This window comes from Rhipicephalus sanguineus, chromosome 6, assembly GCF_013339695.2.
Source record: "Rhipicephalus sanguineus isolate Rsan-2018 chromosome 6, BIME_Rsan_1.4, whole genome shotgun sequence".
Lineage (NCBI taxonomy): Eukaryota > Metazoa > Arthropoda > Arachnida > Ixodida > Ixodidae > Rhipicephalus > Rhipicephalus sanguineus.
Genome location: NC_051181.1, coordinates 172,442,810 through 172,514,898, shown reverse-complemented (window position 1 = coordinate 172,514,898; position 72,089 = coordinate 172,442,810). Strand labels below are relative to the sequence as shown.

The window sequence follows — 72,089 nt, the reverse complement described above, 5'->3', positions numbered from 1 at the left end:
AAGAAAAACGGTAACAAAAAAAACACCATAAAAAGTTCCGTACGGACCATTCCAGCTCGTGGTACTCTTAGGGGAGGTGACGTGGTGCCGCCGACGGTCTCGCCGCTTCGGTAGACGACGAGGGTGCCCGGTGTTGCAGCCGACTAGATTCGTTGCGCGGGACACTCCGCGCTCGCCGCCCACGCGAGACTCGCGACACCGATGACCGCGCTCTTCGCTGGTTCAACGTCAACTGCCGTAAGCAGTCAAATTCTCTCTTGCTGTTGATGCGTGACAGCCGGCTCGCGGGGCTACGTCCGAGATAATTGATGTTGCTGTCCCCGGATGTCTTCACCCATTTCCTCTCCTCCGCGAGCCGGAGACCGCCGCGCCGGTCGTAAAAACTAATGGTGAATAGACCACGGCTCTCCCGTCGAAACGGCTCCGGGAAGCGAGAGGTGCTTGCCTGTCACCGCACCTTTTTTAACACGAAAGTGTTTTATGCCGGGGTCCACCAAGTACATCCGTCACGGATATGACGTTGATAAAATGGACGCCAAAGGGTGAGAAAGAAAAAAACCAAGAAAAAGATACCCCGCTGGGAATCGAACCCACGACATTGCGGCCGCGACGGCAAGCGCCCGACGCGCTACCGACTAAGCTAACTCGGGAGATGCTAGACGCAGCGCGAACGCGCCTTATATCTTTCGCACATTCTCTTTCGCGGCGGCCGGAGCGGGGCGGTGCCGCCGTCTGTGAGAGGTGAAAAGAAGTAATGCTTCACGATCGACGCTTACTAGCGCTTCCTCCGAGATTGCACGCGATATCGCAGGTAATGGTTAAAGCGTCTCGATACCAGAGAGGTAGACTGGCCGCGCTGGCGTCGCCGAGGCACCCTTGACGCAGTTACGTTCTTTGCCTTTGGCTTCGTGTTAGCGTGCGTCGGCTCATCGGAGTAGTGCAGCTTCCACGTACACCGACGGGATTTCTCCGCGGCCGACTGCTTCAACTGCGAGAGCACCGACTAACAAAACTGCTGCAATATGCGTTGCAGAAAGGACGCGATTTCAACGGGCGAATGTCCTGCCTTGGTGGAACGAGAGCAGCGCCTGCGAGACAGAGGCCAGCGAGACGCACGCGTTTGCGGCTCAGGCTACGAACCTCTACCTCCCGTGTTGCTGAAGTGCAGTGTGTGTTATGTATGCATGAGCACAGGCGTCAGCTACCCATTACTAGAAAGCGCACACCGTGCCGTTTCTCTCCTTAATTGACGACGCTTTGAAGAAGCGCATACCGGATACCAGTGTTGATTATGAGCTTGTTGATATCATCCTTACGCGGGATTCACGATTCGCTGTGTCCAAATATATGTTCACACCGTCAGCTACCACAACGGTTTAATAACGATCATGGGCGTTAGTCGTCGCGATAGAGACATGCTCTCAACCTCGGTGCATCCACGTCAAACGGTGCTATAGCTGCCAAACACGAATAGACGTTGTACAAGCTCTCATATATCACTACACAATAAGCACTACTTCTGTGAAGACACGTTTAACTTTCGTGTTATACCGATTCCTATGGCGGAGGGATCAGCCGTGTTTTTTTTCTCCGAACCGAGCGTCGCCGTGTTCGACCTTCGTCTCCGGGGCCTGGTGCCTGTTAGGCCGCGGCCGACACCACGGCGCCCTTCCCAAGGCCCGAAGGGACGCGCGAGCGAGAATTCCAGACGTTTGTGACACAGCCTCCACCTCAAGAATATTACTGCGTAATATTCAAGAAAATCACAAACGCACAGTGTTCGAGAGAGTTTCATGTCCCGGTCGTTCACGAACGCGTTTCCTTTTCACGCACCATTTCACTTATGTGGACGACATCGCACAGAACACAGGACGCACACCACTTCACTGTCACAATATGGACAAAGTCACATCTCGCGCACCCGGTCACGGCTACACACTTACAAGATATAATAACACTTCAACATATTCTACCCATCATTTTGGGGCGAAACACTGATACGTATTCGCGCAAAACAAACATATGCGCCCCTATGACAGGAAAAAAAATAGTGAAACGAAACAAAGAGAACGACAAAGATAAAGATCCCCATGCGTGACGCCCTCATCCGCGCTTCATTGATCCCGAACAAATTCAAGCCTCTTCATCATCGATTCGACTCATGTAATCTGCCCCTACATTCTCAGAGCCCTTTATGTGTTGTACGCGGAAACTGTATTGCTGGAGTTTAAGGCTCCAGCGGAGGACTCGCCCATTAGACGATTTCGCCCCCTGAATGAATTTCAAAGGCTCATGATCAGTTTGTACAAGGAACCGTCTTCCGTACAAGAAAACTTGAAACTTTTCTATTCCCCAGACGAGAGCAAGAGCCTCCTTTTCGACAGTCGAGTACGCAACCTCTCGGGGAAGCAACTTTCGGCTAGCGTAGGCCACGGGGTGGAGCACATGATCGTGCTCTTGGAGGAGCACCGCTCCGATGCCCCTATCCGATGCGTCGGTCCGTAGGACAAACTGCCGCTCGAAGTCTGGAAGCTTCAGTATGGGTGCGGTCGTCAGGCGTTTCTTGAGCTGGGCGAAAGCGTTCTCCTGATCCGCACCCCAATTCACATTGTTAGGGAGTCCTTTCCTTGTGAGGTCGGACAAGGGGCTTGTCAGTGTCGCATAATCGCTGATGAACTCTCGGTAGTATCCCGCCAGTCCGAGGAAGGATCGCACCTGCCTCTTTGTGGCCGGCCGGGGCGCTTTCTGAATCTTGTCCAAGGTCTTGGAAAGCGGGGACAGCTCTCCCGCGCCGATCTGATGCCCCAGAAAAGATATTTGATGCATGCCGATTTCGCACTTTGCCGGTTTGACTGTCAGTCCCGCTTCACCGATGCGCAAGAACACCTCCCTGAGGGTTCGGCAGTGCTCCCCCCACGTGGCGCTTGCGATGAGCACGTCGTCGTAGTAGTACGCCACGTCGGGGACGCTGGAGAGCACGCGCCTCATGAGCTTAGTGAAAACGGCCGGTGCAGTCTTTATCCCGAAAGGCATATAGCGAAACTGGTAGTGCCCCGATTCGGTAGCGAACGCTGTTTTGGGTCTTGCCTCAGGCGTAAGGGGCACCTGCCAGTAGCCCTTGGCAAAATCCAACTTTGAGAAAAACCGCCTCGTGCCCACCGTCGCAAGCAGCTCATCGGATCGAGGGATGGGCTCGGCATCATCGACCAAGACTTCATTAAGCCTCCGGAAGTCAATGCACAGTCTGTGCGTTCCATCTGGCTTTCGCACAGCGATCACCGGGGAATTGAAAGGCGACTCGGATCTTTCCACGATGCCCAGCTTCAGCATGTCGCCTACTTCCTCCTCTATAATACCTCTTAGTGCGAATGGCATTGGGTATTGTCGGACGTGTACGGGGCGTTCGCTGGTCAGTTCTAGCTTGCATTCAGCCAGCTCTGTTTTTCCCGGAAGGTCCGAAAAGATCTGCTGGTGCTCTTGGAGTAACTGGATGACCTCTGTTCTCTGCTGCACCGACAGGTCATCAGATATCTTCACGTCGTGGAAAGATTGAGCTTGATGAGGCGGTAGGAGCTCGATGTCCCCACTCTCCGGGTCTTCGCAGTTGACAACGGCCCCAGCTCCAGCAATGTCGTGGCTGCGTGTCTGATAGCGCTTCAACATATTTATGTGAAAGATTTTGCTGGAGCCCCCAATCTCGACTTCGTAGTGGACGTCACCCCTTCTGCTGACAACGTTGAAGGGCCCCTTCCACTGCATTAGGAGCTTGTTGTTGTCCGTGGGCAGTAAGATCAGTATTTGCTCCCCAGGTTTCAACGAACGCTTTCGGCTCTTCAAGTTGTAATACTTGCCGTAACGCTCCCCGGCACGTTCCAACTCTTCGTGCGCCAGTCGGCAAGTGTGCTCTAACTTCTCCCGAAGGGAAATCACGTACTCATACGTGGTCTTTAACTCCTCTGAAAGAGCCGTATCCGTCCACAACTCCCTTAGAACCGCCAGCGGCCCCCGAACGCTCCGTCCGTATAACAGCTCGAATGGAGAAAATCCAAGGCTCTCTTGTGGGACCTCGCGGTAGGCAAATAACAGCGGAGCGAGGTAACGATCCCAGTCCTTCGGTTTCTCCTGGCACATGCGTTTTACCATCTGTTTGAGCGTCCCGTTGAAACGCTCGACCAGGCCGTTCGCCATAGGATGGTACGGAGTCGTGTGGAGTTGCTTCAGCGAGAGCAGGCGGCTGACTTCTTTCATAACTTCGGAGGTGAAATTGGTACCCCGGTCACTGAGCACCTCGCGAGGCACACCGACGCGCGAGAACATCTCCACGAGCGCTTCGGCTACCCTTTCGGTTTCCACGCTCGGGAGTGCAACGGCATCCGGGTACCGAGTGGCATAGTCGACCATCGTGAGTATATATTTGTTACCCTGGGTCGACCTGGGAAAAAGGGGCCCGACAATGTCAATCGCTACCTTTTCAAAAGGGGTGGAAATAATGGGCACCTTGACCAGGGGTACTTTCCTGGTGTGCCCCTTGGGCGCAGTGCGTTGACAGATATCACAGGACGCAACGAAGCGCTTAACGTCGGCGTGCATCCCCGGCCAGAAGAATTCGGTATGAATCTTTGAGAGCGTTTTCTTCGCCCCTTGGTGTCCTCCCATGGCGCCATCGTGGGCCAGCTGCATTATTGAAACACGCAACTTTTCTGGCACGACCACTTGCGAGAACTCTTCACCCGACTTTGACACGAACCTTCTCTGAAGCAGCCCATCCTGCATGAAGAATACGTGTCGGTCACCGTTCTTGCTGCGTTTCTCAACATTCAGGCGATTGAACCCTGTCTGTAATGTAGGGTCGCTCTTCTGCTCCTCGACCAGTGCTTCCCGGCTAATTCCCAGGGAAATTTGAGGCACTCGCAGCTTCTTCTGAGTTGCTTGCCTGCCGCTTTGAGAGCGCGTAACAGCGGGGTTGGCCTCATGTATTTCTTGCCCCTTTTGCCTCTCTTCAGTAGTGTCACTCGTCAGCGGCTCCTGAACTTCGACTCTCGTGTCTTGGGATCCGGCCGTCTTGCTCACAGCCTCTTGCGCTTTCGGGAGCCTCCAGTGTACATCTGGATCGTCGGCCGTTCGTACGCCTTCTACGTTACCCAGAATGAGGTCGTAGATTGGGTTGTCAAGGCATTTTGCCTTAAGTCGACCTGTATAATATGGGGTATCTACGTCTACCCACGCTTCGCGCAGCATCCTCACAGAGCGGTCTAGGAGGTAGACAGGTGCGCTTGTTCCAATAAAATCGTCGTCGTTGACCAGGCTCGTTTTGACAACGACTGTGTTGCAGCCTGTGTCCCTGAGGACGCGAACTTCTTGGCCTCCTACCAAGCCGGTGAGCACAGGAAGCCGCTCAGCAACGTCCGTGTACTTTTCCGTGATACCTGCACTGACGACGGGTACCTTCTCGCCGTTCCTCAATTCCAAAAAGCCATCATCAATGCACGCCGCCGCCGACTCCTTAGCTGGCACGCTGTCATTACGTGTTCCCTTCTTCCAGCACTTCCAGGCAGGGTGGCCTAGCTTTCCGCATATTTGGCACGGTTTTCTTTGATCGCCCTTGCCACCGTTCGAAAGCCTGCAACTTTCGGCGTTATGTCCCGTGCGCGCGCACAAGAAACAATGTTTCTCCGGTTGCCTTTTAGCTCCGGCCGGCGGCTGGTAGTCTCCGCTCTGGCCAGTTCGGATAGCTGGCGTTTTCGGCCGTTCCCCCGCAGCTGCACCCCTCGAGAAGTTACGCCAACCATGGGCCTCGGTGTATTGTTCGGCTCTTCGTACCATCTCCGTCAATGAAGCGTCTGTGTTTTCCCTCAGAAAGAGCTCCAAGGCGGTTGCGCAAGTGCTAAGAAATTGTTCTTTTAGAACTAGCTCGAAGAGCGCATCGTATCTATTGCCAGCACCGGATAATTCGACCCATCGCTCGAGGAAGTGGCGCAGGCGAGTGAGAAACTGCGAGCAGGTCTCGTTGTTATTTGGTGTGGCCTTTCGGAACTTATCACGAAAACCCTCCTCGGTAAGGCGGAAACGGGTCATTAGCGCTTTTTTCAGCTTGTCATAGTCCGTGCATTCCGACGCCGACATTCGGCTGAAGACATTCAGCGCCTCACCACTCAGGCAGAGGCTTAACGCTGTAGCCCAGTCTTCGCGCGGCCACCTTTGGCTTTGTGCCACATGTTCGAACCTTCGCAGATAAGCGTCAAGGTCGTCCCGTTCCTCGTTAAACCGCGGCATTAGCTTGTGTGGGCTAAGGTGTTGCATGCGACCTGCCGTTTCTGAGGCTGTGGTCTGACCTGACTGCGGAGTGGGCTGCTGCCGCACTGTCAAAAGCTCCCTCTCTTCCTGAATTCGGAGCCGAGATCTTTCCCTTTCCTGCTCCATCTCGAATTCCGCCTGTTGTCTGAAATATGCGCGTTCAGCATCGCGCTCCTCCCTACGCCTATTGCGTTCTCTGTCCACGAAATCATACAACTCCTTGCCTTCAAAACCCAAGTTTTTGCCCTGATCCATAAGCTTATCGAACTCCGTGTCGTCCATTGCTAAGAACAGCTGTCGAACAACCAAGCACTAACAGGACGGCTACGCACTGAGCTCTCAGAGTGACGTCAGTCCTCCAGACACCACCACCTGGTCGGCCAGTCCTGTTCGCGGACGCCAGATTATGTCACAAACTTCGGTGAGGCCCCCGCCGATCTAACAACGGCGTTGCGGCAGACTCGCAGGCTTCCACTTTACGCTTAGGCCTGCGACGCCTGAAAGGCCTAGGAGTGGTGCATATCGAATTTGTAATGGTCGGTCGACCCGTGCGGGGTTGCACGTGTAGTGGTGTGCAGGATGACTGACGGACTCATTGAGCGGACACGGACATTTGATACGAAACAAACAAACATTTAATTATGACAAGGGCAACGGTAAGCGGTACAATGGGAACTAAGAGGAGACAAAAAATATGCGCGATAAAAAGAACAACTACAGAGCAAGCTATGTACTAAATGAACAACAACAGGTACACATTAGAGGCAACGCGGGATGTTAATAAAGTGATTACAGACATGATTGTGGCTAACAGAAATTCAAGGACAATTATGAGCAAGGTAACGCGCTCCCGCTTCGGAGCTTTTATGCGACGCAGCGCACCATGATACAATATTTTAAAGCTGGTTAAAATACAAGAAAAACGGTAACAAAAAAAAACCCGCATTTCCCCGAAGGGGAGTATGAGGAAGTGCGAAGCACGGGGTGATGCTATGAGGGGGCGCGCGCGACTAAACTGCAGAGCCGAGCGCAGGAGACGGCAGCGAGAGAGCACGCGCCAGCCGACCCACGGAGGTCTGGCCGTTTTTAAGTGCAAAACACTTTTACTGATGATGATGATCTGTCTTCCGAACTCGTTCCAAAGAACCCGCAACGCGTTCAACTTGTTGGCGGCGTTGCGCACGCCCGAGATGGGGCTCAGGTTGTTGTCGAACCACAGTCGATCGCACACCGCGCAGCTATATCCGAAGCTGCGGTCCAGGAAGTCTCGCTGAAGCGCGCGTCCGGCCGATCGAATTCGAGGGCCCGCGCTCGCGCACGCATCGCGCGTCCCCGCGCCAGATCGGCTTCGGGGTGCTCGGCTCGCTTCGCACGCTTTCGTTCGGCGTCTCGCCGCCGGCCTTCATCACCACAGGCAAGCGCGGGGCGCGCGCAGCCACGGAGCGGAGGGCGGAGCGCGCGCAGTCACGTGGGGCGTGACGTCGCTGCGCCGTTGCTACAGACGCTCCTCTCCGCTCCTCGCGCCGTTGCTATGGGACGGCGGATTCAGGGTCGCTTATAAAGTGCATTCGCACTTAAAAAACACAATAAAAAGTTCCGTACGGACCATTCCAGCTCGTGGTACTCGTAGGGGAGGTGACGTGGTGCCGCCGACGGTCTCGCCGCTTCGGTAGACAACGAGGGTGCCCGGTGTTGCAGCCGACTAGATTCGTTGCGCCGGACACTCCGCGCTCGCCGCCCACGCGAGACTCGCGACACCGATGACCGCGCTCTTCGCTGGTTCAACGTCAACTGCCGTAAGCAGTCAAATTCTCTCTTGCTGTTGATGCGTGACAGCCGGCTCGCGGGGCTACGTCCGAGATAATTGATGTTGCTGTCCCCGGATGTCTTCACCCATTTCCTCTCCTCCGCGAGCCGGAGACCGCCGCGCCGGTCGTTAAAACTAATGGTGAATAGACCACGGCTCTCCCGTCGAAACGGCTCCGGGAAGCGAGAGGTGCTTGCCTGTCACCGCACCTTTTTTTCTCCGAACCGAGCGTCGCCGTGTTCGACCTTCGTCTCCGGGGCCTGGTGCCTGTTAGGCCGCGGCCGACACCACGGCGCCCTTCCCAAGGCCCGAAGGGACGCGCGAGCGAGAATTCCAGACGTTTGTGACAATGACTTTGTTCAAGAAATGTCAGGCACCCCTTCCACATACACACAGGTTCATGAAACCTGCATCATTCTCCGTCATAACGGACAAGTATAAGCATAACAACTGTAACGCAACTGTAACAACTGCAACTGTGACTATAACGTACGTGCAGTGCGCCTCCGCGTGCCATTCGGCTGTGTATATATCGAGGGAAACTTTCCTGAATGAAGCTTAGTTGCGAGTAACGCCTGTCCTTTGCATATGCGTTTCTTCCTTGCGCTGTTCGGATTCGCGCTATCCAGTATTGAAGAATATAAGCACTACATGTAAGCTTACCGCGTCTGGTTTTGGTAACACCCATGTTGCTGTTGGCATCGTTATGCAACTGTAAACGAGTGGTTATATAATACATATGCGACTCTTCAACATATGAGTGTGCGTACGCCACTTCCACATTTCTCTAGCGTCATTCCGTAACGTTTTGCTCAATGTAAAAAATTACACCACATGCATCCCGCGCATGCTTCGCATAACATCGATTCCCACGGTACGTGGGATCTGCTGAATTTTCTGCTATCATCTCAGAATTACTTTCGGCCATCTTTAATTGAACTCACTGGCATATAATTAAAGCTTCCCGTGATAGCGTTAGCCTACTGTCTCCTGTGTGGCGCATGTTTTAACAAAGTAAAGCCTAACCCCACGCATTGCGTGAATCGATTTTACGCGACGCAGTCAACGAGTCAACGAAAAAGGTCGCGTAGGCGACCTTTTTCGCTTCGAGCCACAAGTTACGAGGTGGTCTTTGTGTAAATTGAAAAATAAATCTAGGGTCTTCCACTTACAGATCTTCATTATGATATCGCGGGCACCTAAGAGACTAAAGTTACATTAAATTCTTTAATTTTGAAGTTGTACTCCCCTCTCTCTCCCTCTCTCTCCCTCCCTCTCTCTCTCTCTCTCTCTCTCTCTCTCTATATATATATATATATATATATATATATATATATATATATAGAGAGAGAGAGAGAGAGAAATGTGGAAGAGCAAGTCGGGCCCCCGCCCCCTCCGGTAAAATGAAAACTCTCCGCCTATAGGCTCCTCCCGTTTTTTTGCGTAATCTATAAAAAAGGATAAATAAGAAATAATGAAAACCCCAACCTTCCACGAAATTCCATACAAGAGCGACTGTGTATTGTTGAAGTCAGAACAGTTTAGCATTTAGGGTGGTCATTTCAACACCTGCAGTAGGGTAAGTGATTTATAACTTTTACAAACCTTTACGAGTCGTGTGTGGCATGCCGCATGACATTCAGAGTTTTTAAAGTTTTATAGACGCAAGCTATTGCTCCTTCTATAGCATTTCGCACTTTTCCTTATTTCTTATTTATTCTCTTTTTTTCTGCATTGCGCAAATGGGGCGAGCCAGTTTCATCCTTCCTGAATCTTTTACCGTAAGCTGCATTAAAATCGAGTAATTTGGAGGAAAACTGCAGCCCAATGAAACATGTCAGTTCTAAAAGAATCACCCTGTACATTTGAATACATGTCTGGCTGGCATGATTTCACTTCCACGGCAATAACAGCTTTGCTGGATGCATTAGGCAGCGTTCTGAGAATGACACCGATTTCATCCCTCAGCCTTTTCAGACAAGCGGTGAAAAAGCATAATACCGGTGTGACACAACCCCTTTCGATCACAATCGGGCCTGATCCACATCGAATTTCTTGATCATGATTGGGTCTTTTACTCAAGCTGCAGAAGGCGGCCATCGCTGTTCATAAATTTAATACCCATAGGGCTCAAACGCGATGTAAAGGCGGTGGCTAGTGTTACGTCCAGACGTAACGATAACGATTAACAGTTGCTGAAATAACGTCCAGGGTGTCGCTCACGGAGCTATAAGTAAAAAATGCATACCCACATGCAAAAAGTTCGTCGTCTACAAGATCGACGTCTTCAGAAATTGCGAGGCCCTTTAAATAAAGCAAGCGCCAAGGGGCAATCTCGAAGCGTTCGATGGGTGTAAAAACTGGAACGGACGGAAAGCAACAGCGTGACAGGAGTATCATACACACCTCAGCCCCAGATCACCATCCGCGCGCGCACAAACTTCGCAGACGAGTTACAACACCTGCGCCATCAACAAGCAGCTGGGTCTCTTAGGGATAAACACAACACAGGACTTGTTCCTAGGTAGTACCCAGACGTAGAGGGATTTTCAAGGAGCAAGCGGAAAAAAAGTCCCCAGAACCCAAGTTACCCGGATGGATTGTGTGAGAAAAGAGACGCTCGTCTTGCACGAGGCGCTATCCTTGGGCGTCATTTGCTACAGACATAGAGTCACTAGAAAAAAAATCACAGCATATCCACGGAGTGAATGATGATGAGTGGGCGAAGCTGCGGAGGTTCATCGGTAAACCGTGAATCTTCCGTGAATTCTGCCCAGTACATCATCACCGACGTGAGATCGGGCGCGTTTATACTAAAGGTTCGATGAGAGTTATGACGACTTGCAGCTCACTTTAATTTTACATGTACGCTGTGAATTTTCATTGTTTAATCACGCACAGGAGAAATCGCACACACGCACTACCTTCACTCTAAAAAGTTTTAGGGAGCAACTGCGCAGTTCATCCGAAAAAGGGCGCTTTACTCCCTCGAAGGACGAACTGCAGAAGCATGCGTGCCGTGCGCGAAGTTCGGAGGGTAACTGCTTGGTCCTTCGTCAAAATGAGAGGAACGGGAGGACGAATGGCAACACTTACTCCCGCGTGCCTCGAGAAGGAGAGGGAGGGACGCGGGGGTGAGGGGGTGAGCGGGTAGATCTCCTTTCACTACTGAGCATATTTTCACGTTAAGTGCATTGCGAAGTGTCAGTTCCTGGAAAATGTATATTAGTGGCCGTAACAATGCTCGTTCGTTTCTTGTAAGCAATAAGTGGATGAATAACTAAAATAAAATTGTGAAGAGAGATGACAGGATGACCTTTATTGAACGGTAAAGGTAGGCCCTGTGCTGTGGGGCGCGTTGTGCATTCACATTTCTGTCTCACGACTTGCTGGTATTTGCTCATAACATAGAGCTTCCTGTAATACTTACTCTATGAAACTCTATAGTGTCTATGGCTCGTCAGTCAAAAGTAGTGCTGCGTTTGAGAACATCGCAAAGAAGGAAATTTCTTGTTTGTCTAGTGATATCGCATTAATGTAAACTTTACTAAAAAAAAACGTAGAGGTTCCTTTCATTTTTGTAAAAAGACCAAAAATCAGTAGATTCCGTCGCCTTTTCACTGAATCAGCAGAAACTACAAACATCAGTAGAGCTACCGATAAATCAGCGGTCATGGCAGCGAGGACCGCACGTGGATACGTTCCGTGTGGCGCGGACAGCTGGGAGTGCTGGGAAGCCACGCGTCTAGCATACGGCCCCCGCGACCGTGGCCTTGGAACATTGAAAGCGCGCCTGACTGAAACCGCTACTGTTCTCCCCTTCGAAGTGGGCCATAAAACGGGGGACACGTGTGCAAAAGGGGCACTTGCCCCCCTCAAGCCACACCGGCACTTGCCCCCCCACCCCAAGCTATGCCAGCTCTCTCTCTCTCCCCTCCTCCCCCAGACGCGATGTAACACGGGTTTGCACCCCCCAAGTCAAAATCCTGTTGACGCCCATGCCAGTGTCGGTGGTTGTTTTTGTGTGCGTGTGTTTGTGGTGCAAGGAGGAGAATCCAGGCCCAGCGGACCGGGAAAACATCAGTCGCCAGCGAACCTTTTGAGCTGCGTGGACGTTTCCTATTTTGGTGTATCAGTAAATAAGTTCGTTTTGTTTTAATCACTGGCTTCGTTTCACTTTTGGGTGTTTCAGGACTAGAGCAATCGAGTCGTAGAGACACTACACCGTGTATGTGTGAGCGAATGCATGTACCGCGGCAGGCTTGAGAACTGTTTTTAGGGGCGAAGCTCCTTAAGGTGGCACCCGTTCGTCCCTCGTAGTCGTCGTGGTCGTAGTAGTGAGTAACAAGTCTTACGCTTTGACCTCCAAGGTGGTGCCGGTGGGAGATTTCTCCTGTGCGTTGTTGAACAATAAAAAATTCGCAGCGTGCGCGTTAACTAAAAGCCGAATTCTTCTGTCTCTCATTCCCCATTAGCAGCCATTGGCATGTTCCAGTAGGAAACGTTAGTAGAAGTAGAAGTGTAAGTGTTAGCTAAAAGCCGACTTCTTCTGTCTCTCATTGCCATTAGCAGCCATTGTTTACCTCCAAGGTAGTGCCTGGTGAGATTTCTCCTGTGCGTGATTAAACAATAAAAATTTTGTTCAAAACGCCGTTGATTGATGAAATAAACCAACGAAAGACGCCAGATGTTTTGTAAAAGCAGAACAAAAGAACGCCAGATGTTTTTCTTAAAGTGTAGTAGTAGTAGTTATATGTAGCCACCTCGCCCGATCGTCAACGGGCGAGGTGGACCGGCAACGGCGCGAGGACCCTGCCGTACGAGAGTTAAATCACACTAAAAGACATACTTTGCGGGCGATACACTCTAGTGAGCTTTCAACTTTTCGTCTTAATGTACATGATAAAGAAATTATTTCTACGAAAAACGCAAGGCACACCTTGAGCAATATGTTTGGTTTTGGGACGCTAAATGGAACCATGAGGCGATGCGAAGCCGGAGCACTTGCACGATCGCGTTCCGTTGGCTTTCGTTGGGCATGCTACCGACCTCGCGTCGTGGAACGCGCGTCCTGTCTTCCCTCTAGCCTTGCCTTTAATTCGCACAGGGCGAGCGGGGAATGCGGTCGCTCTTGGCGCTCTTTCGCTCGGGAGCGGACTTCTTCCTTGCATTTCACCGATCACAAGTGATAATGAAGGGACCACGTAAACCAACAGTACAATAAAAGTTTGATGTTTAATATATACACGATGTTTCACACTCTTTATATTATGTACTGGGCGCATTTCACGGAAGAGTTTCACGGTTTACAGATGATTCCCTCCGTAGCTTCGCCCCACTCATCATCATTCACCCCGTGGATATGCTGTGATTTTTGTCTTGCGCCGTTGTCGCCCAATGTCATCGAAGTGCTTCGTTACATACGGCGACAGAAATGCCGTCGTCACTTTCGACGAGCCGTGGACGGGGCGGGATTCAATGGAACATATAAAGGAGTTGGACATGTTCTTTGAAGTTGACGTCTCCACCATCGGTTTAACGGTGAGTGCTTGATCTTCATGTAGCGGTTGCAGCAGCGTTTGTCATCGATTACTGCAGCGTTGGGTTACATTTTTGAGCTTCGTCCATGCTCTATAAAAATCCGGCAGCGCTAAATTTTACGTTATTGCCAAATTTGGTCCCATCTAAGCCTTGATGACAACATTGTTGCACCGAATTTAGCCCTCACTTCTTTCATCATAGAAAACGTGGAAGGTATTGCTGTTTTTTTTTGTTGTTGTTGCTTGTTCATCCTTGTTAGGAACTGGTTTGTTCATTTTATCTGAGTGTGGAAGATGCATGCGCACGGTGTAATTCATGCACATGTGATAGCTTTCAGTGACAATGTAGTTTGCATACCTGATGATTTTGATTGGCGGTTTGATTGGAATGGCGTGCTCGGCTTGATGCGCTGTAAAAACGAGCGGTTGGTGCAATAAAGATGTCAGTTGTAAGTTCAGCGCTCGTACAGTGTATTGTGTTCCTGCGTCCTCGTCCTTTTTTGCGCTGTTTTTCCCCAGCTAAGCATGTACCAACTCGCCCAAATCGAAGTCTTGCTCGTAGTCAGTATCTTTATAAAACAGGCCTCTCAAATGGATAAGCCTCTTTGCTCAGTTGCTAGTTGCAACTTCAATGGATAAGCCCCGCCACGGTGGTATAGTGGTTATGGATGGCACTCAACTGCTGACCCTGTCATTCGATCTCGCGACCTTCGGGTCGCGGGATAGAATCTCGACTGCAGCGGCTGCATTTGCGATGGAGGCGAAAATGTTTGAGGCCCGTGCACTTAGATTTAGGTTCACGTTAAACCCCAGGTGGTCGAAATTTCCGGAGCCCTCCACTACGGTGTCTCTCATAATCATATCGTGGTTTTGGGACGTTAAACCCCAGATATTAATATTGGGTCATTCCATGCCAAGTGTCCCAGACGTGGCGCTGGCACATCGCAGATTTTGCTGATAAAATTTGTGCCTTTTTCCTGTGCCACATAGAGTATTGTGGCAAAACATTTTTGCTCGATAAAAATTTTGACGATCATGGCGCCCCCTCGAAGTTCGCTTGTATTTGTTAAACCGCGCCTAATAGAAAAATGTATATAAAATCTATTTTTCTGTGTTCAGCTTTGAAACCACGCTGGCGCTATCGCAGAGGTTCTGTTTAGATGTCCTATTCACTAATTCCGAAATTTTTGTGTTTCACTACCAGCTACGTATCTTCAAAAACTACAAAACTCTTCAATGTTCGTGATTTTTTCTTATGCTATCTCGAACTCCCTCTAACCAATCTTAATAGTAGTATATCAGGAAAGTGTGTTATAGTACAAAAATGTTTAGGGGTAAAAGAGACTTCAAATCTTCCCGAAAAAAATTGTGAACTTATGCGATTTGTCGCATGTTTGACCGTATTTTTCATACTGATGCGGTCCAAGTAAAAATACTCGTCATGCGGCGTTTGATAGAAGACTTGTCGTTAAGTAATGAAGAAAGTCTAATGAAATCATTTTTTGTTTTAAGGAAGAAAATAATTTTTGAATTTGGCGCTCCATAAGTGCCCGGCATTCTTTTTGTTGCCACTTCGCCGCAAAGCACGTGGTCGCCCTTGCAGCTAAAACTCGTCACAGTCAGCGGCAAGATGCGACATGTATGTCAGTGGCTCGTAAGTGCTCGAAAGTCTTGTCGCGTTGATCTCAGGGCGACGAGTAATCAATTCGCGTTACAATGTGAGCTTGGCGGGCCCAATGGGAAGTATGGACGCCCGAGAGCAGCCTATGGCGTCGTTGGCACAATGTGCTAGAGGCCGTCTGCACAACACGTATACCCCGAAAAAACGTGCATACAATGTGCATTATTTCTTTCAGTATGCGTATGCTAGTTGTGCAGACGGCCTCTAGCACATTGTGCCAACGACGCCATAGGCAGCTCTCGGGCGTCCATACTTCCCATTGGGCCCGCCAAGCAAGCTCACATTGTAACGCGAATTGATTACTCGTCGCCCTGAGATCAACGCGACAAGACTTTCGAGCACTCACGAGCCACTGACATACATCTCCCATCTTGCCGCTGCCTGTGACGAGTGTCAGCTGGAAGGGCGACCACGTGCTTTGCGGCGAAGTGGCAACAAAATGAAATGCAGGCCGCGTTCGGAGGGCCAAATTCAAAAATTATTTTCTTCCTTAAAACAAAAAAATTATTTCATTAGACTTTCCTCATTACTTAACGACGAAGTCTTCTATCAAACGCCGCATGACGAGGATTTTTACTTGGACCGCATCAGTACGAAAAATACGGTCAAACATGCGACAAATCGCTTATTTCCTCTAACTTCACAATTTTTTTCGGGAATATTTGAAGTCTATTTTACCCCTAAACATTTATTCAATCATCAATTATTCAATCATCTTTTGCAATTTAGAGCCATCTGTAAGGTCACATAGTTCTAAAATGTTTTTTGTGCGAGGTGTTGGCAAAATTAAGGCCACCAAGACCAGAGACGGCATGGTCTTCTCGCACTCTGTTTACTTGCAAGTCATTGCTGTAGTCATGCTAGCATGCTGTGCATGCTCGGCTCTTTTATGCCTCCAATGGAATCGCTTACAATAATGTTTTCGTCGATAATGCAGCTCTTAACTCCACAATTCTGTCGATTGATGAGATCATGGCCGAGTGTGCCAATGCGTGCAGTGGTGGTGAAGTTTGGGAGAAAGGGCTGTGTTTTTGGTCTTTCACTGTTGCGAGACATGCGGCCATTTACAAGCCACACCAACCTGGCACTATGCCGAAAATGCTGAGCAAATGAGCTGAGAACGTCATTGCTCGTTGCACTACCGCCGGTGCATCCAGCGATAATCTTGTTTATGGATGTGAAAGGATCACGACGGAAGGTCGCTTCAAGATACCGTTTTAGGTGCTGGCCACCCAAAGACACTGGGTTTATTCGGAAAAAATGTACACTCAAGTTATCATGGTAGGAGCCACGTGGCACAATGGGTATCTAATCAGTGCAGGAAAGCAAGTCTCTCAAGTCGATAATTCATTCTAACAGCTCAACTCCCACCTACCACAACGAATTTGCTCGCATTGTGCTGATCAGATGGAAAAAAGGTACAGGAGCCAACGCTGCACATTTTTTTTTTTGTTTTTCATCAATAACCACTGAGATATGAGTGTCGATTTCACTACGACTCTCACTTTTACTTTTTTCCCCATTTCCTGGCTCCTACATTCTTTTTGCACATGGCCTTGAAAAATGTATCAGCAGGGTTCTACTTTATAAAGTATGCTAGCATGACGTGCTGCCTGCAAACAGCAAATGCCCCTGTTTTTTTTTTCAGAACCAATTAATTGGCTTCCGGGTAAACGAGACCAGTCTCTAACCTGTGGATAAACCTGTATGTAGCCTTACTGCAAGTGCTTTGATTTGTTAAGAATGTTCTTACCAGTGTCGAACCATGTTTTGCAAATAAGTTGCAATTTCATTTATTTGTCAGTGTGTCGTAAAGCATTAGGTTTTATCTGTTGCTACATGAAGCAGCTGCTGTAATAATGAAGCAACAAGCCTTGTGTTAAAATGTGCCTTTTGTTTTGTAGGACCCCACCAAGACGCATCATGTGCCGACAGTGACATACAATGGAAGCTTGTTGACTTCAAGGGAATTTATTGTGCGCCTGGAGGGCCTTGCTATTAAGGAGACTAGCCTTTTGGCAGCCATTGCCACACAAATCGCGCTATACTGGGCGCTGAACATTGTTTTCAGCAAGAAAGCTCAGTGGACCTTCGATCTCCTGTGTCAAGTTCTGAAAGTTCAGAGCGTCTTGCGGCCGACGTCACTCGTCCGTGTGGCTCTAACCATCTTGAGCCAGTGAACAGCCAGACTGATTTCAATAAAGTATTTTTCTCACAAATAGATCTGGATTTCTGCCCTCTCCTGGAGCATTTTTGTCAGACTTGGCGCAACCCGATGAAAATCATGTTCCTCAAAACTTTTTTTCATTTGCCGATGGGAGAGCTGGACTGCTGGTTTCTTGAGGAGCACTCAATACAAGCAAACGTTACTCCATCGAGAGGCATTGAGGATGATTAACTGCATGCTGCTCCGATGAGGAATGTTGTGAAAGAGTAACTGTCGCTCCCATGAGGGTATTGAGAGATAATGTCCATTTCTCCCTGCGGGACTAATGGGAAAGAGTAATTGTTACTCCATTTAGGTGTCCAGAAAGAGCAAGCATTGCTCCCGTGGGAGTATTGACAGAGAGCATCCATTCCTCCTTGTAAAGAGAAACCGTCGCTCCCCTGGGAGTATTGAAAAAGACTATCTCTTCCTCCCTCGGGAGTATTTGCAAGGAGCAAGTTTCACTCCCATAGGAGTATTGACCAAGAGCATCCGTTCCTCCCTTTAGGAGTTTAGGAAAGGAGCAACGGCTGCTCTTTAGAGGAGTAATTGAAAAGAATAACTGTCGCTCCCTTGGGGGTATTGAAGAAGACTATCTGTTCCTCCCTTCAGGAGTATTGGGAAAGAGTAACCGTCCCTCCCGTGGGAGTATCGAAAAAGACTATCCGTTCCTCCTTTGAGGAGTATCGAGAAAGAGTAACCGTTGCTCCCGTGGGAGTTTTCACAAAGAGCATCCGTTGCTCCAGTCAGTTACTCTCTGAAGGAGCAAGTTCTACGGGGAGTAACGGTTCGTCCCGTCGCAGTTACCCCCAAAAAGGAGTAATGGGTGTGGCAGGTTAGTTACTCCCCTAAAGGAGTAACCTCGACCCCCCATTTCCTCCTTTACTTTTTAGAGTGTTGGAGGTCAAAATCCAGTGCCTATATATACGGGGTGGTCAGTGAACGGTTGTGCAGCGCGAGCGGTCGGTTTTTTCAATCAAGACGCTGCCGCGACGCTGCCTCGCGACGCTGCCTGCGTCGGCGCCGCTGCGCCGCGAGGCAAGATAGGGGGGGGGGGGGGGAGGCGTAGGAGAGGAGAGGGCGATACATATCACGTACTGTCGCAGCGCATTGTCTTTAGGGAGCCTTCATGTGTGCACGCCCCCTCCGTTTTTAAGAGTGGTTACACACTACTACGACGGGGACTCGCCCCTAAAATTTTCCAGTGACTCTAACGCTGCGTTCAGGGGCGATATCTATGGGCAGCACGAGGAAATCATCAGACGGATGGCCATGCGGGCACAGTGTGTTCAGTGTGTTCTCCGGCGCAGGAGCCTGTGGGGATTCAACAGATATCTGATGTTTCGAGACATGTGGAAGCTTGTGCACGTGCCTGCATTGACTTTCTGCAAGGCCACCGCCTGCTTGTCCCCAGGGGCGTAGCCAAGGGGGGGGGGTTGGGGGGGTTCAACCCCCCCCCCCCCCGAAATTTTTCAATTTTGCTTGCGCATATATACACGCACACATACAAACGCACGCACGAACATACATAAAGTATGGTTGAACACCCCCCCCCCCCCCGAAAAAAATTTCTGGCTACGCCCCTGCTTGTCCCATATGTGACTAGGGAATGGCTGGAACGGCGACAGCGGGAGGTCGGACGCACTGCTTTGGGATCACATGGAGCAGTAGCCAACGAGGCTGTTCAGGGAGACCTCGGGTGGTCCACTTCGAGGCACGTGCGGCTGCAAGCAAGCTGACCTACCGTGGCCGCCTGCAGTTTATGCGGAAGGAGCGACTGGCCCGGCTGGTGTTCGAATACTTGGCAGCGACGTGTATGCGCACCGACTGGACGAACCGCATATGCCGCCTCGAGAAGAAATATGGCTTCTTCACGGCACCAAGGCAGGCGGACACAATGCGGCAATACGTTAAGGCGGTGCGTGACCATGTAGGAGGAGATGTGGCTGCAGGAGATGAGTGGCAAGACCTCAATGACCCTGTATGGACAACACAAGCGGGCTATTGGCGCGGTGTCTATATACGACAACAGCCTTAGGAGCCGCCTACTCTTCGAGGCGCGTGCTGCGGCACTGCGCACACTGAAACGCCAGCGGGCTATTGACAGTGAGCACGGGAGTGTGGTGTGTCGTGTCTGTGATGGTGCCGACGAAACTATGCAGCACATTCTGATGCACTGCAGGGAAATCGAACGATCGAACCCCACGGTAGAGGATACACTTCGCTGCATGTTGCACTGGGATTCGAGAGTGATGGTGGGGAGATAAACAGGGGAGCGGTAGAACGCACTAAGCGGCGCTTAGAAAGATGGAGAACCGTATCTCTAAAGAAGTGCGCGAAGTGACAGACGCCCCCCCCCCCCCCCACCCCCCACTCCAAGGTGTGCACGGTGCCTTGACTCTTGTTTATTATTGACTTTTGTTTATGTTTTCTTTTTGTTTTTTTTCGTTATCTATTTTACTGCCAAGCCGCTATACACGCGGCGACCCGTTACAAAGGGAACGACACCGCTTCATCATCATCATCATCATCTTGCGGATGATGCCGTGCTGGCCGCGCCGTAGCCAGCCGCAGATGGGCTCGGAAAAATGCACATTGGGTGGGCATAGTGCACGTGGTGACTGACAGCCGCAGACGTGCTTGGAGAAAGGCACATGCACGCGGTGACTGGAATCAAGGTACGCTGTTATGTATTCTTAATCGGGCTTTATACAGTGAGTGTTGTTCTCTGTAGCATGTTACGATCGAGGTAGAGCTATGCAGCGTGCTTGGACGACTTCGTGTGACGCGGCGCGTTCATAGGCCATGACACATGTATTGTGCCGAGTATGTGATTTGCCGTGCTTCTCATTCTTTGTTTTGGCTCTCGTTTCTCCCACGGCGGCATGGATCGGCGCGCGCCATGCTTCTTTTTAAAGGAAATGCATATCGTCGTCGTCGACACTGCACAGCTATGTTCTGCGGTCTAGCGCTGTCCTAATAGCATTACGTTGCTGAAAAACTAAATTGCGGTAATGATAATGCTGTAGTCGTTTTCACCTTGCCGATGATAGGCAACATTTTGTTGTGGGCACGTCTCTTTGCTTTCTGGAGTTCCCACGATACGACAGTGATCTGAATGCGGCGTTCTTAAGCGCAGACCGCATGTAGGTGAATTTGAACACGAAAGCGATGAGCGACGCTTGTCGCCTGCGAATTAGCTAAGGGTCAGTCGCGCAACGGCCACTTTCTGTCGTTTTGGCATCGATTGTCGCTTTAACGCGACGGCATGAAAGAGCCCGTTTCGCAGTAATTCTCCGGTGTTGGCGGCGGTGTGTGTGTGTGTGTGTGTGTGTGTGTGTGTGTGTGTGTGTGTGTGTGTGTGCGCACGCAGATATCGCTGTCGGGTTTAACTCTTAAAGGCGAAGCTTAAGGGTCGCCCAATTTCCGCCTCCATTATTGCGTGCATGCTGTTTGCCCTTTAAGATTCGACTAATCTACCGGTTCGTTGGCTCAGCGGCTGCTGATATGGCTTTCTGCGACTAGCATATATGTTTTACAGCGAAAGCTGTTATGAGATCATTTCACCGGCCGTTTTTGGCGCCGTAGTTGTCCGCCGCCGCCGCCGGTGTCCGTAACCACTATCGCTCGAAATAAGAAAAAAAACGAAACAAGAAAAAAATTCCAGGATGGAACGAGGTTCGAACCTGGGCCCTCTGCGTGGGAGCCCAGTATTCAACCTCTGAGCCATGCCGGTGCTTGAAACTGCCTTGCAAAAAGGTCCTATACAGGCTTCATGTCGGGAAGGAACCACATTAGCATATGCAGTATAGCGTGATAGAAGAGTAAAATAAGCACCAAACGTCGCACAACGCGAATTCTGTCACAAGGCATCACACAATGCGAATTGCGCAACGAGTAGGTTGTTGAATGCTTCCAACCCATTACAAAGGGCTCTGCCATAATTCTTCATCGTCATCAGGCACAGCATCAACAAAGTGCGCATAATGTCTTACATGCATTTAGCAGGTACGACGGCTCTCCGTAGAATGACGAAAAATGGCACAGTGCCTGCTGCCCTACTTCTAAAAAATTAGAATGATTTATAGCGTAGTGGGTTCCTCGCAAGTGCACTTGTATTGGTTGCCAAGGAAGCCCATAGGCGCATTATCCATTTCCTCGGGGTCTCAGTAAAGTTCTTCGACCCCCCCCCCCCGTCTCTCTCCCACGCCAACGTATGTTATACAGCATGACGGGAGAGGGAAATAGCGATCGGGCTTCACCCAATGCAAATTGCATAACTGGTGGGCCGTTTAAAGCTTCCAAACCATTACAAAGGGCTGAGCCATAATTCTTCATCATCATCAGTCGTCGCGTCAACAAAGGGCACATAATGCCTTACAGACGTGTAGCTGGTGCCCCGCTTCCCCGCAGAATGACGAATAATGGTTAGTAGGTGCTTCCCAAGTTCACAAAAATTGTGATTTATGGCGTAGTGGGTACCTTTCTAGTGAACTTGTATTAGTAGCCCCAAGGCAGCTTAGAACGGGCTCTAGAAACGCCGCTTTTCCAGCTTTCGCTGTGACTGTGCTGCGGTTTCAGCGCAGGCCTGGCGTTTTTTTATATGCATTTTCACATTGTCATACCACATTAACTTCAGGCAAGTAATTTGTTTGTTAGTCTGCGTTGGGATGCCGTGTGTAATTTACCGTGTTTTACAGAAACGTGCCGTACTGCTGCGTGCCGTACTGAAGAACTACGTTGCCTTGACGCCAAAGTGGCATTCCTTCCAGCAGGTAAAGCTCGCGCACTCAAGGCCGCAGCATCCCATGGGAAATCCGCCAACCTATCCTCTAAGCAGCGGAACCAACCTTCGTATCGTTTCCCCTATTCTGGAAGCACTCAGAAAAAAAAAATTCCACAGCATATCCACGGGGTGAATGATGATGAGTGGGGCGAAGCTCTCGTACGGCAGGATCTTGGCGGCGGCGTCGCGCAGCTTCACGCCCAGTACATCATCAACGACGTGAGATCGGGCCGGTTTATACTGAAGGGTCGATGAAAGTCATGGCGACTTGCAGCTCACTTTAATTTTACATGTACACTGTAAATTTTTATTGTTTAATCACGCACAGGAGAAATATCACCAGGCACTACCTTGGAGGTAAACAATGGCTGCTAATGGGGAATGAGAGACAGAAGAAGTCGGCTTTTAGTTAACGCGCACGCTGCGAAATTTTTATTGTTCAACAACGCACAGGAGAAATCTCCCACCGGCACCACCTTGGAGGTCAAGATCTGGTACTAGCGTTAAGACTGGTTACGCACTACATACAGGGGACGAACGGGTGCCGCTATAAGGAGCTTCGCCCCTAAAAGGAGTTTTTAATGAATCTCGTGCTTTCCCTCGCATGTATACTTCTTACTGATATGCTGCACTTAAAGGGGTGGTGCCACCATGTTTGTGGCTTGCGCGTTCTTTGCTGTAAGCGTTTTCTATAGCTCCAGGAAGCATGATGCACGCACCAAGATTCATGTATTCTCTCTAAATAATTTAATATCGCCTTTTGATGTTGACAACTTTCGGTTTCGGTTTCTGGGCGCCGAGGTTGGGCAGTGACGTAGAAGTGCAGGAGGCTTGGTGACGTGACCACACAAGGCTGTGACGCACTTAACCAGGAAGCGATCGAAACTCGGCGAGTGATGTAGCAACTGATGCTTTGACGATACTATATAGTGAACTAGAATATATTCTAGCTCACTACAGCCGGTACGTACGTTGCGAAGGTGGCGGAGGTCCGGAGGTCACTCACGTCACTACAGCAGATCTTGTGTGACGTCACTACGACTTTCGTTGCCTTTCCTATACATCTACGTCAGAGTTGGCGCGCTAGCGATGGGTTTCGATAGGGAGAATGGGCATTTAGGTACACTTTGGAAGTGAATTAAAATATATTCTAAACGTTTGCTGTGTCCGACCCTTCGTGTGGAGTGTCCTTGCATACAGAGGAAACCCAGAACAGGCTTGTTATAGCCTCGAAATTTGATGGCACCACCCCTTGAACACCAAAACAATTTTCTTGAAAAGTGGCTCACGGGTGTTTTCGCTTCGGGCACCATCATCACGACGGGGACTGGCACGCACACACACACACACACAAAATAAAGAATATAGCGATAGACGCCATCCATCCTTTTATGTGTGCTTTTGTGAGGGTGGGGGAGGTGCTATGCTAACCCACGGTTACTATACAGCGATATCTTCAAGGCGCCGCAAACCTTCCCGCTGTTGTGCCAGAGCACCTGACCGAACGGGGAAGCAAACAAACACCTGCACTTCGTTGGAAGTTCACGGCATCGCGGTCAGCGTTTGCCCTGCGACCAAGAAAAGGGCCAACTCCTGCTACCTGGAAGCAGGGATCAACCCCTGCATGCTTTGTCTGCAATCTCGGAAAACGGTGTCTTCGCCCAGCCGGCCCCGTCCACTGACGCCAGTCGTTCTTCGAAGCTACCCAGCTACGGAAAGCAGCATTCCTGAGGACGATGGAAAGGCTGCTCGACACCTGGGACCAAAGAGCCTCCCTGTCCACACCTGGGACCAAAGAGCCACCCTGTCACAATAGACTGGGACCTTATTTAAGACCGGCCTGGTCCGTTGTTAGAGGGACGCCCCAGCCGACTTGGTCGTGCTGGCAGCCTCTGTCCTGCTATAACCTGCTATAACCTGCTATTACCTGCTATAACCTGCTATTACCTGCTATACCTGCTATAAACGTTCTTAGCTGTTTTCTAAACGTTTTGCCTCCCTGCTCAGCTCCTCAGCGATAAGTCCGATCTTCGGCTACATCGGCTCGCCAGCCTCCCGGCTTTCATCGTCACGAAAACACCCAATTTATAACAGTGGTGGCAGCGGTGGGATACAACGACCCTCACGTATCTCGAGCTGTGCACCCGAGGGCCTATACCCTAATTCCTAACACCGCATAGATAGCAAAGGAATAGAGGGGTAGCAGGCGCGCGCCGCGGTGCGGCGAAAGGAGCGGTCACGCCCCTTTCTGCAATTACGCCTCCTCCGTCCGAATGGGACGGCCGGAGCAACACCGCCGCGCGCCCCGATCCAGGCGGCCGTGGTCGGGGCACGGCCGGTCTGGAGGCGTGCGGCCGTGGTCGGGGAAGCGACGTTCCAAAAAAACGCCAGGCCTGCGCTGAAACCGCAGCACAGTCACAGCGAAAGCTGGAAGAGCGGCGTTTCTAGAGCCCGTTCTAAGCTGCCTTGGGGCTACTAATACAAGTTCACTAGTAAGGTACCCACTACGCCATAAATCACAATTTTTGTGAACTTGTGAAGCACCTACTAAGCCATTATTCGTCATTCTGCGGGGAAGCGGGGCACCAGCTACACGCCTGTAAGGCATTATGTGCCCTTTGTTGACGCGACGACTGATGACGATGAAGAATTATGGCTCAGCCCTTTGTAATGGTTTGGAAGCTTTAAACGGCCCACCAGTTATGCAATTTGCATTGGGTGAAGCCTGATCGCTATTTCCCTCTCCCGTCATGCTGTATAACATACGTTGGCGTGGGAGAGAGACGGGGGGGGGGGGTCGAAGAACTTTACCGAGACCCCGAGGAAATGGATCATGCGCTTATGGGCTTCCTTGGCAACCAATACAAGTGCACTTGCGAGGAACCCACTACGCTATAAATCATTCTAATTTTTTAGAAGTAGGGCAGCAGGTACTGTGCCATTTTTCGTCATTCTACGGAGAGCCGTCGTACCTGCTAAATGCATGTAAGACATTATGCGCACTTTGTTGATGCTGTGCGTGATGACGATGAAGAATTATGGCAGAGCCCTTTGAAATGGGTTGGAAGCATTCAACAACCTACTCGTCGCACAATTCGCACTGTGTGATGCCTTGTGACAGAATTCGCGTTGTGCGACGTTTGGTGCTTATTTTACTCTTCTATCACGCTATACTGCATATGCTAATGTGGTTCCTTCCCGACATGAAGCCTGTATAGGACCTTTTTGCAAGGCAGTTTCAAGCACCGGCATGGCTCAGAGGTTGAATACTGGGCTCCCACGCAGAGGGCCCAGGTTCGAACCTCGTTCCATCCTGGAATTTTTTTCTTGTTTCGTTTTTTTTTTCTTATTTCGAGCGATAGTGGTTACGGACACCGGCGGCGGCGGCGGCGGCGGCGGACAACTACGGCGCCAAAAATGGCCGGTGAAATGATCTCATAACAGCTTTCGCTGTAAAAGCTGCGCTAAGAAGTGACGGCGCCACCATCGAAAATCCCTAAAATTCGGTCTCTAGGTACCTAGCCATCGAACACAAAAGGATCATGTACGAGATATAGACGCTCGCGCTTTCGTATGGAAGCGACTAGGAGCGACTAAAGTCCCTAGATTTTAAAAATCTAGGGACTTTAGGAGCATAGGCGGATACTTCTTCATTTTCCGGGGAGGGGGGGATCTTCGCTGCCGTCTTCTGTACTCATTCTCGAATTACCCTTTCTCGTCCTTCTTCCTCTAATTTTCCTCCTCACCCTTTCCCATGTTTTGAAGAAACGCCGGGGCGCTCAGGCGATCGTACTTTTTCTTTCTGCTGATGAAAACAGCAAACTGCCGCGAACCCATCAACATTGCTGTAAGTTCACATCTGGCATTTTTGTCGAGAAAACATTTATTTTCCAATAAATATAGCAATGTATTTCCAAATGACACATGCAGCAAATGCAAAGTAAGAAAAAAACGCCACTGCAAGTCACTGTGCAAATAATCGTTTGAACTTCACATGATTATTTGAACTTCACATTTGTTACTCCCATTGTGACGCAGTCATAACTCAATGAATTAAACACCAGTTAAAGGAGTACTGAGATAAAATTTTGAAGGCGAGTTAACTTGTGGGATAGATTTGTGTCCACACACACCGCATCATCTCCGAAATATCAATGTAGCTTAGGACCTATTTAAGATCAATTTTAAAGTGCGTGTCGCGCCACTGCACGCGAAACGCGCCTTTTGTTTTCGTGTAAACAACCAACCGCCACCTGGATCACGTGTTGGCTGCGACGATCCTTGCGAGCGCTCTCTCCTAGCATGCCTTTTCAACAGAAAGAGCGGCAGACTTGCACGGGAGTACATACTGACGTCCTCGTCTTGACAGTGCATTTTTGAAGGACCACTAATATTTGAAACATCCCAGAGGGGATTACAGCAGCACCAGTGGCGTAGCCAGGAATTTTGTTCAGGGGGGGGCTCACGTTGCAGCGCGACCTCCTCATCGAATGTTTCGAACGACTGAGTATATGAATAACATGTATTACCAGTTACAATTTGTATTAGATGCTGCAAATCACTGCTTGAATGCTGCGCACTGTCAAGAACGAGTTAGAAATGTGGTTTTTCATAAAAATAATTACGTTGGCATGCCCGCAAAATCTTTCCAGGAATAACTGTCTTCAATCATTTGAATTTTTTTTTTGTGTTAGAGGTACGGCAAATATCATGTAAACTTTGGAACTACATCGGTTTTAAACTGAAGAAGTGCCTGATAACAAAAAAACAATGAAGTCCACAAAATAACCAGGACGAGATCAAATATTTTAATGCAGATTTTTTCGCAAAATGTTCATCTTTTTGCACAAATGATGCGGCCAGGGAAAACAAGAATGGGAAAGTACACCTCGAATACGGGCAAAACATGTCACCGGAAACAGTGCGCAGTATGCTTGCACAAGACATCACAAATCTACATTTAAATATGCAATCAATATACGGAACTAAGCAATGATCACTGTACATAATGCCCAAAATAAGGCAAAAGAATATGCTGCACAATCACAGAAACTGATATGTTCTTGGGCCAAGCTGCTGTCTCGGACGCACCATGTGGACAGAACTATGAAGGAAGAGCGCAGAAATGACGATAGAAACTATTTGAAAACTGATTTAGGAGTGCGAACCACTATTGTGCACTCAATATAAAAGGAGGGTTGTCGCTTCTATATAGTTCAAAAAGCAATGAAGAACAAAAACGACAAATGAAAGTAACAAACAATGCCACTAGTACGGCTTCCCAATAGCTGAATTTGTTTGGTAACGCCGCTTATGCCGACCTCTCAGTGAACAAGGTGAAGCTGTCGATTGGCTGTTAATGTCCACCTGATCCCCGTATTCGTATGTTTATATTAGGTCACGGTGTTAACTGCTAAAAGGTACAAAATCCTCACGGCTTTAAAAGGTGGTGAACAATAATATTGCGTCAGAATTACGGGCTCATTGACCTGAACTCTGGAACAGCAGTGTCTTTTCCTTTCGTTTGCGCTGATTTTTGTCCTGCTCCGTATCAAAGGACAAAGTTGACCCGGCGAGGAAGCTTAGCGAAGCGATCAATGACTTCCGACACGCTGATGTCGACATTTCTGTGGTCGTACAGAAGTGCCAGGCCAACCATGCGTTCCTCAGACATCGTGGAGCGTAAGTAGTTCTTAACTAACCTCATGCTTGAAAACGTTCTCTCTGCGCTGGCAGTGGTCACTGGAAGGGTGACTAGAATCTGGAGTAGCTTGTACACATTCGGATAGAACCTGCTGTCGCAATGAGAGGGCATCGGCTCCTGTACTGGGGCGCTAGTTTGCTGCTTTGTTCGCCCACTTTGTCCACCATTGTCGCAGTTTTCCCAAAGCAGCCCTCGTTTCGACGTCATGCGCAAAAACCGTCGGGAGATTTTCTGCTCATTTCTCCCGATCATCTTGCATTGGTGGTATTGCGGATGATACAATTACTGAAAAGTCCTTTGGAAGTGCTTTGTACTTTTCGAACCGTTGATTTAACTGGGCTAGTACGTGGTCCATGAACGGAATGAACTGCGAAAATATCCTTCCGCGCTTTCGGATGCATTGCTCCCAAGGTTTTGCTTCCGGACACCGGCTCGACGGCTGGTGATCTCCACATTCAGGTTTTCTGCCAATGCCCTGCGCAAATATTTTTCAGAAAGAAGCACTCGCGTTCTTGCGGTCATTTTCAATTGTCTGCTGTACCGCTTCTACGTCGTCAATGGCACCGCTCATTTCGATACTCCTTGTCTGCAGCTTCTTTGACAGTGGCAAAGTCAGTGCTACACGTGCTCCACCACATGCAGGCTTACAAGGAACGCTGATGACATGAGTGCCAACATTAGACTGTTTGCCTGCACTGGACTTTCGCCATTTCCGTTAAACTTAATCTCTTCTAGTGCTGCGATCAACGGCTCAAAGAGGCTCACAAATGAAAGCACTGCTTCTCGACCCAGCGCGTTTCGCATAGTCCCAAAAGGCGCTGCTTATAGACTCAGGACAGCTCAAAAGTATCATTTTTCGCAAAACGTGTGAGCGGCTAGAAGATTTACAGAAAAAGACTGACGTCGCCTTTAGAGTCTCAAAACAGCTTCGGATGTCTGTGATGGAGCATGCCGCACACAGAACTAGATTAAGGGAGTGACTGGCGCAGTGAGTTTAGAGTGCGGCTGGATATTTCTCACGAACAGCAGCTTGAACACCATTCGTTTTGCCGGCCATCGAGCTTGCACCATCGTAGCCTTGACCACGGAGATGCTGCATGTTAATTCCCACGTCTATAAGGAACTTTATGATGGTGCCGGCGAGGGCCCGGCCACTTTGGTCGTGAATTGGCACAAAGCCTAAGAACAATTCTTCGATTTCGTTCGCATCCTTATTAAGGTACTTTGCACAAACAGTAAGCTGCTCCATACCAGCAATATCCGTCGTTTCATCAGCAAGTACGGAGAAGCAGCCTGCAGCGTTTACTATTGCGACTACGCTTTCCTTGATGATTGCAGCAGAGATTTCTATAATCTGGTTTTGTACATCTGGACTGAAATACGAGGCATTATTTGGGCAACTTTCCAAATGCCTCTTTAGATCTGTCGCCGCAATCCGCTCGCAAGCGAAGCAGCGCTCTGAAGTTGCCTCTATTTGTAGAGGAGGCTGTGCTTGAATCCATGGGACCACTGTCTCTATGGCCACGGAGAGCCAGACCTTGCCGCCCGCAAAAGAGAACTGTCTCAACAATAGGCTATAACTTCCTTCGGTTCTCTCTTATTTGAATTTGCCTGCCATGGTCCAGTTGATCAACAACACTGGGCACACATCCTGAGAAGGTTTGGAGAAAATTATCAGCTACCAGCTGAGCGTCAGTGCGTTATTTAGTGGCTTCACGTGCACCGAAGACTTCGAGGGCGTGCTTCTTCCACTATTGAAATGGCTTGGATACGAGGGCCGCAGTGCCAACCTCACTTCCGCTAAAAAGGACACGCACTAAGCAAAACGCACCCTCTTGAAGCGCTATGTATAGCTAAGACATCGGTACCTGCCCAGCCAAGCCACCTGAAACCTTCGTTTCTGCTTCGTTCATAGACTTAAACATGTAGCCGGCGGAGGAATCCAAGGAGAAGTTAGCAGTTGATGTTTTGTCTGATCATCCACTTTTGAGTCATCTGTGTAGAGCCCGATATCAAACTTGCTCTTGCTAACATTTTGAGAGCCTGAAAAAGATAAACAATTTCATAAATAATAATAAGGCTGAAGCCCAATAAATCTCCCCTCCCAGGTGACGCCCCTGGTCGGTGGTGTATGAGAGCACGAAAAATTTCGGGGGGGGGGGGGGGGCTGAAGCCCCATAAGCCACCCCGCCCCCTGGCTACGCCCCTCGAGCAGCACCCAGGGAGTCTTCGCTCAAAAGAGTTGTCCGCGCGGTGCTCATGCGAACGCGGTTTTGTGAGTAGCCAGCTCTGTTTACATGAAAGCCATTCTGGGTGCCACCTCACTCATCGCTCTTTGAAACCGACAGGACGTAGACAGGAAAACGATCGTTCTGACGTGCACGATGTCACAGGAATGGTCAATGCAATCTTAAGCTTAGTCACTTCTGGAAAGAGGGCCCTTAGCTCTTCGCCGCAAGCGCCTGGAAACAGTTCTACAGTATCTTGAAATCTGTTCATTGGTGTATTGCGTTGCTTTGCAATATCAATGAACATATCACGGTAAAGCTCAAGGCGTCTTGGGTCAAAATCTTTCCATAAAACTCACAGAGGTATTTACTGTCTTCTCCACCTGTTAAAAAGCGCTCGATGTGAGTCATGTGCTGCCATGTCGAAAGCGGATACCTTTCGTCTAGCGAGGCGTGTACCGCATCCACTGCCTCGTAGAACCGTTGTCGATTCATGTCTTGAAAGGACGGGTGTACGTGACCAGCGAATCCACTGTCATATCGGCGAGGAATCTTTCTTTCTCTTGGCGTTGAAGCAGATGATTTGTCAACGTCAAGCTCAGCTGCCTCTGCACATGTGTTCTTCCAAAACGGAGCAAATCCTTCTCTTAGTTCATTCAAACTGTCCCTAACAGATGTTATCATCTTCTCTGTTCGGTCGAATGTCAGGGTTTGTTTCTGCGATGCGGTATTTACAGTTTTCAAACGCGAGAATACAAGAAGAAGCGATTTCAGCATGAAATAAGTGTCGAATTTAGACAATTTCAAAATCCACTCGCTTTCGCTCCAGCGTCATTCGGTTCATCACGTGCAAGGTCGCTGAAAAATGCCATCAGCTCTTTATAATTAAGAAGGACCGAGCGGAGAGAAGCACCCCTGAGCGTCCATCTTGTGGGAGAAAATTTTCTCAAATTGATAGCTTCGTCTTCCACTTGCAGCGCTTGAAAAGAACCGACACGCTTGGGAGAGGAAGTTACAAAGCTTATGAGCTCATTTACCATGCTCAAGAAGTCACGACACATGTTCACTTTGCGGCTCAAGTCCTGCAACACAAGATTAAGGACATGTGCCATACAGTGCACGTACAACGCCCGGGGCTCTTCCTCCTGCACGAGCGCTTGGAGCCCATGGTGCTGGCCCCGCATGTTTGCTGCGCCGTCGTAACATTGCCCGCGGCACATGACTATAGGCAAGTTAAAACGGCAGAGTATGTCCTTGAGGACGGTGAAGAGTGTGGTTAAGTTAGTGTCTGCTGCGTTATATAAACCACAAAATAATTCATGTAATTCGAACTTATCTGTAACAACCCTGAAGCAATTGGATACCTGCTCTTTCACGGATATATCCGTCGTCTCATCCATTATCACGGCATAATGCCCTGCTTCCCGGACCTCGTTTGTCAGCGAGCAAGGAACGTCGTGAGCCATCATTTCCAACAGTTCGTTAAAAATGTCATGGGAAGGCCATTTGTACCCAGATCGGAGAAGCCAAGATTGTAGCTCGGGTATGTCATTTGCACGTAATTCCAAGAGCTGCCTTAGGTTGCTTTCTGCATCATCGTAATGGCCACGTACCGCTAAGCCTTGAGATGCCAAATACTGCAGAGAGGATACAATGGCTAGCAGTGCCTTTCTAGCACTCTTCATTTCCTTTTGCTTGCCTTTACTGCAGATAGAAGCAACATTCACACCCTTAGCTATGGATAATGTAGTTGCTAAAGATGCACGGTGGAAACTTGAGGCTTTTAAATCTCTCCAGAGCTTTGTTCCAGTTGAAAAAGCCATTCTGTACAAAGGCAAAGCAAGAGTCCTTGTCCCTCGATGTCTTAGGCAGAGGTACACTCATCGCGTAAGCAGCGCGGCAGGTCTCACAGAACACTTTGTTTAATGAAGCATCGTAATGGAGCCATTTGTAGGTGAGCTTCCGCGCTGGTTGGTAATGTCGTCCCTTTTCTCTTGAGCGCAAGAAGTTGAAGCATTGGCGGTCGTTTGCAGTCGCGTAGATGCAACAGTGACGGTGGCTGCCGGCATGCATGGAGTGCTAACAATACTTTCAGTCGACGAAACTTCGCATGTAGTGGTTCCACAGGGCGGTGATCTGGCACCCGTTGACGAGCAGCTTGGCCTCGCATCGTCTTCGTCCGGAGCCATCCGCTTTCTTATAAGGTATTTGTCCATTTTCCTGCCTTAAACAGCCTAAAAATAAGGGAAAGACAATGATTCTCAAGTCTTATTCTGGGAGAACGACAGAGTAAAAATTACACCATTTCCCGCTAAAGGCCAGAGCACTTGCACGATCGCGTTCCGTTGGCGTTCGTTGGGCATGCTACCGACCTCGCGTCGTGGAACGCGAAGAGGAACGCTACGCGCGTCTTGTCTTCCCTCTAGCCTGGCCGTTAATTCTCACAGGGCGAGCGGGGAACGCGGTCGACAGGCGTGCGAGAGGGGGGCAGCGTAGGAGAGGAGAGAGAGGGGGAGGGGACGCGCATGCGCTCGTGCTCATCGCAGCGTTGCGCAGGAGAGAATTTCGGCATGTCTAGCCCGCGTTTCAGATTAAGAGTGGAAAGGGGAAGTGGAGAGGGGGAAGGGAAAGGGGAATGGGAGAGGGAAAGGGGGAGGGAAAGGGGAATGAAAGTGGAGAGGGGGAGTGGAGAGGGGGAAGAGAGAGGGGAGGGGAGAGGATGAGTGGAGCGGGTATGCGCACGCGCAGTCGGGGTGGTCACGCCGCACACCACCGCCACCACCACCGGATTGAACTCCTCCATAAGATACTTCGCACCTAAAAAATGCTAAGTGTAGCCTTTGTTTTGATGCCGCAATGGTAGCCGTTGCGGTCTACGTTTTATGTTTATTGCAGCCGGTGCACCGCCGCGGCAGGCTTTTCGCTTACCTGGCCGCGTAAATTTGGTTCCTCGAGAGATCGCGCACGCGAGAAAGAAAACGAAGGAGTGCGAGGAGGAAACCGGCACCGGCGGACGGCTGTTCCACCGCCGGACTGCGCCCCCAGGAATGTTCAGCAGACCGGTTTCCTCCTCGCACTCCTCCGTTTGCGAGAAGGAAACCGCTCTGATGGACGGCTCGGAAGGGAGACGTTTGTGGCAGTTTTTCTTTTTTTTGTTTTTTTATGGGGGGGGGAGGCGCACGCGCTCGCCGCCGGCTCCCTGTCCGACCGAGTTTGACTGGGTTTGGCGCGAGTGATTCCGATGTGTGGGTGTGTGGTAGGGCTGGGCAAAGATGCTTTGAAATTGTATCGCGATACGATACAAGATACTCAGGCAAGAAGTATTGGAGATACAGATACAAGATACTGCCGCAATAATTGTATCCGATATGATACTTGGCAATTGTATCTTAAGATACTTCGATACATTCTCAAATTTCTTATTATAGATCCATGGATATAATGTAGGAGCAAACGCCTATACACGAAAATGTCTGCTTGAAAATTTCTTAAATGTGACCTATTTTGTTTCACTTGAATGAAATGTCTGTTAGTATCTCAAAAGTTTTGCCCTTCTTGGTCAAAGTACATTAGTTTCCTTCTTAAAACAACTTATTGGGGCTTGTTTTAGCTTCTTCACAGGACAACTCTTTATACACTTCGATGACAGCGGTTCTTGCTTGTCATTTTTGCACTTGATGGGAGTCGCTGCTCAGCTTGCCGACCAGGTAGCCACAGGTAGCCAGGTAGACCAGGTTGCCACATAATCACAATAACGTCATTAAGAAGCCTTCGCATGACGGCGCAAATACCGGTATGGACTTTTACCTTGTCCGTATAAGACAGTTCAATACCGTATATTCGGACAGGTGTACAGCAGCAACAACGCTGGTAGCAACTTTTTTGGGGGGGTGGGGGGAGGGGGGGAAACGCATGGTGTATACGGGGTTTGATACCGTTCGCTAGTGGCCCGGCAGGCACACATGACCGTCTCCGTCTCATTTGTTTTTTTATTTTCTAAATAAGTATGTTCGTGAGCTACACAGACATGACTGGTCTCAAGCATTTCTTTCGCGAGGAACATGTGGTCACCATGTGCTGAAACATAACTGTGGAACAAAAACTCTATATTTCAATCCGCGTCCAGATTTCACTCGTTGTGTACATCGGTATCGATCTTTCTCGAATCCTGACTCTAAATCGCCTCAGAAATGACCTGTATATGAGATATGGAAAAGGCTTCCTTTCAAATGGCAACGTCATTTTGCTCAAACTCTCTCCGACCCCACCATCTTCACTGTCCCGGCCCTTGGAGCTAAGTTTCGCGACTGCGGCCCGCCGGCTATAAGCTGAGCTTGAGACCCCTGGTGTATACTTAGATGACGTAAAACTGCGATGAATTTCCATGTTTTACTTAGCTGCCGGCGTAAGGGATTCTTTGTTGATATACTCACTAAGGTGCAATCTTTTTAGCAATTTTTCTTCAACGAGAGAACATGTGCAACGCAGAAATGTCGCAGACGTATTGTATAGTTGCAAGAAGCGTCGCAGGACACCGCCGCCGCTATTCGCGCTATTGCCGCTTATAGCTCCCTATACGTGGCGACTAGTAATACGAAAAATATTTAAGAAGGCCTAAAAGAGCAAAACAAATATAAGTAAAATAGAGAGGTGGTTGTGTATCAAACATTCACATTTAATGAGTACAGAAACACAATACAGAGGGCGCCCTTAATAGCTATGAGCATGAGGTATCGTCAACTTACCTGTTGAGACAATAGAAAATTCAGTGCCTATGGAAAATTGCCTGAAACGGCTCGTTGGGACTCTCATAAGTAAAACGAAGCATTCAGTAAAACAACGTTTCTTAAACATCTTTAAGATAGCTCCTAATGATTTCCATTATTATAATGCAAACTCAATTTCGCTATTTTCTTAAGCGGTAAGCAGAATATTTTTTACTGTGTACTCGGCACGCCCGCATAATAATATATTTGTTTTCAAAATTGCCTTGGCAACGTATAAATGTGTAAACAGTAGTAGAAATAAAGCAGACAGAAGAATTAAGCAGAAATCTTATTTTGGGAGTGCGTTACAAAAGACATACTGCAGTGACCAGACCGGAAAAACAGTGCAGAGACCTAGCTAATGTATGTGATGCAAAATGACAGCTAAGAAAGTACTTGTGCTAATAATCAAATTATGCTTTCATAAATTCTTTGAATAAATGTAGATGGAAGTGAAAAATACGGTACGCCAAGATATCTTCTATTAGGTAAACGCTTGCTCTAACAGATCTAGCATCAGAACCAGTGGTACTAAAGTTGTTAGAATGTAATTTGCATATAAGTTAATTCATTGCATGCAAGTCAAACTTACATCCACGAGATCCTTCAAATCGCTGATATGTAAAATCCACGCGACGCAAAACAACCCCATTCTTGCACGCATCACATCTCGTTACGGAGCAAGACGCAAGGGAATATTCAATAACGACACTGTAACAACATCAGAATTTGCGGGATAGACGCCTCACGCAGTGGAGCACGCGGCGCAGGAGAGTGGCTATAGGAGCAAGTGTCGCGGCAATGGCGCAACTAAAAAGAAAATAAATCGAAAAAAGAAAAGGTACGTGGGCTGGGCGTAGACGTCCGCGTGCTTGTCTTCCTGATTTTCTACCCTCACTGGATGACTCTGGCGTAAAAATAAAATAACGTCACCGCCCTTAGACTTATTAAGATGTGGCACCAGCACCAGCTTGAGAAGCGGAGCTTGGCCAGTGCTTATTGTTTCGCACGGTTGTGTTGCGATAGAAGTATCTTGTATCTTAAGATACACGATACATTATCGAGTGTATCGGAAATACAGATACAGATACTCGTCTTGCGAGACGTATCGCGATACAGATACAAGATAGAGTATCTAAGATAGTATCTAAGATACATGTATCTTAGAATCTTAGATACTGCCCAGCACTGGTGTGTGGGTGTGTGAATGTATCGTGTGGTTGCGCTCTAATTAAGTTTCGGAAATGATTCCGAAAGCAATTTTTAAAATACGGCTTTATCGCTAAATTCGAGGCTCTAACCTACTAAGGTTTGAAGTTTGAAAAACAGCGCATAGACGAAAACGTGCTCTATTTACGGAAAAAGACGTAATTCCATTCATTTCATTTTCATTTTCATTTTATTATACCCCTCAGGGCCAGAGGCATTACAGAGGGGAGTGGTAACAACACTTTTACACAAAAAACAAGAAACAAAGGAACGGAAAAAAATGTAATAGAAAACGCACATGAAACAATAGAGCAAAAAATGTGAATTTACAGTGAGTTTAGAAAGAGCCTGGGTATACAATGTTAGCTATGGAATTACGGAACTGTTCATGATGAATAATGTTCACAACATCCGCGGGAAGGCCATTCCAATCGCGAGAGGTTCGTGGTAGAAATGAATGATAAAAGTGCGCAGTATTACATGAAGGGAGTCCGACTTTATGGCGATGATCTGTGCGATGGGATACATAAGATGGCTCAGGGATGAGGCGATCGCGTAGTGCAGGATGATGATACGTCTTATGAAACAAGGCAATGCGTGACACTTTTCTGCGCCATTCCATTCCTCCAAGCGTTGTCCCCATGCCATTCCCATTCCATTACAGGGTCGCGGCGAAAATGCGGAATGATTCCGGATTCATTCCAATTCCGGAGTGGCAACTCCGCAACACTGGTAGATATCAAGCTAGAGGAGGCAGGCCCAACATCCTAATCTCAAATGACATGCTTACTTCTCATACGTTAATGGCTGATAACCTTCAAATTCATTAGGCTGCAGTCTACAGATACAAATCCGAGTATATATGAAATGCACGTAATGCTGATAAATTAAGACTTATTTCCTGTTCAGCATTTCAGCTGGTTTGCTGGGTTTGGAAATTATCAATAATTGCGAAATCTACAAACACTGCTACGATGAACACCAGTGGTTGCATGTTGTACACGAGCGCGCACGCACAAACAGAAAAGACGCAGTACCAGGGTAGTACGTGGTTGCAACGTCTGACTCGGGACGAAGAGCCGCTTTAAACACACTTATATTCATTAATTCCTTATTTACCCCGTTTTTCGCAGCTGCGTACGCGACGTAGTAGCTGAATTAGAGAAGCGAGTTGGACTAGTTGGTGCGTCTTAACTGCGGACATATCTACTAGCGCGAAAAACACAAAGGACGAGGTAAAGACGGCAGATTAGCGCTGCGTCCTGTCTGCCCCGTTTACCTCGTCCTTTGTGTGTTTTTCGCGCTAGTAGATATGTCCGTAGTTAGTAGCTGAACGGCTGAACACGTTCGCGACTGTTGCGACCTCTTGCATAGCCCTACGTCACTGTTGCTCACGCGCACGCAGCCGACGTTGAGTGTCGTCAAGTGTCGTACCCTGTAGAACTTCGCACCAAACGAACGCGCGCGACGCTACTGTTGTATTTGTCGAATATTGGGAAGCAGCCCCCCACTTCGGAGCAGCTTTAATTGGGAAGAAAAGGAGGAAGAAAGGCAACTCGGGGGGGGGGGGGGGGGGACGCGTTTTCGGGGTCGCAACCGCAGGCGTGTTTGACAAGCGTATGCTACAGAACGCAGGAGAGAGAGGGGAGACCATGGGGAGACGCCCATGTCGTCTGCTCTGGCGTTCATTGGCTAGCGGTGGCGCGAACGCCATTTCCGCTTTGGTTGAAATTTTCCGCACGGTTGCTACGGCAGCGGCTGACGCCTCGCAGTTATGGCGGGTGAGGAGCAACTGAGAGCCGCTGTTAAGGCAGCCACTACAGTGTTCTGTAGTAGCCACGCTACAGCTGTGTGGTGTTTTATGAATACGCCGGTGATCAAGATTGCGGTTCGAGTTGTTTCAAAACTACTGAAACCGTAAGTAAACAGTGCGTAGTTAGACGGCAGCTGCGCACTGTTAGGCAATTACATCCACTGCGGACAGCTAACGCCACCTATCGCGATGTTGTGGAACTAGTAGCGGCTTGTCACAGCGGCCGCAAGGAGGCGACAAGAGAGAACCGTCGAGAGTTCGAAGCGGGAAGCCGCGCTCACGAAGAATCAGTCATGTAATCTGTTTGAATCCTTATTAAACGTTGTTTTCCATTCAGTCAGTCGTGTCATCATGCGCCTCAACCCCTGACATGGCGACGAGGACTTAACAACGAACCTACGGACGACGTAGAACACAAGGCGAAGCGAAAACTTTTGTTAAACATTGTCAGCCGTTAGGTTGGTGGCTGATAACCTCTGCTCTTGCCTCAGTATATAAAGCTTTAGCATCACGAAAGACTGCTTTTCATGCACTCTTAAGCTGTCATATAGTCTTAATCATGGTCCATCAGTGAGCTCTCACTTTATGTTCGACATAATTTCGTATCTGATGCTGTATCGTCACACCGTGTTTAGACTGTGTTCACAGCTGAATACCATCACTCCAGTGATGTAGCTGTGTGAAAAGAGCCACCCACATGTTATCCTCTGTGTCTCGTATGTTGTCAAAATTAGCTTTTTTTTTTCCCTGGCTCAGATAACAACTACCTCATTTCTCTCTGATTTTGCTTATGTTACCACGGTCACCTGCAAGTTATACAATCGCAGTATTACGTAGAATGATCGCTTCACAAAGTTAGCAAAACTACGGGAGATGTCACGAACGGTCACAGCAATGCCAAGTTGCAAGGCAGTTTATTTTAAAACATGAAATACACAGTGATTGAACAACATTGCACATTTCTGGACCCGTCTCGCTGCAGGTAAAAAGCTGATTTGGTGCTCCAATGAGCACTTAATCGTTAAAAATATCAGGTGCAATCGTTATGCATCGAACGCGCAGCCGTCGGTAGCCTCGAAACTGCTCAAAACATGAACGGCAACGTACCTGCAACAGGTAAATAAGCCGAACGGGCTAAATCTTGACATGCTTTAAACACGCGTGACATACATGCTGCGGAGGTTACGGGAAAAAGCGAGCTTTGATATTAGCGAAGCTGTGTAACCCTATGCGGCATATACATAGAGGCAAACAAGCGTGCGGCCTCGGCGTACGTCTCGCTCCAACGCGCAAGTCTTGGACGTCTACTACTCGTCGTTACGCGATGCGTGCGCTGCTGCCGTCTATCTACGCAGTCAGCCCGACACTGTTTACTTACGGCTTCAGTAGTTTGGAAACAACCCAAACGCAATCTGATCACCGGCGTATTCACAAAACACCACACAACAGCGGTTCTCAGTTGCGCGTCAACCACCAACGTCGGCATGCCCGCCGCCTCGGCTGCTGGCAAGGCGGAAATGGCGTTCGCGGTACCGGCAGCCAATAAACGCCAGAGCAGACGACATGGGCGTCTCCCTCGATCTCCCCTCTCTCTCCTGCGTTCCGTAGCATACGGTTGTCAAACACGCCAACCGCAGCGGCCCGCAATTTGGAGGCGACGACGAGTACGGGAAGAGCGAAGAACGTCCTTGACATCGTCATTTTACGACCTACACGCCCACCCCGTGGAAGAACACAAAGCCACAGGGACCGTCACCAAACACAGGGAAAGCGTTTTCTCCCTCTGTTCTTCAAGTCTGTTGCACGTGCGGGGTGCAGAGAAAAGAAAACTCTTTTGACTGTGCTTGTTGTTTCTGTATTTCTATTTTCTTTTTCATTTTCCCTCTCTACGAGAGCACTGTAAATAGTGAACAAATAAAGGAGTCTTCAGAACCGAACAAACGTGTTGATTCTCTGTCTTCTCTTCTCCGTGCTATTCCGCCACAACAGCTACAGACTGTCAAGTTATGGCGTGCAGCCAAGAAACTTTCGCGTCCGAGCTAGATGCTGCAGCCTCCAACGAGGACGTCGATGTGCTTCGTGTTGCCCTCGGCACGGACGGAGATGCTTACGCATGGCTCACCGAGTACAGCGAAGCGACGAAAACGTCTTGGATTGTCGATTGGGAAATCGCCGACCCGAAAAGGTACGCCACAAGACGAAATCTTATTTGGGACTGACATGCAGGCTCTTTCGAATAGCGTACGCTAAGTTAGCGTTTGCGGCCCGCTATTTCCGTCACTTAACGGGAGCCCGCAAGCGGTTAGCGCACAACGCATGCGCTGTTGCGCGAAAAGCCAGCGCAAAGCTTTGCGTACGCTATTCGAAAACAGCCTAATATCCAACGTAATGAAAAAGTGTGCGTCGTGCGCACAGCATTTTAGTCATCGATGCCACTCCCTTCACAATCACACATAAAAAATATAACCTTGTATTTTGATGGTTGTTAGGTAAAGTTAATTTTCTGGGTCAACAAACTGACCTTATATTTCCAGATTCAAGTCAGACTCTGGAAATATTCTTGGAACTAACATATCATTTGCATATTTCCTTCCAACAGATTTGTCTTCCACAAGAAATGGAGATGTCAGCATAGCAGCATCAACAAAACAGTTGGAAGAAATTCCACAAACTGCCCAGCGTTTGTCGACGTGAAGATTAAGAAAGTTACAAAGCACACGAAGCGCAATGACGCTTTCTTGAGGAGGGATGTCCCCCTGACTGCCCTCATCAAGCTGAATGAAAACCACAATCATGTGCTTGACTGTGCTCATGGGCTCCATCTCCTCAAAAGCACAGCTGACACTCGGGCCACTTTCGTTCAGTACTTCAGAAATGGCCTGGGTCCAGCTGCTGCTCTAGACTTTCACAGGAGCAAGCTGGGCAACCAAGAAAATGGTGCAAGGCTGCTTGCAAACAGTTCCTACAATCCACGACCTGGCACTCTCTATCACTGGTTCAGGATTTGGAGGAAGACCAACCACGGTGATAACACTGACCCACTGACCAAGCTGGCTGAAAAAATGCCAGCCTATACCCAACGCAGTAAGTTGTCTTCTTCCGTGGTAGCTCCATAGATGGCTAGTTTAATATAATCTCTGTATCTGTTGTATTGTAGTCCTGAGGCTGTCTGCTTCAATGAAGTTTGTTTCTATGCAGTCAGTTAAATGTAAAAAGGAACCCTGCAACACCTATCTAAGCAATCACAGAATGCCTACAGCGGGGCATGCAAGAACATTTTCTCTTTGTCCAAAGAATGTGACTGGTGAAAATTAGCGGCCACGGTGGCCGCATTTCGATGGAGGCGGAATGTAGCGGCCCATGCGCTTAGATTTAGGTGCACATTAAAGAACACCAGATGGTGAAAATTTCCAGAGCCCTCCACTAAAGCATCCCTCATAATCATATCGTGGTTTGGGGATGTAGAACACCAACAGTTCTTATTATTGGGGAAAATGAGCTATACTCCGTTTTGCACATCAGGTGCAAAGCTGTAGAAGCCATGCAAGAAGTTCGGTCAGCAGAATGTACAACTCCACACGTCTCATACTCGGGCTTTTGACGTTCTCACACGCTCATGCAAGCCGAGTAGAAGCCTGTGCATGACTCGTCAGGGCAGGCTTCAAATGAAAGCGCCTACATGCTAAGCAATGTAGCTACTTAATAACAGACGTACAACAGCATTTCTTATTTGTTAGATTCAAAACATTTTCAGTTAGCACTCACCATAAAAATGAAAAGAAAATCCTCTTCTAAATGGTAAGAACATTTAACTATTTCTTGATGTGAACACTAGCCTCCACATTGTTGCACCTGATGTGGAACGGAGTATAGAGGTAGACGAGCCGAGGTACATTGTTGTCATTCAGTTGCCCTGGTGCTCTTTGGAAGCGGCATAATTGATCGCATTGCACTGTTGTTGCATTTCTGAGAAAACCTGCATCAGTGCCTGCGTCGTACCTGCATCGTACCGCGAACTGTAAATTTTACCATGACAAATTTTGCTGATAGGTTAATTCGTTTAAGAAAGAGAGTCAAATTTAAAAAAATTAACTTGGCAACTAACCACGGATTGAAAGCTTGGGTCAATCAAAAGAGCAACAAAAAGAAACATTAGTGTAACGCTGAAGGATAAGAAGAGAGCATCATGGATTCAAGGACATACTCATAGAATACATCTTACAGAGATGACCAGAAATAGCCTACGAAGTGGATGGGGAAACGCCTTCCGCCGTAGCTCAAATGCGAAGGTTGTGGGTTCAGATCCCGCCGATTGAAAATGTGATTTTTCATTCACTTCATTTGAATTTATGCCAAAATTAGTACACTTTAGTCAAAGACAACAATTTACATGTTTTCCTGGTCTAATTGTCTGTTCTATTCATTTGGTAGTGTCCTTTTCTAGTCGCAGTTTAATTTTTGTGCGAGTGTTCTGGTCTATGTATATAAGCTTTCATTCAAGTGCCTATCTTTTCTTTTGAAAGTAGTGTGTAACAATGGCAGGTTTTATACCTCTACCCTGCTTTGTTGTTTACAGGAGTTGATGTAAAGACTTCAAAGTCCCAGGATGACAGCTGCTGGGCAGTGCTGGTGGTAACACCGATAATGAGACGAACGCAGGCACTGGATGCTGCAAGGGAAATTGTGTTCCTGGACTCTACAGCTTCATGTGATGATTCTCAAACCAATGTGACAGTGGTGCTTGTTGCCACTCCAGTGGGTGCCCTGCCTATTGCGGTACTGCTTCACAGTGCACAAAGCACAGAAAGTTACAGCAGAGCATTCAGTCTCCTGAAACAGAACTACCCGTTGTGCTTCGGTGGTGCCCATGTAAGTAGGCTGTCAGCCCTATTTCCAAAAAACCTAAGCAAACAAATTATAATGACAGAAATGGAAAAAACGTAAGATGCTAGGCATCACAGATTAAGTATGACAAAAAATAATATTTCAACATATACTTCGCTGCATCTGCCTATCATAGCTGCTAAAGGGTTATAAAAAAAAGTTGCCTTGAATCTATAGATTAGCCTCAAAATAGTAATTGTTGGGCTATTTTGTTTGACATATCTTGTGAAGGAGAGCCTAGAAATGTTTTGGAAAGAGCGAACAAAGCAGGATAAACACTCACTTCTAAACTACTTGGCGTAAAAGAAACTATTCATCTTGTGCATTACGCGCATGCACTGACATCGAATTTGTTTATTGCAAAACTTTAGTATCTGTCACAAGAAATCACTTGTGAGGAAACATCACTCCATCGAATTGACTTCACTAGAGTGAGTGGCAGCTTTGTCTGCACATGCAGGAAACCTTCAAGAGTACTGAACTGCCCCTCGTGCTTGGTGAAGAAACACACAGCGAAAAGTACACACTGCTGTTAACAGTTCAGCCTTGCGCAGATGATGATGTGGGACGATGAGCTGCTACACGGAACGTTTAGAAGGCCATCGAGTCAGTAGTCTATCCGAGTCAATGGAGCACCCCACAACTCTATCAAAATTTTGATAGCCATTGAGCAATGGAACAGGACACAGCGTGAACACGGAACGTTTAGAAGGCCATCGAGTCAGTAGTCTATCCGAGTCAATGGAGCACCCCACAACTCTATCAAAATTTTGATAGCCATTGAGCAATGGAACAGGACACAGCGTGAACGTGCCCTCTCGTTCACAGTGTGCTGTTACTCATTATTAGAAAAAAGGAACCTAACCAGTATGCTTTAAAAGCAGTGTACGTGACAATAAAACATTTTTGCCACATCAAATGTGCGAGCTGCACATACTCTTGACAACAACAACAATGCGCTTGTCTTCGTTGTGTCGTCTTGCAGTGTATGCTTGCCACAGTTTCGCTCCTCAACAACTTAACAGCTAAATATTGCATTCATGACTACGAATAAACATTTCATTGAAATGTTTTTATTATTTAAAGGGACTGACTGTTTAAATATCTTTGGCAAGGGCGGCAAACAGGAGACGAGGGAGACTCGTTCTACTCGGACGCCATGTTTATTGAACAGAAGCTGGGGCGTCGCCGATGATGATGATAATGACACTGCGATGTGGCTGTTGATGATAAACTCTCTCTTGTAACATCCTCCCCTTTTGGCTGGAGAGTTTAATACAGAATGCAGTCTTTGAAGTGGCTAGGCATGTGTCTGTCTCGGCTCGGCCTTCCACTTGTGGTGACGGGCTTTCCGTCTATTTGCTCAGAGGGAGTATTGTTTTCATCGAGCTGTATGGCTGTGTCCTTCGCTAAAATGTTGGGAGCTCCCATGTTGCATTCGTATCCACAGTGTGTTTGCTGCGATGTTCCGTTGGAGTTCGGAACATGTCTGAGGTGAAGTCTGTTCCGCCTTAGCTGATTTCCTTCAACTTCCACTTCATATGATCTTGCGTCCAGCCGTTTTGTTACTGTGCCCCTGCACCACTTGTCTTTTTCTTTAAAAGGCTGGACAGACACTGTGTCTCCTCTCTGTAGTGGGGGCAGGTCCTTGGCGTGTTTGTTGTAGTACCGCTTGGTGCGTGTGACATTTGCTGCTCTCTGCTGTTCGCAGTTGGCAACTTTCGGCTTGAGCAGAGCTTTAGTTGTTGGGAGAGTGGTTTTAGTTCTTCTACCCATGAGTAACTGAGCTGGGCTGGCTCCCATCTGTTGCCGTGGTGTGTTGCGGTGGTCAAGGATGGCTAAATATGGATCACCATTGCTCCCTAATGCCTTCTTCAAGAGTGACTTGGCAGTCTTTAAGCTGATTCTGCCATTCCGTTTGCCTGAGGGTGTCCTGGGCTCGAGGTGTAGTGCTGGAGTTGCCATTCTGCTGCAAAGTCTGCAAACTCCACGCATGCAAATTGTGGCCCATTGTCACTGATGACGACATCCGGTATCCCATACCTAGCGAAGTGGGCTTTCAGTTTTTTGATGACAGCAGTAGCTGTTGTAGACTGCAGTTGATCGATTTCCCAAAAGCCACTGAAGTAGTCAACTGTTATGAGGAAATGTTTCCCTTGCAGTTCCATTAGGTCACTCCCAACTCTTTCCCATGGTCGATCAGGTGTTGGGTGAGGCATCAGGGTCTCGTTCTGTTGTCTGTTACCATGTGCCTGGCATGTTTCGCATGTTCCAACGTAGTCCTTGATCTCAGCGTTCATTTGGGGCCAATACACACATTCTCGAGCCCTACGAAGACAACTTTCCATTCCAAGGTGTGCGGAGTGCATTCTCTTCTTGGTGTCGTCTCTCATGCTCATTGGGATGACTACACGTTGACCTTTGTAGACCAGGCCATCTTGTGCAGTAAGCTCGTCCCTGTGGGCAAAGTATGGTGTAATTTCAGCTGAGACTTGTTTCTTCTCGTCTGGCCAACCACTGTAGATGACACTTATCAGTTTCTGCATTGTTCTGTCCTGCGCTGTTGCGCTTTTGATTTCATCCAATGTTTCTTTCTTCACACATTGGAGCGCGATGACATTTACTTCATTGTATTCCAGACTGCTTTCTGTGTCTGGAAGGAATGCTCTTGACATAGTGTCTGCAATGACGAGTTCCTTGCCTGGACAATACTCAACTTCGATGTCGTAACACTGTATTTGTAGCATCATGCCCTGCAGTCGTCGCGGAACCTCATCGAGCGGTTTCTTGACGATGGACTGCAATGGCTTGTGGTCTGTGATCACTTTTGTGTGTCGGCCCAATGCATATTGGTGAAACTTCTGTAGAGCAAACACAATTGCCAGCATCTTCTCGATTTGTGCATATCGTATTTCTGTTGGGGTGAGCGCTCGGCTAGCGTAGGAGACTGGGGAGTCTTCCTGCAGAAGTACAGCTCCTAGCCCCTTTTCACTGGCATCACACTGGTTTGTGAGAGCTTTCTTTTCATCATAGAAGGCCAGTACTGGTGGCATGGTCACTAGATGCTTCACCTTTTCAAAGGCCTCTTCCTGTTCTGCTGACCATGGCCACTTGATATCCTTGGCTGTCAGTCTTCTAATTGGCTCCATTATTGTTGATACGCCGGGCAGAAATCTGGCAATGTAGTTTACCATGCCGCACAGCCTCAGTACTCCACTTACATCAGTGGGTGGGTGCATTTCACGGATTGCTTTGACCTTGTCGGGGTCAATGACGAGTCCCTTGTCTGTGAGTTTGTGGCCCAGAAAGATCACTTCTTCCTTGTTCAGCTCTAGTTTGGTTTTGTTGAGGTGAATCCCTTGCTCTGTGCACCTGTCAAGCAGTCTTGCCAACTTCTGGTCATGGTCGAGTTGTGCCCCATCTATATTTTGGCCCGTGCCATACACAAGTATGCCGTCAGCGACACACACTACGCCTTGTAGGCCATCCAGAACAGTTTGTCGTTTTTGAAAAATCTCACTGCTTGCGCCAAGCCAAATGGTAGGCGTAACCACCTGTACCGTCCAAAGGGTGTCTGAAATGTTGTCAGCATGCTCGACTCGTTGTCTAAGACACAATGCCAATACCCATTTTTCAAGTCGAGTTTTGAGAACACTTTGGCTTGTGCAAGTTCCGGCAGTATGTCTTCAAGTATTGGCAATGGGTGTCGTTCTCGCTTGAGGGCTTGGTTCAATGTCCTTGGGTCGATGCAAATTCGCAGCTCACCTGACTTTTTCTGTGCTATAACCATGCGGTTGACCCACTGCGTTGGCTCATCTACTCTGGTGATGATTTGTTGCTGTTCGAGCTCTTGCAGTGTTTGCTGTACACGCGGTTTGATGCTCACTGGTACCCGGCATGTTGCCGATACCTCCGGTGCTACTGTTTCATCGACGCTCAGATGCACAGTCCCTGGGAAGCTGCCTGGTTCATCTCTGAATATTTCTGGGTACTTGTCAGTGATGGCATCCTTCAGCGTTGTCTGGGCTTGCCCAATTGTGGACACCAGATCATAATTCACTGTTATAAGGCCCATCTTTTCTGACGTGTCTTTTCCTAACAGAGGTGCCAGGTGTTCCTCTACCACAACAAACTCGACTGAATACTTCTTTTGAGTCTTCATATTTCTCAGGGGAAGCCGGCACTTGCCTTTTGGTGTGATAGTCGTTCCATTGTACATCTTCAGCTGTGTGGGGGCTTCCTCTAGATCTCGACCGTGGACATATCTTTCAGGGATAACATTTACTGAGGCTCCACTGTCGACTTGGAACCTGATGTGTTCCTTGCTGTCTCTTGTCTCTAGTGTCACAAAGATCCCATCTTTCTTCTTTCTTTGCACCGTCAAGATGTCTTCAGAGCTGGAGTCACTTTCATACAGGGCGCGCACACTACCTCTGGTCCTGCACTGCTTTGCGAAATGGTTTCGCTTGCCACAGTTAGTGCACTCTTTTCCCCATGCCGGGCATAAATTTTTCTTGAAAATGTGAACTGTGCCACAGTACCAGCACACTTTCGTTGATGCGATGGGGATCTTTGTCACACTTTTCTGCTTCGTTGCTTTCACAGCGTGCAGAGGGTCGGCGTCTTGGCTCAGATTGCTTGCGTCTTGTCTGAACGCCTTCAGCTGCTTTGCTGAGCTTTCATGCACTGCGCAAACTTTTGCGACCTTTTCGAGAGTCGGGTCTTCGAGCTCAAGCAACTTCATTCGGACATCCTCGTTGTGGATGCCGAAGATTACCTGATCGCGTATCATCTTGTCGCGCTGTCCCTCGAAATTACAGTCTTGTGCCCTCGTTTTTAGGTCCGTGAGAAAGGAGTCGAAGGGCTCATCTTTCTCCTGTTTTCTGCATCGCAACAAGTACCTTGAGTACACTTCATTTCTTCTCGGGGCGAAGTACTTGTCCAGCTGCTCCAGAACAACACTCAGTACTCGTGAGCGGTCCGCGCCGGGTGCTGCCTCGCCGAAATCAAGAGTGTTGTAGACATCTATGACCGCAGGTCCCGCAATCATTAGAAGCATTGCCACCTTTTGCTCGTCGGACTTGTTTTTTTTTTGGCCTGTCGCAGTCAGATACAAGTCAAAACGCTGTCTGAACGACTTCCAGTTCGCGCACAGATCTCCCGTGAGGCACATTTTCCCCGGTGGCTCAATCGCCATGTGGGTTGCCATTGTTGCAGTTGCAGTCAGCTTTGTCGTTGCTTCGTATCGGTGAACTCAAGGTGCGGCTCATGCTTAGTCATCGCTCGCGGTGTTGCTTGTCTCGATGCCTGTCACCACTTCTGACACCATGTTCAAATATCTTTGGCAAGGGCGGCAAACAGGAGACGAGGGAGACTCGTTCTACCCGGACGCCATGTTTATTGAACAGAAGCTGGGGCGTCGCCGATGATGATGGTGATGACACTGCGATGTGGCTGTTGATGATAAACTCTCTCTTGTAACACTGACAACTAATTTTTAGGGCACCCGTTTTCTTTAGCGCATTGGAAGGCTAATTGGTAAGAGTGTTTAGCCACGGAATGGTAACGTGGAAAACGCCGTGAAACATTTTTAATCAGAATTTTTCTATCTGCGGCGAATACGAAGTCTTATACACACTCGACAACACATGCTGCAAACAGTGAGCGCGATAGCTGTTCGTGTTCGAGCGCAGCGGTTTACTGCGCATGCAGGCACTCCGCGCGCATGCGCCGCGGCTCTCCATGGGCCACTGGCAGCCGCGAAGGCAGCGCCGCTTCTCACCGTGCAACTCCTTTTACCTCGTAGGCAACACATAACAGAGCGGTAATAGATAATAATATACATAATCTAACTTTTAGGACCAACTATGGCGCGCATGAGAGCATCAGACTACGTACAGCAAAGTGACCGTCTTCATAATCCTGCTTCAAGGCTCTTCTGCTAGGCTGCGCGATGTGCCGGTTAAAAATATAAATCCTACTCACAACGCGAAAAGGATGCTAGAATCTGTCACTATATTTCACGGTCTTTTCATTTCTACCAGGATCTAATCACACGTTCTGTCCAGTTGTCGGTCCCTTTAACTCTAGGTGACATGAGTACGAAAATAAAGATGCGCCTTAAAATAAAGAAATGCCTGAACCACTCAACAGCCATTCAAAACTGCTGTGTAGCAGCGCGGCATCAGCATCAAGTCGACAGAGTTGTGGCGCGATAAGAGTTGTGAAGGGCCATCCAGCCATCGACTGGATGGCCTTTCAAAAGTGCCTGTGTGACACGGGTATCAGCGCGTGTCCCGTTGTCTTCCCCATCCGTGTGTGCTATTGCTACGACATGACACCTTTTGCTGCTGGCACGAGTATTTTAGAATTAACACACAACAAACGAAACATCAGCATTTTACAATTTCACTGAATTCGGTTGTAGCAGTATGCCAGCAGGCACCACTGTGCGAATGCCACCTAAAGCTGTGTCTTGCAGTGAATACACTGCAGACGTCGCGTCTCGTTGAAGGCTAAAACTATTGCAACCACAATGATTATGATAACGGCTGAACATGTGCAAAGCCTGACGTACTTTCAGAAACTCGTATGACGGGCCCGTAAGCAAAACACAGCCGCATTAACTCTTGCACAAGCTCGGCTAAAGACAGTCAGACCTTTTCCAATGCTACTGGTAAAATGCGCGATGTAAGCAAGGGTAGAGTATTGCAAAAACATTACTAATGGCACGAACAGGTGTGCTTAACAAAACAAGCGATGACGTTAGTACGTTTTACTGTGGCCACTCGCTCCCTAAAGTAAGGCAGAACATTAGCAGAACTGCACCAAGAAGCAAAACAAATATTGTTTCCACACGTGCCTGCCACATGCAGGTGTTACTGCCGTAATAGTAAAGCTTCACAATTAAGGAGCGAAAGCCCTCACCTTCACCCTTCAGCTCCCATGCTTCAACGACGTCATTCGTGAAAGACACATGGAACAGCGGAAAACGTCTCTACTACGACGCGCTTCACCGATGGCTTGTTAAACGTTAGATGACAAACATCATGAGTAATTTCTGGAAAAAGCGGTCGCAATGCGAAACAGGTAACTCACTGAAGGCGTTATTGAGACAGCAATACAAACGTTCGCGCAATTCGGGAGTAAAACACCTGGTTTCAGGCGTACTTAAGGCGAGAATAAATGTGCTCTAAAGAATTTAAGCTAAACGAAGAGTAGTAGTTATAGACGAGCATCCACTGGCTGAATTTTCGAAAAAACGTAAAAGAAAAACGAAAGGCGATACTTTACGTTATGAACTGTGTGTGCGCCGCCATCTTGTGGACCGTGCTTGGCTTGGCTTGGCTCAGACGCTTAGCCTAGTCAGCTGAAATTTTAAGTCAGCAATAGACGACATTGTATTTCTGGAAATGTTTGTTTAGAAATTAAATAAAAACTGTTATTGCATGTCGTAGCGCAGATCTTAGCGCAAAAAAAAAAAGAAAACCGCATGCTTGAAAACAGTTGCGACATCTGTCGGCCCGAAAACAAAACGTGCGTTGGTTACGTTGGTTACGGCCTTTGTGCGGCCTTTGAAATGGTGTGCGTGGAGCGGTTTCCGAAGAGACACGCTGCGCGCACCATCTCGAAGTTCAAACAATTGGGCAAATTATCCTGTCGTTGTGACACACTGATAGGTGGCATAGCTATTTCTAAGCGTCTGCTTTTCGATAATGTGGTCGGCGATGCTCTAGACTAGTTGCAAAACCTACAAGGCAGCCTGCCTGCGCAACAAAAATTCGTGCACAGTGGCGGTGCCTCCTGTCCACGCTGGAGTTGTTACGTGCAGTGAGAGGGGGATGCGTCGCGTCTTAGTTCGACACAAGTGACAGTTGAAGTCACTTGTGCACAAGTGATAGTTGATTTGCCGATTTTCGTTCCACTGACACGAAGAGTCACGCAGCTGCTCTGATTCATCTGAAATGGAGAGCCTTCACATTGCTGCTAGGTGTCACCATCTTCTCGCAGCAAATACAAGCAGTCCTACTATAAATCTGAAAAAAAAAGCACATGTACACAAGCGCAAAATGCTGTATAGCACTTTGTGAATGCGTTCTTGGGGCCCTTTATTTTTAATATGCGCTGTACTGAAGCTGTCTAATATAAAAATTCGGCAGATCCCACGTACCGTGGGAGTCGATATTATGCGAAGCATGCGGCGGGTAGGTGACTGTGGCGTAAGTTTTTTACTTAGCGACACGTTACAAAATGACGCTGAAGATATGTATCAATTTTATACGCACACATATATATATATGTCGAAGAGCCGCATATGTGTTATATAACCAGTTGTTTACGCTGCCAATTGGTGTATTCATGTGGGAGGCAGAAAGCGCAGGACCGGGTTGATTGGCGGAACATGAGAGAGGCCTTTGCCCTGCAGTGGGCGTAGACAGGCTGATGATGATGATTATGATGATGAACGCTGCCCATGGCAACGTGGGTATTACCAACACCAGAAGCGGTAAGCTGATATGTAGTGCTTCTACGTGTCCCGAGAACGCACGCACGTTTCACGAACCCGTGTGCATGTGTTTAAGAATTTCTTGAGAGTTCTTGAACAAGGGCATCATCACCGTGATCAGTGAGCACCAGCAGCTGGTCATGACTTGTTATAGGATCCGGTCGTGATCGTGGTGACGAGGGGTCCATGTGTAGTGAAGTCAGAGTGTCGGAACGGAACGAAAACCGAAAACGAAAAACGAAAAAAACGATATTTTTGACCGGAACGAAAACGTAACCGAAACGTTATTTATTATTTCGTTCCGGAGTGAAACCGAAATTTTTTCAATCGTTTTTCGGTTCACGGGAAAATTTCGCAGTCCGGAACAACTGAGCTCATGCAATGTGAGCATATCTCAGGGTGTAGTATTAGCGCGTACCTCAGACAGGAAATCCAAAGCAAAGATATGTTGAAATTGTGCGAAAAACGAGAACAGTGGCAACCAGAGATGTTCATATTAACGCAAGTGGACTTTTGCGCGCCTGTCAAGCAGGCCAAAGTGGAGAGGGCATTGTCGGCGCTGAAGTTTGTTACAACGAAAGTTGTTATGAGATCACAACAGCCGATTTTGGCTCCATAGTTGTCCGCAGCCGCCGGTGTACGTGACCGCTATCGCGTGGTATAAGAAAAAAATTAAATGAGAAACAAATTTCTAGGATCCGCGCCCTCTGCGTGGCAGTCGGGTCTTCCACCACAGTGCCACGCTGGTGCTTGTAACTCCTTCGCAAAAATACTCTATACAGGCGTCATGTCCGGCAAGGAATCGCGTTAACATATGTAATATAGGGGTGGCAGAAGAGTAAAATAACAACCAGTCATCACACAATGCTAATAGCGCAAAGAGTGTGTGGTTTAATGCTTCCCACCAGTGTTGCGGAGTTACCACTCCGGAATTGGAATGACTCCGGAATCTTCAACATTTTCGCGACCCTGCAATGGAATGGGGACAACGCTCGGAAGAATGGAATGGGAATGGAATTACGTCTTTTTCCGAAAATAGAGGACGTTTTCGTCTACGTGTTGTTTTTCAAGCTTCAAAAGTTAGTAAGTCAGAGCCTCGCAAGTTAACACTAAAGCAGTATTTTTAAAACGGCTTAGCTGATTACAAGCACAGTACATTTATAAGCAACGCGCCTACTACAAACGGAGGCATAAGTTAGTGTACAAACAAATGCATTATCCCAGCAGATACCGAAGGGAGAAACAAATTACCCCTGCGCGTTGGTTCTCATTGATACCCTCATCCGAAAGTGGCGAATACTCTATGCACAGCCTGATCTTTATCTCACGAGCAGTTTAGTACCTGAAACACGTAAATAACCTTTGCGACAAGGAAGACATTGCATACCTGCGCACAGGCGAACACAGAAAGTTCTCCTCACCCCATCCATTCTTGCGAGGCGCGCTTGACAAGCGTGAGTACTGACGGGCAGTGCGACCCAGTGTTCCGTATTCAATGCAAAGGCGCTTTTGTCAGCATAAAAATACGCTATGTCGTCATTTTAGCATTAACAGATTTAAGCTTAAACAATATTGAAACACCACCATTCGTTCAAACATGTTGACCACGCAAATACTATCGGTAGCGGGAGAACTGCTCCTATGGGAATTAGTAGGGTGGTTCTACTGCACGATATATGTCACCAAGCTACTATTCCTCGACCTTGGCAACGTGTTTTGCGTACTTTTGCAGTTCTTAATGCATTTGATGACATCAACTTTATGGGGCGTTCATTCTTAACTCCATAAAACTATCAAGATGCCTTTCCTACGTTGAGGAATTACAGGAATGGAATCGGACTGTCAGGCCATTCCCTGAGTGCCAATGGGCTAAGTTTTTTTAATTCCGAGGAATTGAAAGGAATGGAAGTGCGGCAAGTTCTAATTCCCCGGAATGGAATTGGAATCGAATGGAGGCGCCCATTCCGCAACACTCCTTCCCACCCACTGCAAAGTGCTCAGCCATAATTCTTCATTATCAGCCACAGCACAAAGTGCAGATAATGCGTTGCAGATGTGTAGCGGGTACCGTGATTCTCCGAAGAATGAAGAAAAATGGCATAGTGGGAACTTCGCTACTTCAGAAAAATTGCGACGATTTATGACGTAGTGGGTACGTTGCATGTTTACTTGTATTAGTTGCCCCAAGAGATAACAACGGGCTCTATATACAAAGTCCGCTATTCTAGCTTTTGCTGTGACTTGCTGCGTGTTTCACGCAGGCCTGGCGATCCTTTTATCAGAGCAGCGGTCTCGCACATCAGAGAGTACACTCAATCACGTGCTGTTTCTGAGATCGTGCTCACTCTCTTGACACAAAGAATTAAGCCAACTAAAAAAATTCGTATTTTTCTTTTGAGAAAATAAATACTATGACTTTGAAATGAATACTGGTTTGGGCTAGTTGGTAGGAATACGTGGTACAGTTACTACCGCTCCTCTGAAGAACGTGTTTTACCCTTGTCCCACTTTCTTAAAGGGAAACTAAAGAGAAACAATGAATTGGTTTAGATTGATAAAGTGTGCTCGGAGAACTCTTGTGTTGTTTATTTCACCACCATAGGTTTATTATTAGAGGAGAAAACCAAGTTCAATGTTTCATTTTTAAATTTCGCGCCGAACTTTGTAATTCGTGACGTAAAACATTTCAAAGAGCATTTAACGTATTTTTGCGCCACTGGCCCGACGAAATTTCCACAAAATCGTTATGTCAAGTCTCTGGCCCCCTCAGAGGACAATGTACTTCGATTTAACTGGTTCAGAACCACGTGGGCCCAAGCAGGCGCCGTCAAAAATACGTGACGTCACGGCAAATGGTGCGGGAATTCCAAGGTGGCGTCGCCACCTGTATTTTCTTTTTGCGAGTTTTCTCGCTTATTAAGCGTCTTCTCGCAGCAAGCGTGGTGTTTTTGGTATCGTGGAAAACTACTTTACTAATGCGAGAAAAATCGTTTTGCTCTTTAGTGTTCCTTTAAGAGGAGAGCAGGTAACTACATCACAAATCCAATGTTTTTTTTTTAATGCTTGCTTTACTGCTTTTATACTTTCTTTTTTTTATACAAAGAAAAAAAAACCGTTACGAACCGTTACGGAACGTTTTTTTTTTCGTTCCGGAACAGAAACGAAACGAAACTTTTTGCGGTGAAACGAAACTAAAACCGAAACGAAAAACATTTCGTTCCGACACCCTGAGTGAAGTATGAGGTATAGTAAAGCTGTTGGAATTTGTGGATGCCTCGGTCATTGTGTCGACAAATTGTCTGTCGACAGAGCCGGCGACATGTCGGAACCTGAAGCCACCCTTCGCGTTGGTGATGTAGGGCGTCGAGGCTAGTAGGCCTGGATAGTGCTACGTAGACCAACATCAGTGGATGGTGTTTGTCGTATTCGTAGACTACCTGGGCGTATGTGGATTACGTAGCGTAGTCTACAAAGCGGCTGTCAATCAATCTGGCATCATCCTCGGTCAGCATGAGGCCATCGCCCAGCGTCGTAAGAAATGAAGAGGACACTGCGGCGTTCTGGTGGACGAAGTGGACCTTACGGTGCGGTGATGTGGATATCATATGTAACTTTCGTTAATGTATTCCTCCGGGGTCGAACAATGCTTCAGTATAGCTTGCTGAGTAATATAACTACAAACATAATGTTTATTAGACTGCTATAAAAGCGGAGCCAGCACTGGAACTACAGACGTTAATCTGCTACGACGCCTGTATCGTAGGAGTACACATCGTAGGAGTATCATGTAGTGTTTATTGCTTTCTTGTAAAATTAGATAGCCAGCACCCACGAAACACAAGAAAAGCTAGAAAACTTCTACTAAACATCTAGAAAGGAAACTCCAAAAGTATATTAGAAGTTTATTTGAGATGTTATTTAGACGTAAGCAGCTTGAAAACTTCCTGTAGCTGTGCTAACGCCACGTTATTAGAAGTCTAGAAAACTGCTTGCAAGAATTCTAAAAAACTTCTTGCTAGATCTTTTTAAGAGCTTTTTTAGACATTTATTTTTCATGCAAACCAGCTTGTTGAGGAGCTTGCCCTAGTCAATTCGTTGCATCATGCAGCCTTTTGCAATCACGTTTTAGCTGTTCACTGTCAAGCGTAATAGGTAAAGGGATGCCTGCGTAATATGGCGTCACATTAATTTCTGGAGCTACTCTAGCGAGCAGGATTGATAATTAAAAAAAAGCAGATGTTCAGGGGAAGATGGAAGCTTGACGAGATGACAAATTCTTCGACACGGGGTGTCGCTGGAGCGATTTCGACAAGCGGACTTGTCAATTCACAGCTTTGAAGAAGACAAGTTTGCTTGTCGAAGCGCTGACTCCAGCGACACCCCGTGTCCAAGAATTTCTCATCTCTTCAAGCTTACATCTTCCCCTGAACTTCTGCCTCTTTTGACTTATCAATTTTGCTCGCTAGAGTAGCTCGAGAAATTAATGTGACGCCATATTACGCAGGCATCCCTTTACCTATTACGCTTGACAGTGAACAGCTAAAACGTGATAGCAAAACACTGGCATGATACAACGAATTGACTAGCGTGTTGCTGGAGCCAACATTTTGACAAACTAACTTGTCTTCAAGTTCCAGCCTTGAAGAAAAGTCCGCTTGTCGAAACGGCTCCGGCGACACCCTGTGTTCAAGAATTTTTCATCTCAGCAAAATACCGGTGTTCTTCTGGCCAAAGAATTAGTTAGCCCTATTTATTCAGACATGACATTGCCTTAATTCATTGTTCTCAACACATCTAAGCATTTTGATGTCGGGCCATTTTCATTACTTGTGTTTTATGGAATGCGTTATACCACGCTTCCAAAAGTAAATTCGAAATTCCAACAAATGTTGTTATCATGCATAACCTTTATTGTAGCAATTCGAAACAATATGTTGGCCACTTGACATAGGCTGGAGCAATGGAATTGATGACTTTGTTCAAGAACCTGCACGCAAAAGGCACAGTAAAGTGCAACGTGTCTCAATCAATCAGACATGTATCAGCACAACAAAAATCGGAAGGCTGTCTTGGCAAACACACGAGCACAGCAGCAATACTTTGCTAAATCATCGAACATTTGTAAACGTCAATAGGAGCAGTTCAATGGCTTATTTTGTCTCAATGAAGTAAATTTAGATATGTTAAAGAATCTTGGGTAGGCAAAATTTAGAGTTCCTCTACAATGGTGTGAGTCAATAATATCGTGGTTTTGGGAATACCTGGAATTCTAATTTCAGCCTGCACACAAAAGGCACGATGAGCCAAGAAAATGGTTCAGTCAAGCATGCACCTACACCAGCATAACAAAGAAACAAATAAAACGAAACAAGAGGCTAGTTTGGTTAAACGACAACAAACACCGTAGCACAGGGCGACACTGGTTTAGGGAAAAATTCGCCCTAGTTGGTAGCACCCCCCCCCCCCCCATGCAAAGAATTTTTTCGCGTAACCAACACAAGAACAAAAATGGAGACAACATGTGCACTAACTTTCAGTAGAATAGTTTATTGCACACGAGGCAAACAGTTGTACAATGCCGGTGCACTCACACTGCACCAAGAAGCAATGCACCGAGATTTGTCTTTTTCCATTTCATTTTTAGATATACATAACACTCATAAACTCACAGACTACTGCACATTCCAGAAAGTCTATTCTTTATCTGACAAGGACAGGGACAGAGTACTAAGGCGAGTGGTATGGATATTTGCGATTTTGGCAGCTCATAGTGTTATCAATCTCGTTAGTTAAGCTCTTTTGGTTGATAAAACCTTTGAGTTCTGCTAGGAAGGTTCACACCCACACGTTCTACAGGACAATGCAAGCCACCCATCATTGGCTTTATTTACAAGATTACAATGCTCTCTTAACCTATCATTCATGCAGCTGCTTGTTTACACGACATACTGCTTACTGCAGGAAAGAGGTATCTGATAAGCGACAGTTTCTCCACATTCCACAAACCGCATTCTATGTCGTTTCTGGCAAGCAGTTGTCTTCTTCGATGCTTGGCTCCTAATTCTGCAAATCGATTTCAGCTTTCATGGAGCGGAAACACTATTTGTACTTTAGCAAGTGACATCAACCTTATTATGTAGTGCAAAATTTCGTGCAAGTGTGGCACAACAGCTATTCCTTCTTGAGCAACATCACTGTTGGAATGGCAGACCAGAGCAATGGAGCGGTACTTCCTAATCGGGACCTCTGCGACTAACACCTTTGTTTGAGTGACGTGTTGTGTGTGAATCTTTCCAATGTGCTATGTGTTCCGTTGAGTTGTTGCGCTATTCAAGTACAGAATAAAAAGGTTGGCATCACGTGCTAATGTGCAAGTAGTTTTTTAGGGGCGAAGCTCCTTAAGGCGGCACCCGTTCGTCCCTCGTAGTCGTAGTAGTGCGTAACCAGTCGTAACGCTAGTACCAGATCTTGACCTCCAAGGTGATGCCGGTGGGAGATTTTTCCTGTGCGTTGTTGAACAATAAAAAATTCGCAGCGTGCGCGTTAACTAAAAGCCGAATTCTTCTGTCTCTCATTCCCCATTAGCAGCCATTGGCATGTTCCAGTAGGAAACGTTAGTAGAAGTAGAAGTGTAAGTGTTAGCTAAAAGCCGACTTCTTCTGTGTCTCATTCCCATTAGCAGCCATTGTTTACCTCCAAGGTAGTGCCTGGTGAGATTTCTCCTGTGCGTGATTAAACAATAAAAATTTTATTCAAAACGCCGTTGATTGATGAAATAAACCAAGGAAAGACGCCAGATGTTTTCTAAAATCAAAACGAAAGAACGCCAGATGTTTCTAAAGCAAAACGAAAAGACGCCAGCTGCTTAACGAAAGACGCCAGATGTTTTCTAAAGCAATGGTTTTCTAAACAATGAAAATTCACAGCGTACATGTAAAATTAAAGTGAGCTGCAAGTCGTCATAACTCATCGAACCTTTAGTATAAACGCGCCCGATCACACGTCGGTGATGATGTACTGGGCAGAATTCACGGAAGATTCACGGTTTACCGATGAACCTCCGCAGCTTCGCCCACTCATCATCATTCACTCCGTGGATATGCTTTGATTTTTTTCAGCTCGATGCAAGCTGAAATCGATTTGCAGAATCAGCACTCAAGCACTAAAGACGACGACTGCCTGCAAGAAACAACATAGGACACAGTTTCTGGAATGCAGAGAAGCTGTCATTTATCAGATACCTCTTTCATGCGGTAAGCAGTATGCCGAGAAATGGGCCACTGCAGGAATGATAGGTTAAGAGAGCATTTTTGAAAGAGGCGAGCGAATGTTGGGTGAGTTAGTGTCTCGACATAGTAAATACCATCGTAAGTAGCACAACTAGACAGGACAACAGTGTTCGTCTGTTCCTTTCTGTTGTCCTGCCTAGTTGCGGTACATACAATGGCATTTATAAGACAGCATTGTAATCTTGTAAACACAATGGATGTCTGGCGTTACAGTGTAGAGCATGTGAGTGGGAACCTTTCTTTCAGAACACAAAGGTTTTATTAGCTAATAGAGTTGAACTAACGAAGTTGATAATAGAAGCTGCAAAAATTGCAACTTTCAACCACAAATACACACAAGCACAACAGCAAAACCTAGTTAACAGTAGAAAACTTGTAACAGCCAAAGGAAAGTGCAGCTGAACAGTTGATATTGCCCACATAATGCGCTTAAATTTAGGTATGTTTCAGAATCCCGGGTAAGCAAAATCAACGAGTTCCTCCACAACGGTGGCCATCACAATCGTGTCGTGGTTTCGGCAATACTGAGAACTTTATTTTCAACCTGCACGCAAATGGCACAATGAAGTCAGCCAAGCATGTGCGTGCAACAGCTTACCCTATGTCTTTCAAAAATTATGACAAATCGGAACATTTTCGAAGCATACGTTTTGACGCCTTCTGCACATGCTTCTAAGGCCTCACAGCAAAGTTACTTGAACACGGGCATGAGCTGGCGCTCTCATGTGTAATTCGTTCAGGTGACCTGTCGGCGGGTTCAGGTGACGCACTTTCACATTCATCACCCTCAACACAGATTGTAGCCAGGCAGGCATTGTCTACGTTTTCAGTAGTTGAGTTTTGTGCTGAAAGGTTACTTTCATTATTTTGCATCGAGGCGGTCTGCACTGTAAGCAAAAGTTAGCCGAGATTGGGGTTTTTGCGGCTCATTACCTCTGAAAACTCCCTCGCTCCTAAAATTACTACCTCGTGTTGGAGTAAAAGTGGCACATGACATAGTTTTACCACCACCTCTGATGGACGTAGTAAAAGGATGTCATAATCCAATTTTACTACGTGGGGTGTTTTCTGTCACGTGATTTTTAACCACCGTTTGAGAGTTTCTTATCATGTGACCTCGCCCGCGCCCTTCGCTCCCCCGCGCCCTCCGCTTCGGCGGCTTTTGTCCGCCGATGAGCGCCCCTTCCAGTTTTTTTTTTTTTTTCAAAGCTGGTAATGGAACTGCAGCTGCAGAAGCTCAACGAGCGAGAAAAGCAGTCTGTGAACGAAACGACTTGCTCGAAGAAAAAAACCTGCTTGAAAGCCGTGCTGCAGCTTTTCCCAAATCATTGGCATATGTCGTCTAGTGGCCCTTGAGACAGGCGTGTGTGTATATGTTTGGTTGTGGGGATGCCAAGTTCAACTCGCGTCGCCGTCCGGCTGCAGCACAGCGGGCTGGATCTGAGGTGCTTCTATCATCGAGCGGCCGTGCGCGTACGAGTGCAAGGCTTCGAGCCTGGACGGCGCGGATACCTCGCTTCCGTGCCGAATCGCGAAGAGCTACGGAGAACACTCCCAGCGGCAACAAAGTCAAGCTCGTGTGATCGTCCGTGGTTGCTTCCTAGAGGGTGACCGGCTACAACTTCGAAGCGATCGGAAAAAGGCTTCGCTACGTCGTCGGCACCGAGCCGGCCAGCGGCCGATGTGAGTGCGTCGCCGGAGCAGGTGAAACCAGCGTCGCATAGATTTTGTTTCACAGAACAGTCCGAACTGTGTACATTCCAAACTGTGTATTTCGCTCCATGCGGCCGCCGCTGTGAAACATCTAGCGTGAAGGCGAGCACCGATACGAGGCAGACGGAACCCAACGTGCGGCCGCCGGTGGACTGCGAGTACGAGCACGGTGAAAACCGGGCCTGCGAGCCGTCTCGTTCGTTGTAAAGTGTATCGCTCCGTAAGACACCGCGAATAGCAGTCACCTGTTATTTTTAATTTGTGTCTAACATAACAACGACGAAGAATGCTCAGGAAATCGCCAGCTGTCTTTCATCGTATAGCCGTGCTCCTCGAAAAGGCCTAGCGATGCCGTCGGTACAGGCGCGGCGCCGCTCTACTTCGCCGGCGTTCCTGGATTTGTGCTGCTACTGTGTTTGTGCACCGCTGCGCAATGGAAAAATTGTTGAGTGGCCATGGTTTGTGTGTGCTATAGGTATATTTTGCGGGTTTGTGCGTCGGCACTATAAAGCCCAAACCCCATATGCGCGAAAATGCACGCGACAGCGACGAGCGATGCTATGAGCGACGAAACGAGCCGTTCGCGCGACGTGTCGCGTGGTCGTTTTCGCGCGATCGCTCGGTTTTTCAGATTTGGAATCCGTCGCTCGTCGCCCGGAAGTGCTGTGCTCAAGCAGCCAATAGCAAAACACCGGAACCAGATGCATCAGTGACGTACTGCCGATTGTCGCCACTTTCTTATCGACGCGCATCAACAACAACGTTCATCAACATGGCCAACGGCGACGAGCGCAACGTTGACGTTGTTGAACGCGAACGTGCCCTCAGGGACGGGAACTACAAGTCCCGCGCCGTCTGTGACGCGGCTTGGCGGCACGTAGCAGCAGTGATGGGATCGAAAAAAATGCTGCAAGACAACGATAAACATTTTATGTACCTTTAAGCAACAAAACATCGTATTTTACATTGCATACCGCTGACTACGGGCCACTTTTGGCACGAGTAAACGCCCTCATGCCAGCAACAGTGGAGATCGCTCGCTGAAGCCGTCGCGTGAATGGGGTTCGCCCATGCAAGCGACCGCTTGCGCGAAGACGATCTACGTCGCGTCGCTCGTCGCTGTCGCGTGCATTTTCGCGTATATGGGGTTTGGCCTTAACGCGGGTGCGGCAAACACGGAGTGCCAGCGAATAATTGGATAATCAAAAAGGTGAGATAAGGCGGGTTTGTACTAAAAAGGTCGGTGTGTCTCATGGCGACTTGCCGCCAAACTTAAAAGTTTACGCGTGCGCTGTGAATCTTTATTGTTAAAGCAAGCAAAACATAAGTCTCCTACCTGCACTACATGGCGGGTCAAGATGCGGTGCCTATATATACCGGGTGGCCGGCGTACGGTTGTACAGCGGAGCAGTCGGTTGAAGTGGTGTTTTATTCTGCATTGGTTGTGTGTGTGTGCGTGTGTATGTATATGTGTTTGTGTATGTGTTTATCTCTATATATGTCATGGATACTGTGTTTTCTACGTTGATTAAATTCGAATTTCGATGTATCATGGTGCAATCGCGCTCCTTTTTTTTTTTTTAACCACCAGAAATAGCCGCGAAAACTGAGTTAGGGGAGTAAATAAATACTACTACATCAGCCAAAAGAAACTGTCGACCGCGAGAAAACTCTCAGAAATCACCGGAAAAACATTGTAAAGGCAGTAAAAAATTACTCTTACTATACTCGCTGAAAACCTCAGCGGGGTAAATAATTACTACCGTTCCTACGTTCAAAAACTCGGTTAGCGTGAGAGTAAATTTTTACCGCGACTGGTACGTGTAAAAAAAAACCCAGGAAAGGTTGTGCGCTAGAGGACAAGCAGTTTACTCCCGTTTCTGGTTATTTTTGTTTAGTGTGTGGCGAAAAAGCGGCTCAACTGCAGCATGAAGTCGGCGATGTTTTTGCCGACGCGATAGGGAGCCGATAGCTTTCTTTTTTCTTTCCATGGCAGACCCTTTCGCGCGGAAAACTAAAAATAACACTTACGTCTGTTGGATGTTTGGAAGACAATGAGGTCCTGGAGTTTTGACACGAAAAAATAGCAGGACGAACAAGAAGCACATTCCGAAAAGACGGAGAAAGGATATTCAACTTGAAAGGGAGTGGATATTCGCCCGGCATCCGGCTGAATTGCGCGAGCGGAACTTGGCCGGCAGTGTCTCCTCATTGGCCGGCTGTAGTCACGTGGTTAATGCCGGCATCCTGTAGCAAAAAGCGCTTTGCCGGCACGGGTATTTGCCGAGTGTCATTTCGCGAGCGGCCGTCAAGCGAAGATGCCGCAGCATTTAGTGAGGGAACAATTATATGCCGGTAGTTTGACTTACCCACGCCGTCACCACATCTGAAAACGCGCGCCGTGACGGCAACAGTTGTCCGGTTCTGGTTTGACCGGCAGTTTGCTTTTGCGGCCGGCCGTCAAGCGACGAGCGCCGGCACTTAGCGCACGGGTATTTGCGAGTTTCAATTCGCGAGCGGCCGTCAAGCGATGAGTGCCGGCATTTAGACCCACGCCGTCGCCACGTCTGAAAACGCATGCCGTGACGGCAACAGAGTTGTCTGGTTATGGTTTGACCGGCAGTTTGCTTTCGCGAGCGGCCGGCCGACAAGCGACGAGCGCCGGCACTTGGCGCGGAGACAATTATTTGCCGGTAGTTTTACTTACAGGCTGTGACTACTACGACGGCACAAGTCGTCCGGTTGTGGTAATTGACCGGCAGTTTGCTTTCGCGATCGAGCGGCCGGCCGTCGAGCGACGAGCGCCGGCACTTAGCGCGGAGACAATTATTTGCCGGTAGTTTTTACTTATCCATGGTATAGCCTCCCCTGAAAACATGCTGTGACTACTACAACGGCACAAGTCGTCCGGTTGTGGTTTGACCGGCATTTGCGCTGTTACTTCGTTTAACTCAGTCAGAACCTGACGGTATATCATCCACTTAGAATGCCCTGCGAACTTCGCAAGTGTACCGTTGCCTTTCATAGTGCACATTGGAGTGAAAAAAAAAAGGGGGGGGGGTCGTGTTTCAATTTTTTATTTCCATGTTGCCAAAATTAACGTCAGACATTTAGAGGTTACGAAAAATTCTGAAATGCACAATACTCACACGAAAGTTACATATTTTTTGTTCTTTGGCTGCCTCTGACGACATATATTAATGAGAACTCAGATGAATATTGTGTCTAACATAGAAAACAAGCCCTTAAGAGTCATCTCCTTTCCTTCTGATGACATATGGTAGGGCTATGTATGATATCAACAAAGGCGCTACTGAACATCTTGTGTGTTTTTATGAGATGAAAAAGTCCTTGGCCAGGGAATGTCGCTGGAGCCAACATTTCAACAAACGGGCCTGCTTTGTCAGGGCAGCCTTGATGATAACAAGTCCACCTGTCGAAATGTTGGCTCCAGCAACATGCCTTTTCAAGGATTTTTTTACTCTCTGCAAGCTTCTTCCATCTTATCCTGAATTTGTCTTTGAATGTCGACAACACACTCCTCACTTTGCTTTTTTTTTCTTGTTGCGCAGTACACAAAAAGTAATCTCAGGCGTTATAAAAGGTAACACAAGTCTTAGTTTACACAATTTTAAGATGGAAAATATGCACATAAATGTTGTCAAAAGTCACCCGCAGTGGGAACATTGCACAGTTTCTTCTTTGACTACCTCAAATCAGATGGAGGGGTATGATAATGGCATTTAGTAGAGGTCAAACGCTACACAAACGGTAACGTCAGGTGATATAAAAAAGTAGCACGCCTCAGCTTACACAATTTTAACATGGAAGATATGCACATAAATATTGTCAAAAGTCACCCACAGTGGGAACATTGCACAATTTCTTCTTTGGCTACCTCAAATCAGATGTAGGGGTATGATACCAGCTACAGTGCCGGTCAAACCCTTCATTGTTTCCATGACATTTCTCACTTTTTTTGTTGTTGTTGCATGGTACACAAAAGGTCATTTCAGAATGGCTTGCACATGATGTCATAGACGCAGCTTCTGAATGAACGGGCACTGCACGATGGTGGCTCTGATGACAAACAAGTTTCGTCTATGTGAAAAGAACATGGCAGGTACATCTCTGTGTGCAAATAACAAAAGTCATGCATGTGATGTTTTGATAACAATAATGTGGCATCGCAAACACCGCGTCCCCACATGCTGGTGCTCCAACACGGTGCTTTCAATGACATCAATGCAAGCCATCAATAACAAGTAACTAAGTTGTTTGTACAATGTTGACGTGAAAGCCAATGTACAATGTTGACGTATATATTAGTCACACACACTTGGAACATGCCACAGTTTCTTTTTTGGCTGCCTCTTCAACAATGTGCAAGGTATATGGTACCAACAGAGACACCAATCACAAAAAATAGAGTCAAATTTCTCAAGCTCTTCGTGACACTGTTCACATTCCCACTGGGGCATTGATGTTTCACCTTCACTGTGCTCATTATAGCGAGCCATGCATCACTGCTGAAAAAGGGCCTTACAAGGTTGATGTCCATGCACTCATCCAAAACACCACAGTTCAGCAAATCTGGCTTTGTTTCCACATCTTCTTCAAGAATTTTACCACTAAGGGCACTGATAACACCAAAACAGTTGCGCTCAGAATATTAGGTGGTATTGTAATCGTCGGTGATTTTTTTACCCTTTATTTCACCATGTTTGTCACCGACGTGACGGGACTCCGTCACACTATCTTGACATGTATCGGCAAATAATTGTCTCCGCGCTAGTCGCTTGACGGCCGGCCGCTCGCGAAAGCAAACTGCCGGTCAAACCACAACCGGACGACTTGTGCCGTCGTAGTAGTCACAGCCTGTTTTCAGGGGAGGCTATACCATGTATAAGTAAAACTACCGGCAAATAATTGTCTCCGCGCTAAGTGCCGGCGCTCGTCGCTTGACGGCCGGCCGCTTGCGAAAGCAAACTGCCGGTCACACCACAACCGGACGACTTGTGCCGTCGTAGTAGTCACAGCTGCCTGTTTTCAGGGGAGGCTATACCATTGATAAGTAAAACTACCGGCAAATAATTGTCTCCGCGCTAAGTGCCGGCGCTCGTCGCTTGACGGCCGGCCGCTCGCGAAAGCAAACTGCCGGTCAAACCACAACCAGACAACTCTGTTGCCGTCACGGCATGCGTTTTCAGACGTGGCGACGGCGTGGGTCTAAATGCCGGCACTCTTCGCTTGACGGCCGCTCGCGAAATGAAACTCGCAAATACCCGTGCGCTAAGTGCCGGCGCTCGTCGCTTGACGGCCGGCCGCAAAAGCAAACTGCCGGCCAAACCAGAACCGGACAACTGTTGCCGTCACGGCGTGCGTTTTCAGATGTGGCGACGGCGTGGGTAAGTTAAACTACCGGCATATAATTCTTCTCTCACTAAATGCCGGCACTCTTCGCTTGACGGCCGCTCGCGAAATGACACTCGGCAAATACCCGTGCCGGCAAAGCGCTTTTTGCCACAGGATGCCGGCATTAACCATGTGACTACAGCCGGCCAATGAGGAGACACTGCCGGCCAAGCTCCGCTCGCGCAATTCAGCCGGATGCCGGGCGAATATCCACTCCCAACTTGAAACGCTTGAAAATAACTGCGCAGTTATCGTCGGCGGCTTCGGTGGAGAGGGAGCGAGAGCGCCAGAGCGGCGTCACGGGCGGCCAATGAGAGCGCACGACACGATGACGTAGAATGACGAAGTGTGTGGCGACCAATGGCGACCATAGGTGGCGACATGTCTCGACCTCCGAGATGGCGGACGCGCCCGCCATCTCGGAGGCCATGTCTTGCCTCCCGACGGCGGGAGGATGAGGCGAGGTTGTGGAGAGGAAAAGGCGCTTTTCTTCCGCCCTCGCTAGGAGCGCGCCTCAGCAAGCATGGTCTGCGCGCGAACGAACTAACTGGAGATGACGCTGGAAGGGTCCGGGGGCACTCTCGGTCCCCATACTGCGCATACATTGTATCACATTTTATTTCATCGATTAAGCGATGATGATCGATGTTCGGCGAATGATTTTGTATCCTTCACGTGCATGGTGGGCTAAAAGATGGGAAAATTTGGTTTACCGATCTTCACATGTTAAAATGGGGATAAATATAAACGCGCTACCCTTTCTTTTTATTGCGCATGCGGTTCAGGCGACCAATATTTGCGATTACGAACGTATACGAGCGACCGAAGTTCATATGTGCGCATTTTAATGGCAAAAGCTCTAGAAAAAAAGGTTCATTAAACGTTTTAAAAAGACTTCTTGTAAAAAACGTTTTTTCAACGTCTTCTAAAAAACTTCTTGTGAAAAACGTTTATTCTACGTTGCATAATATACCTAGATGTCTGCATACCTTTTTAGTCGTTTCAAGAAGTTTTTTAGAGGTTTTGTGTTTCGTGGGCACCACAACCACAATTCACATTGCACCGATATTACGCCTGCGTAGGCTGTTTTTCCAAACCAGTTTATAGACCTTACGTGGCTCAGTGGTAGAATACCTGATTGCCACGTAAAATGCTTGGGTTCGATTCCTGCTGGGATCCTAATTTTCATTCTTTCCATTCGTTGAGTCAACGCTGCCGATGTTGGTTTTCCTTAACGCTCAGCATTTAAGTTACCAATGTCTGTTCTCGCCGTTCCTGGGTAGATATAAACTGTCAATGACCTGTGGCGCATACCCGTACACCGCGGCCTGTGGTCAACGGGTATGTGCCACACGTGTTTAGTGGAAAGGGTTTGACGACGTACGCGAGAGGACTTTAACGTTATTCATGTCATGACCCGGCAATCATATTTGTCAAACCTTCTTACCCTCCCATGCAAATTTTGGTCTACACCAAGTTAAGGAGGCGATCATGAGAGCATCCAGACGTAGGCGGCTAGATAGATAGATAGATAGATAGATAGACAGATACGTAGATAGGAACGCTCAAAATGCCAGAGGTTCGCTAAGACATGCTTCGCATTTAAAACCACCCATTCTAGCCACACCCACTCTTAAATATACCTTGTTAGGTGATGTATAGCTACGAGTAGTGATAGCTCGTCTACGTATGGATGCAGTGCGACGGGAGTGGCTTAAGTCTCACTGTACTGTAGAGCTGTTTTCATTCTGGAAATGTACTTCCTGCACGTTTTTAGGATAACTGAAATACTCAAATACATTTCAGTCTGCATATTTCATAGGTAGCTCACAAGTAATGCTTTTAATATGCCACAATGATCCTGCTGATAATATCCATAACCAGTATGAGCCATATTATTAGATCATAATCTCAATCATGCAAAATAATCTTGTCTTTAGTATCACTTGTATCTTTTATGTTATTTTTCGATAAAAGCAATAGAAAAGCTTCAAAATCAGGCTGCACGATTCGTCTCCAGTAATTACAACCCATTTCAAAGTGTCACTGAATTAAAAGCATTGCTGGGCTGGAAGCTAGAAGAAAAAACTTAAGGCTCAAATTTTTCCACCGTATTTTTTATAATCAAACAGGCATTAACAGCCGCACCTACCTGTTGGAACCATATCCTACGGCTCGACTAGGCACGACCACTCCAAGAAAGTACACGCATACAGTTGCAACACAAATCATTTTTGCAGGTCTTTTTTTCCACAAACTGTACGAGATTGGAACCTGTTACCGGAAGACTACGTGTCTGTACCTGATAATCACAATTTTTATTCCCGATTGTGTTTACAATAATGTCTAATTGTGCTAGTTTTTTGTTTAAACTTTCTGTTACCTTTGAACATGCTAACCTATTGTCCTTTCACCTTGTTTATCTTGATGTTAACCTTGTTTCATATATTTTTGTTGCTTTTCACTGTAAAACATGTAACATATGATCCTGCAGATGTCTCCCCTGTGATAACGCCTTTGAGGCAACGCAGGTAACTTGTAAATAAATAAATAAATCATTGTACTTCAGTCTTGGAGCATGGAAGAAGAAGTAGTTGTCTTAAAGCGCCCCTGCAACACTTGTTCAGCACTGTCAGAAAACGCTGCCGATTGGTATTCAATGTCCCCGAGAACATGTGAGCCAAACATTATAGTGCAGCACGCAGCCTGGAATTTGCAATTAATTCTCAAAGTCTGCTAGAAATCGCTTGCTCTTTTCTCGACAAATGATGCCATAAACCCAAATGATCGCAATAAACACAAAGTCCACTGCCATTTACTGATTTGAGCATCGTGAGCTGTATAGTTACAGCGGCTGCCGCGGGATCTTGTGATGTGCTCGCATGCGATCACATTGAAAGCAAGCCGTGCGTTTGAAGAAAAAAAGGAATGTGATCAAGCATTAGCGCTAGCTGTTGGGCCAGTTGGTGCATTATTAACTTGAAAATGGGGTACCAGCGAAAACACTGAAAACACGTACACAAGAAGAAGGCGTTACACACGGACGAACGCTGGGCTTTCAACTCATGACGCGTGCTGGTCATGACGCGTGTTGACGAATGGACGTGGCTTCTTGCTTGCCCCCTTCTCACACATCCTCCTCCTTGCGTAGTTTTCAGCGCGCTCGCTGGTACGAAAGGAGGAAGCACTTAAGTGGCCAACAAATCTTCATAACTCGGCTCATACTTGATGGATTCTAAAAATATTTGTGGCTGTCAATTCGTGAGGCTCTAAACTCCATCAACGAAACCATTTGATGATTACTTATAAAAGTGTCGCAAGGACCTTTTAAATAATGACAAAAACAGCTCTTTGTACTTCTCTCAGAAAGAAAATTTTTTAATCCATATTCAACCATTGCATATATATGAATGCTTATGTACACAGTAGAAACTCAGTGAGACTTTGCAATATTCATTGTGTAAGCACATAGTGAAAGTTCTGTGATGAGAACATACACAACATGATAAGCACCAAAAAAAGAGAGAGAGACTAGAACCTAAACGGAGTGCTTCATTTGCTCGACCGCTTGAGAAGAGCAAGCACTGGTTGCGTCGCACAGAAAATCATGAATTTGGCAGATATCTCTGTTGCTTTCAGTAACAGATGAACAACCATCAAAAGTGTTTCACCCTTCAAGCTGGATCATGTCATAAGAATTGGTCACAACAATGTAGCTAAGCTTTGGGCCATTGTTAACTGCAGCCTCTCAGATCATTGAAATAATAAAAATGGCAACAACTTACTATGAGCAAGCTCTTAAATGTAATTATTCCAGTGATGGAAGAATGGGAAACTGATTTGTGCAATCATATATCCCCTGCACCAGCATAAAGCATGATTAAAATATAAAACAGTGGCGCAACACGGGACAAGGACGAATACAAGAAGAAGAGACGTTTTCGTCCTTGTCCCGTGTTGCACCACAGTGTTATATTTCAACTATGCACCAACTAGCCCAGCAACAAATTTTATTGGATAAAGCATGATAATGGAATGGCCGTGCTTTTGTCTTGCTTGAAGCGCCAGGCAGACAAACGAGTCTGGAGCCAACATCACTCAAGCAGAGCTCGTGGCAGCAGCGTTGGTCACACTCAAAGCTAGCTATTTTAGCAAAAACAGCCTTTCATTTCTACTATAGTGATGCAATTCACTGTTTGTATATTTGGCTAATAAGAATGCATCTATGCTATGATACAGAAATTAGGGAATGCAAAATTGTGGAATGCTGGGCCAGGGCAAACCTGTGTGTAAATTGTTTTTTTTATTAAACCATCACTGTTATCATTCTGTTATGTGAGCAGGCGTGCAGTGTTAATGAAACTGTATTCGTTTGAAGTTTGTAACCCCCTACTGTACTATTTTTGGGCTAAACGGGGAAATGTCTGAATAAAAGAAAAATGTTTGAAGACACAGCATTATACTGTGCTCACACACAAAAAAGGCAAAGCAATTTTTTTGCAGCCAAAGCTGATGGCTAAGAAATTTCACCAAAACCAATTTTGTGATTGCAATCTGCAGGCTCCACAAACGTTCATGACGGATAATTTTGCAGCCGAGAAGGCTGCCTTGTGTGCCACTTGGCCTGAGAGCAAGCAGCTACTTTGCCACTTTCATGTGGCGCAAGCCGAGTGGCGCTGGCTCCAGGCATCCCGGAATAACGTCAGCCGGGATGAGAGGCGTGAGCTTATGACAGCATTTCAGAGGGTAAGTTCTAGGATTGTATTGTGTGTATCACCAGACTGTGCAAGTGATGAGTTTCTTGTGTCCAATGCTTTATAAGTGCAGGGATGCACAAATTTGTTGAACACTTATCTTTAATCTTTATCTTAACGTTTTTAAAAACTGTAGATCTGGCTCCTTTCACTTGGCATAACAGCCCCGCTCTTGCTCAGCAAGAAATTAAAATTACGGATGTTAAATTTTGTTCAGGAACCTATAATTCTTCACTTTGGTGTGGACTATGTCGCATTATTATTTTGTGTTGACCAAACGATTGTAACAACAACAAAATAATAAACTTACGAATAAATCCAGCCAGCACTCTTAGTTAAAAAATATGAAAGCTTATAAGAATGTTTCTTGAACTAACAAAAAAATTATGATCAAGAGACACTGTAAAAAGCCTAAGTGCTGTGGAACCTTGCACACATATGTTAAAAATGGCCATCGTTGTGTGTGCAATGGCAGATGGCAATGACCAGGGTGAAGTGAACATAGGGCAGTGATTACAGTAATTGTTAATAGTGTCTCCTTTGTTTCAGGGTGGATAAATTTGCCACGTCATGTTTATATCTTAGAGCCACTAGAGCATGCCATTCTAATTTTACAGCTGCTATTACCTATATGTTCAGGAAATATCTTTTCTGTTTCTAAGGGGTAATAGTTGCTCCGTGTGCCTTCCCCTCTTCTCCTTTCCCTCCATGAGTACTCAAATCTTGTAATCATGCCTTCCAGTTTAGTTTCTGTATATTATCCATGCCATCAAGCTTCAGAAAAGCAAACACTCCCCTCAAGTTGTCTTATATAAACCTTTTCACCTGCATCATTTGAATACTGGGCTGGGAGCACACTGATATGACTAATTCATTCAATCTGCAGATATCTAACACTCAATAATAGCAGTGTGCACCCATCCTAGAGTGCAAAATGGCTGCACCCAGTGTGGATAATCGAACAGCTGTATAAATGCTACTACATTATACTAAAATGAATAAAATCATTGTTTCAACTCAATGTTTCATGCTTTAAAGGCTATTTTACAGTAATCTTATCTTCAATTGTCAGATGTACGCAACCACCCCTCTCCCTTTTTCGGGAGATGTGGAGATAAGCAATAATTTCTCTTGCATGGCTCTTTCAAGCACCAAGGGCTGCCATCAGCATTGCATAGCATATGTCATATACATACTGGTCTTTGTGAGTATTCTTTTTTTTGCATTGCTTATAATATTGAACTTGCATGATTTTAACCAGCACTGAAAGATAGCATAAACGACATCTAGATGAGCTGGAGAGGCATTGGATCTTTATAAGCTGCAGCAGAAAAACTGGTGTCACATACAAAATAGGTGTATTTGTCTCATAGAGCAGACATTGCAGTGTTTGCTTCATTTCCTGCTGACCGTGTCGTTGGGTGCACTTGTGTTGAATGTGGATGCTAGAAATAGCAGGTGCATGTTACCAAAGCAGGGGTAACTCTCAGACAG

General features: G+C 47.4%; 2 protein-coding genes across 2 annotated transcripts; one reads left to right on the top strand and one right to left on the bottom strand.

The window, feature by feature from the left end:
- Window positions 1-2,133: 2,133 nt before the first annotated feature.
- Window positions 2,134-6,576, bottom strand: LOC119397715 (uncharacterized). The gene has a single exon (XM_037665133.1). The coding sequence runs from the start codon at window positions 6,574-6,576 to the stop codon at window positions 2,134-2,136; it is 4,443 nt and encodes a 1,480-aa protein (XP_037521061.1).
- Window positions 6,577-40,040: 33,464 nt separating this feature from the next.
- Window positions 40,041-71,153, top strand: LOC119397714 (uncharacterized). Its single transcript, XM_049416674.1, has 5 exons — window positions 40,041-40,219; window positions 40,634-41,118; window positions 42,611-42,903; window positions 70,402-70,587; window positions 71,145-71,153. Exons 1-5 carry the CDS (start codon window positions 40,041-40,043, stop codon window positions 71,151-71,153), a joined length of 1,152 nt encoding a protein of 383 aa, XP_049272631.1.
- Window positions 71,154-72,089: the final 936 nt, after the last annotated feature.

Coding starts and splice junctions, on each gene's coding strand:
- LOC119397715 (XM_037665133.1), bottom strand. CDS start 6,576: ATGGACGACACGGAGTTCGATAAGCTTATGGATCAGGGCAAAAACTTG.
- LOC119397714 (XM_049416674.1), top strand. CDS start 40,041: ATGGCGTGCAGCCAAGAAACTTTCGCGTCCGAGCTAGATGCTGCAGCC. Junction 41,119..42,610: donor GCCAGCCTATACCCAACGCA/GTAAGTTGTCTT, acceptor TGTTGTTTACAG/GAGTTGATGTAAAGACTTCA. Junction 42,904..70,401: donor TGTGCTTCGGTGGTGCCCAT/GTAAGTAGGCTG, acceptor TGCAATCTGCAG/GCTCCACAAACGTTCATGAC.